At 37.9% G+C, this 72,089-nt stretch overlaps 2 protein-coding genes across 2 annotated transcripts; both read left to right on the top strand.

Moving 5' to 3' along the window:
• Positions 1-5,222: 5,222 nt before the first annotated feature.
• On the top strand, positions 5,223-15,031 carry LOC131329175 (sugar transport protein 5-like). Its single transcript, XM_058362257.1, has 4 exons — positions 5,223-5,441; positions 10,172-10,491; positions 12,220-12,849; positions 14,384-15,031. Exons 1-4 carry the CDS (start codon positions 5,309-5,311, stop codon positions 14,819-14,821), a joined length of 1,521 nt encoding a protein of 506 aa, XP_058218240.1. The 5' UTR covers positions 5,223-5,308; the 3' UTR covers positions 14,822-15,031.
• Positions 15,032-39,830: 24,799 nt separating this feature from the next.
• On the top strand, positions 39,831-70,858 carry LOC131329174 (sugar transport protein 5-like). The gene is made up of 4 exons (XM_058362255.1): positions 39,831-40,068; positions 51,299-51,618; positions 54,740-55,369; positions 70,276-70,858. The coding sequence occupies exons 1-4, from the start codon at positions 39,933-39,935 to the stop codon at positions 70,711-70,713; spliced, it is 1,524 nt and encodes a 507-aa protein (XP_058218238.1). The 5' UTR covers positions 39,831-39,932; the 3' UTR covers positions 70,714-70,858.
• The last annotated feature ends 1,231 nt before the right edge of the window (positions 70,859-72,089 follow it).

The raw sequence follows: 72,089 nt of genomic DNA, 5'->3' as shown, positions 1-72,089 counted from the left end.
GAAAAAATAAGATAACTATTTGATACTTTTTTCGTATGTAGTGATTTTTTTTGTTTTCGTTCTTAATTTTTTACTTTCTAGACTTCTCTTGTCGAGATGAATGATTAATCCCAAAAATTACGACGTAAAGGTAAACAAAAAGTTAAAAATACCGCAATAAGTTCCAGATTATGAGTTTACAAGAATGCTGTCCAAAAAGTGATTCCCTTTTGGTTGACAATAATCCCATTGACAAATCACATATTTATATGAAATCCTGTATTTTATCGAGTATGTATTTTTTTTCTTTATTTTACTAAGTGTAGCGAGGAAATGAGCTGAACGCAAACAAAAAAGGCTAGTCATACTTTTGTACAGACAATAGGTTTCTCATTCAAAATGCAATTTAACATAGAATAGCGAAAATGATTTTTTTTTTTATCAGATCACCACAATAGGGTTGTGTCGCAATCTGGATTACATAATTTTTCACTAGGACCCTACGCTTGCATTCTCAATTCTCGTTCTCGATCTCGTAAATGCCAATAATTTGAGATACTTTTGAAATATGCTTTCACACTTCTGCCGGCTCACACGTAGCTAGGATTACACTTCCTATGAGTTCCACACAAAGAAAAACAATTGAGAACTGTGGTGAGGTATCGTAATCTCGTGCCCCTAAAGGACGAGATCTTTTCAATAACTTATTATTGTTTGAAAAAGAGCTGTTACTCAATTGACAATTTGACAGTGAGATCATATAGGGGTCAGTCAACCCTTTGCCAACTAATTTGATGACTAAAAAATTGGGTAAATTTCGGTGACAGTCCCTGAATTAGTAAACAAAGCAAGAACCTCTCCTAATTTTGTTTATCTTTCTTTATTTTTGTTGACAATTTACAAATTTTGTTTTCTTCTTAACATTGTTAGTTTTTCGCACCAAACAACGAAAAACTACGATGCCGCGTTGTCTTTCAATTTACAAATTTCTTTTTCTTTCCATGACCGCTCATGTCACCGTGTACCCTCACCACCTCCTCCTATCCCCAAACCACATCCTCCACAGCAACTACGTCACATCGACAAAAACAACTCATGCCGCAGTAAAAATTCTATCTTATATAAGTATTCCTGGTCGAAATCATAGGGAGTGTTGCTTGATCATTTGAAATGTTGAATATAGGCTAGGCATGTTGCACTACTATCAAGTAAAATTAAGACGACGGAAAAAGCCCCAATTGAGCACATGATACATGCCCCAGAAAATTTTGAATCTGGGTTTGTTCATTCCTAATTCCTTACCGAACAAAGAAGGTGGGCATTTGATTGGGTATTTGGGTTTACTGGTTTGGCTCACAAACCTAGCTAGTGGCAAATTTAAATAGTTAATCCAAATTCTTAGAGCATAGTCCGTTTTAAATAAATTCGAATTTTAAGGGGGAACTCGCGCCTTCTTTTTTTTTTTTTTTTGAAAATGTTAGAAATGCATTGATGGAGGAAATAAGGTTTACAGATTACAAGGGAAGAGAAAATACAACACCACAATATATACAACATAAAGGAAGCTACAAAAACAAAAGATGGCTATCAGCAGTAGCTCCGGTCCAAAACAGAATCCCCCTTGCATCTGGTGATGTGGAAGGAGACAGCAAACCCCGCTTTGTTAGACAGTGGGTCGGGTGCGTGTCCTTGCGATAAACATTGGATAACCTGCAAAATTATAATTTGGAGAGTTCCCGACCAAGGTTGTGCAACAAAAATTTATCCGCGTAGTGTGAATCAGATTGACCTACCAGCTGCATAATAGCATTTACACAATCAGAATAGATGAAAGCGACATTGAAATTAAACTATAGGGCCCATGTAATAGCTACTAGAATAGCCAAGAGTTCTGTTTGCAGGGGAGTCGAACTACAGCACGAGATAGAGCATTGGTAGATAGGAGTCCCATCCGGCTGGGAAGCACAGAAACCAAGACCACTTCGCCTAGTCCCTTTTCCCCAAGCCCCATCCACAAGGATGTGCGCAATCCTTTGGTCCCAAAGGATAAACGAAGGGTAGGGTTTAACCACGAACGAGGTTGCTGCGGAAGTTATCGAAGGCAAGAGAGATGTTGGTGGGCTAGGCGAGGTTGATGCTCGATCATTCCAAACAGATGCCCTTTTGAACCAGAGAGCTTGGTCAGCTGCCAGTGCAAGAGCAGGAGAGGAAAGGAAAGGAGTGGCGGAAAACACCTTTGCATTGCGGGTTTTCCAAATAGCCCAGAGAGTACCAATGAAGGTGAAGAAACGGTCCTTGTCGTTGGTGGAAGCTGTGAGGCCAATAACCCAATCCATTAACCAATCTCGAAAACTTGGAGCTGTATTTGTGACCCGAAAGGGGGTATTGAGCCAAACCGGCTTGGTGACTGCACATTGGAGGAAAAGGTGATCCAAGCTTTCCTCAGAAGATTCACACAAAGGGCAGATAGGAGAGAGATGGTGCAAACGTGTGGAGAGGCCGAGCCGTTCAGGGAAGTCCAAATGCCATAATATTTTCCAAATGTGAACGCCCTTGTGCAGGTGAGGTGGGGGTCCATGGACCCACGCTTTGAAGTTTAATCTTTATTAGTACTTCGGGAAAGAAATAACAAGATGAACTGAGCGTTGGTTTTCTTTCTATACACCATCGATTCCTACTAATTATTGCGCATGGTTGTTCTTTGATTGTTGGTTTCGGGGTATGACCTTGTTTTCTATCTGTCCATCCCATTTTGTTTGCCCATTTTTGATAATCGTTTTATTTTTTAATTGCTTACATTATTAAATCTAAAATACATTTTTTCATGATTTCAAAATTTTTATAGAATAGAATAAATCGAGAGCTATCAAACAAAATTTAAAATAGATGTTTTTTGAGATTCATATTGAAAGTCGTTATATACAAATGAAAATTGACATGAATATTAAAAATCAGTAAAGATACAGGTACAACATTTGCTGTACAGCAGCCGTGCACAGACCACTTTTACGCCCGTCTTAGGTCCCGCAGAGATGATCGGAGTCGTTCATTTTGTTCAAAATACTTCGTTTATGGTTTCTGTAAAAAATCACCTCAATCCGATATCGGGAAGTGTGTTTACGAATTCGATATCTGGATGATTTATAAACACCCTTCCCAATATCGGATTGAAGTGATTTTTTACAGGGACCATAAACGAAGTATTTTGAATAAAATGAGTGGCTCCGATCATCTTTGCGAGACCTGAGACGGGCGTAAAAGTGTTTTGTGCATGGCTGCAGTACAGCCTGTAGCAGCGTTCATTAAAAATGGGCAAACAAATTAATTGGAACAAAGGGAGTACTTATTGTTTTATGACAACTCACACGTCCAACGTTAATGAAATTTGGGGAATACCACGTTAACAAGTAATCCAATTATTAAACTTGCACATTGACCTATTCAATGCAATGTCTACAACGGCGCATCAGTCATCTTTAGAGCAAGTTTATCAGATAATGTAAAATAGCTATTTTACCTAAGGAGAATAGAAAAAACAGGTTGTAGTAGAAGAGGTAAAAAGGGAGCTAAAATAGATTTCAAGAATTGGTTAGGTATTAATAGAGAACCACTGTTCATCAGGAATTCAATTTTTTTGGATTATTTAATTGTCTCTCTCTTCCTTTTCCTTTCCCCCTCTCTCATATTATAATAATAGAATAAAAGAAAAAGTTGAAAAAATGTGTATTTTAATAGAGAATAGGTTAAATAGATAGTGTTGGTGTAGTATTGAAAGAAATATGAGTAGGTAAAATAAAAAATGTGCACTGTTCACAAGGTTTTTTAACTAAGTATTGGTAAACTTGCTCTTATCAGCCTCTTTTCTTTCCTCTTTAAACTAAATTGTTGAGCCAAAACAGAAAAAACACCTCAAAACACCCCAACATCAGCCTCTCTTCTTCCCTCTTTACTTTGAATTTTTTTACATTTGCTACAGTAACTCGTCTAAGAAAACGAGTCACTGTTCACTCGTTTACAGAATATTTTATTGCTCCTACGGTCCTACCAGAAACGCCGGAGCCCGTACTGCATCCGCAACAAAGAATTTGAGACTAGATCAAACGAATATACGTGAACCCATGTAAATGTATTCTCTGTTGTGAGATTGGGGGTACCTGGGGCAGGTATGGCGTTCCTGGAGCTTGAAGAAGCCATCAACGACACGGGCTATGGAGAGAGAAGGCTCCGTCGCCGCCGTAAGCCCATGTAGATCGACGCCGTTGAAGTTTTCGAGAGGGTGAGGTCGGCGGTTTTGTTTCTTTTTTTGTTCTGTAGCTGGGTTGGGTTGATGGGGGAGAAGGTAAAGTTAGAGAGAGACGTGTTTGTTTTTGGTTGAGATACAGAGAGGGGGTTGGCTGGCCGATTGGTTTTTTTTTTTTTTTGAAATATAAAATTAATATTTTTAATAGGATAGTTTTAATATGGTGAGTCTGATGCAGTAGACATTTTAAAAGTGGGTAGCTAAAGTAATAAAATGTCTTTTGGCTCTCTAATTTGGTCCAAAATTTGGTGAGACTGGTGCGGATGCTCTCAGTAGTTAAATATTTGGGGTAATGCTAGATACATAGATATATGTGCACAAATGCAAATGCAGATATGTCTACAACACTTCAACGCACATAGAGACTCACGTTCATCGAACATTCTCGAACGCATTTGTACGTATCCGAATCTGTGCACACAACTTTCCTAAATGTTTACTCCTCCCTCCGTCCCCATTCTTTAGTACCGTTTGAGGATTCCAACTATACAAGAAAACACAATCATTACATTTTTAAAAACTTATTTTTCTCATTTTACCATTCAATAATTACCTTTTCTTACTTTTTTGTACTACAAATTTAAAAAATGAAAGGGTAAAAGAGGAAATCCCATATATATTACCCATTTAGTTTTAAAATGGGACAATTTTTTTGGGACGAAAAAAAATGTTAATTGAAACCAAAGAATGAAAACGAAGGGAGTATAATTTTAACTAGTAACTAGCGTCATCTATTGACAGTCCACTAGATTCTCCATAAGCTAAAAAAAAATGCTTCAATACGTTATTCACACTTTTTAAAACACCTTTACCCATTTTCATCCACGTTTCACATCTTGTAATACCCCTTCATTTTTCCAACATTGACTACAGCAACTGGACAGTTTTTAATTAGCATATTTTTCCCTTTATAAATAGCCGCATGTGAGAGAACTATGAAGACATCCAGTTCCACTAGACCTGAATACTCTACAGAAGAGAGTGTTTGGATTAGGAGAAGGTGATCAGAGAAAGACGAAGTAGACGGAAATGGCTCCAGGAGCTTTTGCCAACAACGGGCCAGTCGGGGACTATGCCGGCGGGATAACGGCGTCCGTCGTCATCACGTGCATAGTTGCCGCTTCAGGTGGCGCCATATTTGGCTATGATATTGGGATTTCAGGTGCGCTTTGTTTTCTTTGTCGGCTTCTTTCATTCTTTAGCCAATTGCTTACTTCTACATGCAGAAATAAAGGGCAAATTACTCAAATGCTCCCTGTAGTTTGGTCTTTGTGTCATTTTGGTTCCTATAATTTTAATTGGCTCGATTTTAACCCTGTAGTTTTGATTTTGTGCCAATTAAGTACAATCACTAACTTCCATTTCCTCCTACTAACATAACCAATAGTGCAAATTGCACTTGACCCCTTGTGATTTGCACTTGTTATAAATTTCCTCTTATTCATTTAGAAATTTCAACACAACCCATGGTGATTTTGTATATTAAAGTGAATTGTTACATGTGTTAATGACAAGTTATTTATTCTACTTTTGTTAGTTTTGAGTCAAATATTTCTTGAATTATTTATTCGTTTTGACCAGAGGAACGCAAAATGTAAAAAGTTGTATTTGACTTCTCTAAGTCGCTAAGTACAGGTATAAACCAACATATATTCGGAAAGTTTTGTCGTGTCTCAATCCCACTGTCGGAAATTACTCTTGCATCTCGTTGTCAACTTCTTCCGAAACCACCATATCAAAAGCTCACAAAACCATGAAGTGGTGCTAACAAAGAACTATATACTACAATTTGCACAATTGGTTCCGTTAGTAGGAGGCAATGGAAGTTAGTGATTGTACTTAATTGGCACAAAATCAAAACTACAGGGTTAAAATTGAGCCAATTAAAATTATAGGGACCAAAGTGACCCAAAGACCAAACTATAGGGACCATTTGAATAATTTGCCCAGAAATAAATCATTCTCTCTCTGGGATCTACATCCTTACATTTATACTAGCACAAAATCCGTGTTATGCACAGGTAGAAAACATTTGAGGAAGATTGTATGTTCTATATATCATTCAGAAAGATTTTTATTTTTTTTTCGGTTTAATGTACTTCAGCTATATCATTTTTATTTTTTGGGGACTGTTAAAAGAGCTTGTATTGTTTCAATCAAGGGAACTTAGTAAACTGTTTCATTCCGGGGAAAACCAAATTGAACTAGTTGTAATAATATGGTAGAATATAGAAATAGAGGCCTGACAGCATATACTACCAGTGCACCACATATTTCTCTAGCTAAGGGCTATAGACGTATCGAGCTAAGCCAAATTGAGTTTTGGAGTGTTTGTGCTTGGAATCTCTAACAATTAGTTGAACTTGACAACGTCACGAGCCCAATTTAATCATCAAGTAGTCAAAGCTTGAAATCAACTTGCCTAGGGTTCACTAAACTTAAATTCGGTGTGATCTTATGGAAAAAATCAAACTTGTATAATTTTTAAGAGATATTAGATAGGTTCGGATTATGGGTGCAGTTCCGTATCGGCCTATAAAATTGGGCTATCGGGAAAATGGGGTGGAAAGTCTCTCCTTTATGTTGTTTATGCTGATCAAGCTGTAGGGACATCTATTTTCGAGAGATCGAAGCGCGAAGGGGATGGAAGTGAGGGGAAGGAAGATGAGGAGAGTGTCGGTTAAAGGGTCAAATGGCGAAGTTGCTGAACCCATACCAACTAATCGGGCGCGATGACTGCAGTTTTAGCCCTTACTAGTTTTACTTATTTTATATCTTCGATCTCCACTACCTCGGCCGGGGAAGTTGGGGTTTATTTTATTTTATTGAGAGATAGATATTGATATTGATTGATTTGGTCAACTATCAAGTATGTACTAAGTACGTACTAACTACTCATATACGCCTGAAGATGGCGCTAAAAAAATATGTACATAATACCTGTCGACTGCGCGCTTTTATATTGGCAATCATTTATATTACGTTTGTTTATTGGCATTCCTCGTACCGTTTTGAATTAATCGGTATCAAGTTACTAGTAGTAATTGTTTCCAAAAGTATTACTTTTTTCGTCTCTAAATAAGTGTCCCTTAGAGCATCTCCAACCCATACTTCATTTCTTCATTTGGGAGGATGAACTTTGATCCTCTAAATATAGAGGATGAAGGAAAAAATAGAGGATCTCCTCCAAATATGTGTTGGAGTTGAGAAATAGAGTATTGGGTTGGAGTTGAGATAAATAATACAATTCTCTAAATCTACTTTTCAAATAAAATAGATTAATTTGATCATCTCAAATAGAGATTTGGAGGGTGTTGGATTGGAGATGCTCTTACAAAAAGATTTGCAATTTTCGAACTAAAAAATATAGTACTTCCGTGCATAATGTTTTCAATTTCTTTGGACCAAATTAAAGAATTCAATTAAATCTTTAATTCAGTCCGAAGAAATTAAAAAATTAAGAACTTTATTTTTTTGTTAAAAAATTGTACGTCGTTTTGCAAAAGACACTTATTTAGGGACGGAGAGAGTATGTCATAGAGTGTTTTAAGTACGTCAAATTATAAGTTTTTATGGAATGGAGTATTTTAAGAGATATGGTAGCAGTTACGTACGTATAAAAATGCATTCCATTAAAACAATGCCTTAAGATCTTTCATGTAAAGAGCCTTCAAAAGCAACCAAATTACACTGCCCTTACAATAACGTGCTTTCAACCAAAGAGGCTACTACCAGCCCACCCACCGGCACCTAAACCATAGTAGTAAACTATTAGCTACTATGGTCACACCACAATCTCTATACTAAGCCATAGATTACTACTGTACACCAAAATTGATATTGTCGGACTAAAGTTAGTAGCGTCGTACCAAAATTTACTTATGCCACACCAAATTACTAATGTCACACACAATTTTATTAAAATCACGCTAAAAACTCACAATTGTACACCAAAATTACTACTACCACACTACCTATTTTTGTGTGCATGTAAACATATATAGAGAGTCAAGCTACAATACACACCTCGATTTTTGGCATCCGATATGCACTCTTTAACATTTACCAAAAGAGCCGTAATATTTTGAACCAAAAAGGACATACTCTCTCCGCCTCAATTTGTTTGTCCAATTGTGACATACACGCCCTTTAAAAAATTGTTTATATCTCACAATCTATTACTATGTTTTATATAATTTCAAAAACATCATATTATAGAACTAATTAAGATCCATCAAACAAGATCCATATTGCATACAAAAATCACTATAAATTGACTCACATAGATCATTTTGTAAGGGGTCCTAAATAGTGAAACGAGACAAACAAATTGGGATAGAGGGAGTAACATTTTACGATAAGAGCATCCACAGTGGAATAAGCAAAATAAAAGGTTTCTAAAGTTAGCAATGTTTGCTAAAAAAAGAGCTCACATTGGAATAACCAAATTTAACAACCTCTTAGCAACTCATCAAATTTTGGCTTTTGAATAATCAAAATTAGCAACTTTTTGCCAATAACCAAATTTAGTGATCCCTACATTTTCTTAATCAAGTACACTCATCATTACACAAAAATTTTTTCTCTCAACGATGTTTTCAAAAAAAAAATTATAAATAACTATTCTTACTATTCTTTTCAGAAACTTTTTCTAAAAAAAAAAAAAAAACTGTCTTCATATTAACTTTTTAAATTTTTTTTTTATAAAAACTGTTTCTTCAATTTTTTTAAAACTTTAAAAAAAAATTTTGTATTTACACAAAACTGTATTTTTACACATTTTTTTTTCATAAACTATTTTTTTATCCAACTCTTTTTAACTTAAATTGTTTAATAAACTGTTTTTTTTCAAGAACAAAGATTTTTTTTTTATAAAAACTATTTTTAACATAAACTAGTTTTTCAAAAGATTTACGTGAAATGAAGGGGAAACGTTTGGAGAAAACTCAGGGAAGAAAGCAATAGTCCCATTGGTTTTGATTATGAGTAAAAAATTAACCAATGTGAGACTTGACATTGCTAACTTTAGCAACCTCTAAATGGATAATCAAAATCTGATGTGACATATTTTGATTATTCATTTTTGTTTATTCCACTACGGATGCTCTAACAAGGCATAATATTTCACCACAAACAAGCGTAAGATTTTACCCCAATAGGCATAAATCTATAAAGATCTATACCATATGCGGCTCTAGCCATAAAAAAGGCTTAACATTCACCAAAATAAGCCGTAACATTCATCACCCGTAGTCATAACATTTTTCAAAAGTAAGCGGTGTGTATTGAAGCTTTCCCGTATAGATATATTGGATATGTTAATTAGTTTCCCATAAAAAGCCAATTATGTACTTTTTTCTCTTCCTTATTCATTTTTTTTTTTGCATTTGTTAATTTTGCACCAAATGTTTTGTAGATTATTGGATCGTTTGGACGACTGGAATTGGAAAAACAAAAAAATATATTGACTTTTACCCAAGAAAAAACCCAAAAAGTCGAGCTTTTTTTGACTTTTTAGTTTTATCTTGAATATTTTCATAAACAAACCCTTGATTAACTTTTTCTTGAATATTTTTAAACAAACGTTTTTGGTTTTAAACTTTTGAGGTCAGTATAGGACCCTTGATTAACTTTAGCCTTTGATTTTTCTTTGATGGTATTGCCTTCCACAGTAGTTAATGGAGTTTATAAGATTTTGTCAATTGAAAGAAGGAAAAGAAAAAGAAAAGAAGATATTGTCGTCAGACTTTCCATAGAGGAAGGAATGTTCAATTTGATGTACTAATGATGATCGAAAAAAGGAAGAAAGTTCAAAAATTCATGTTGGGTACGTTATGATAGGACTACAATTTTTTGAAACTAATTAACTTCCACACATAAATTCTGTTATAGGGGGTGTAACAACAATGGTGCCATTTCTTCAAAAGTTTTTTCCCTCAATTCTGAGGAATGCGGCGGAGGCCAAAACAAACATGTATTGTTTGTATAATAGCCAGACTTTGACAGCATTTACATCGTCGCTATATATTGCTGGGTTAGCTTCATCCTTGGTGGCTAGCCGACTCACGGCCTCCTTCGGCCGCAGAAACATCATGGTGCTGGGTGGTTTCACATTTCTTGCTGGTGCGGCCATAAATGGTGGGGCTGAGAATATTTTCATGCTGATTTTAGGCCGTATCTTGCTTGGACTTGGTGTTGGTTTCACTAACCAGGTATAACTACATTCTCTATATGTTGCTCTTAGTTTTTGAAATGTAATTCAATTAATGAAACGCAAGAGGGCAATGAGTGAATTGGGTTTGTAAAAATACTCAAATGACTTTGCTAAAAAATAAAAACTAATTGCACCATCATTTCAAAAATGATTTTTTTTTTCAACGGAAAAAGCTTATCCATTTAAACAAGCCATATGGCATCAACAGATTAGCACCGAATATAGAACAGGCCATATGGCAATTATAGATTTCCATCCGAATACAGAGATATAGAACCACAGCCAAACCCTAAAACTAACGAAAAGAGACGAAACTGATGTTTAGCGCCTAAGCAAGAGCTATTGCTCATTCCACACTGTAATCAACAAGGATCGACTTAAGTGGAGCTAGTACCCAAACATCAGACACCTCGAGATGGCGGAGCTCCATATCAAAGACAACATAAAACCCGATGAAAACCAGTCACCAGATCTGGAGAAACTAGACCGGAACAAAACCTGGAAGAAAATCCTGCTGGGACAGAAACTGAACCCAACATTAGGATAGAAACCGGCCTAAACATCAGGACAAAATAAAACCAAAAACTAGATTAAAAAAATCGAAAAGAAACCTCCAATCTTGGAGATGTCGCCAGACAAATGCGGCCACATAAATTGGAGACTTATTCGCCGGAGGGAGCCGAGTTACTCTGGCTTCATCTCACCGTCAGATCTAGCCCAAAACAAACCAAAGGGGGAGGGGGGAACGGTGGAGGTGATGGGAAGGGGGCGACAGAGACGATGGAGGGTGGATTTGGTTGGGAATGAGTATCGACAGGCGGAGAGGTAAAGATGGGTGACCGACGAGGAGGAGGGGGGGTGGAGCAAGGAGCGGCAGCCCCACCCCCATGGGAGAACCCTAATTTATTTCTGTTTACACCCAAATTTGGCACTTTTGAGAAAAAAAAATTCTAGGTCTAGCTTGACTGTGTTGGATCTTAATTGGATGCTGTTGATTTCATTCTCTGGATGTTCAAACTTGAGGTATATCACTATGATATAGCCAGTCGGTAGGATCGAACTTTAAATGCTTTGAAAGAGAAGTGCATCCAACCAACTTCAATTTTTTTTCGGGTTCGTTTACCAAAATGAAGCTATAAAGGCATAGGGCAACTCGACAATGGCCACTAACCAAAGTGCACCGATGGTGCACCGAAATTAGATGTGGCAAACTATTTTTTTTTTTCAAAAAATAATATTGCATAAGAGTCTTGTACTTATTATTATATGAGAAATAGTTGTGGCAAACAAGGCCACAAAATAATTGTTGACCTCCCAAATCTCTAACTTCTCAATAGTTAGACGCAGGCCCTAATTTGCATAAGTTAATATCTTCATATTATTTCTCTTTCCTACATTTTTCTTAATTTTTTTGGAAAATTTTTTATACTTTTTTCTACTTGACTTTAGGAGTACAGGTACAAAATAAACATTTATGAAAAAAATCGAAACACCAATAGTGACAAAAAAAAAATTATTAAAGACAAATTCTTAGTCGTAGTTTTCTTGTTTATTGTTTTAAATATTTCAATTCATTTCCATCCTTCTTTGATTACAAAAAATTGAGATGAATTCGAAAATCCAAATAGTTTGACACAAAAATTATAATCATGAAATACGTCACTAAAATTACTTATTTAGTCGGTTCTTTACGTTTTCCATAATTAAGCACGTCACAATGTTGCAGGCAACTCCTGTTTACCTCTCGGAGATGGCACCCCCCAAATGGCGTGGCGCATTCAACGTCGGCTTCCAATTCTTCCTAGGTTTTGGAGTCATCATAGCGAGCGTCATCAACCTTGGAGCATTTCGCGTCAGCTGGGGCTGGCGCTTCTCCCTCGGCTTTGCTGTGGTCCCAGCTGCCATCATGACCATCGGAGCCCTACTCATCTCCGACACCCCTAGCAGCCTTGTTTTGCGTGGAAAATTCGAACAAGCCAAACAATCCCTCATCAAAGCCCGAGGAATTGGGACCGACGTCGAACCGGAGCTGAATGATCTTATCAAGTCGAGCGCGATAGCCAAAGCAGCAACTGAGGAGCCGTTTGCGACCATATTTGAGAGGCAGTATCGGCCCCACCTCGTGATGTCCATTCTAATACCCCTTTTCCAACAAGCTACTGGGATTAACATAATCGCATTTTACGGACCTGTAATATTTGAGTCAGTGGGGTTTGGACATAATGGGGCTTTGTTAGCAGCACTTGCACTGGCATCGACTAACTTCGTTTGCATCATGGTGTCTGGTGCGGTGGTTGATCGGTTCGGTCGAAGGTTTTTGTTACTAGAAGGTGGAGTTCATATGTTCATTTTCCAGGTATGTATTTACATACGTATTCTTTTCTAGTTTTAAATTAATGTTTTTAATTAGGCATCTCATCATTTTCTTGCCGATAAGAGTATCCTTGTGGGATCTATGCTTGTGAGACACCTTCGGCAACTGATCCGATTAGTTACTAGAGAGGATCCATTCCCTTTGATGAGATGGATAAATTGAATCATTGGATTTTAAAATCAGATGCTTTATATATATTCTCTATGTGTAGGATGATTATTACCTAATTATCCTTCCCAACCATCAAAAGAAATCTCAATATTTGCCCATGAATTACAGAAACGCGTTTGGAACTTAGGAAATGAAAAAGATATGAGATCATGTAATCATCTTATTTATCTTTGCTTCCTGCTTTGGGAGAGAAGAAAAAAATGTTTGTAATATATATTCAAGGAAAGAGAGTCAGAAACGGTTCGGATCATTAAAATTTGATCGGGAAGTATAAGGTGTTTTTTTAGGTGTCTAATTAATTGTTCTCGGAACCGCCCAGTATATATTGTATTTTCTTTTCACTAAAAATTTATGTAAAAGAAATCAACGTACTTTTATTGCTTTTGAAAATCACGTACTATCCTTATAATTTTTATATATGTTTCCTCTATTTGGATTTCTAAACATAATTAATGTTGGTAATTATACGCTTCTCCCAGTCATTTAACTTGTAGCCGTCTACGTGCTGTGGAGTGGGTTGCTAGCCAGCTGGCAATCCACAAAGCCAGGAACAAAAGTATGGGTTCATATGTTTTGTATTTGTGAGGCCTAACTAGACCTCGGTAATAGATCGTATCGGGTCGTGTTCGTATCGTGTCAGTCGGGTTTGTATTACAAATCACCAATCCGAACTTGACCCGTTTAGAATTCGTGTTTCTTGAGTCGTGTCATTTTCGTGTTTCGTGTCAGAAATGTTCAACCCTAACCTGTTAACTTTGTGTCCAGTTTGTGTCGTGTTATCGTGTCAATTTTGTGTCTCGCGTGTTCAACCCGAACCCAACCCATTTACAATTCGTGTTATCGAGTCGTGTCATTTTCATGTTTCGTGGAAAAAATGTTCAATCCTAACCCGCTAATTTCGTGTTCGGTTTGTGTCGTGTTATCGTGTTTTGTGTCCGTTGCCAACTCTAGGCCTAACCCGATATTTTTCAGTTGGCCCATACCCAGGGTTAGTAAAGTAAAACTTTTAAGAGTTCCTTTATGAATGAATCATGCATGGTTTAGCTTCTAGCACTACCCCAATGTTTTTTATTTTTATTTTTTATCAAACGGAATAAACCTACCCCAAAGTTTCTCACTTCAAAAACAGAGGTTTAAGTTTCCAATGACATACATTTATGGACAACGTGGATGCGCGTCTCCAATGTTTGACCGTCTTATCAATTCATGTATCCTTAGTTCATTTGAATTGAATTTGTTATTTGTTTCACTCATGTGCAATAGATATTTTTAAGATTGTAGTAGATGTACACGGTGGGTGACTTTGTACTTATTTCATTTTTATGCCGGCAAATTTCTAAATCAGGTGGCTGTGGCTGTCTTGTTAGCGGCGGTCACCGGTGTTTCTGGCACCAAGCACATATCCAAGGGCTCCGGCGTACTCATGCTCATCCTAATGTGCATCTACGTCGCGGGTTTTGCTTGGTCATGGGGACCCCTTGTTTGGCTTATTCCCAGCGAAATATTTCCAATGAAAATCCGTATGACAGGCCAAAGCATTAGCATCGCGGTCAACTTCGCCGTCACCTTTGTGTTGACCCAAACTTTCTTGTCAATGCTTTGTCACTTCAAGTTCGGTGCTTTCTTGTTCTATGCCGGTTGGAATGTTGTGATGACCGTTTTCGTTCTGCTATTTTTGCCGGAGACGAAAGGGATTCCCCTGGATTCCATGTATGTAGTTTGGGAGGAGCATTGGTATTGGCATAGATTTGTCAAGGCTCGGTCGTCTAGTGTTATGCCTTAACTCCATTGAATATTGGTTGAAAAAACATGGGATTTGGGCATCTGTATGAATATTGTTCTTTGTGATTTTGTAAGATTGTGACGTTGTATGATCCGTTCATTGTGCAATCTGATCAGTTCAGCTTTGTGAAATTCATACGTGTATTGACTCCTAATTCGTTGACTATGACTTTTTAGGGTAATCGAGATCATGGATTTAGACCGGCGGACATATGAAGTGTAACCTAAGGGTTTGAGTCTCATTATTGTTGAGTTCTGACTTCCCATTTTTATACTGCTCACATGACAAACCTTCAAATTGAATTTGAAGGAAGTTAGTCAAAACGGACTAAACTGTTACAACGCTGCAACATCCACCGATCGGCAAGTACCGACCGGAAATCGACTGGCACACGGAGCCCACTACGTACTCCGGGTTCCGCGCGAATGATTCAAGCCGTTTGATATTTTAAAAAAACATTAATGTGCTCCTGAAAAATCAGTTCAATCCGATACATGTGTAGGTGCTCAATTCAATCTTCTATTTTTTCATTCAAATTTCAAGATTCAAAATTTGAATGAAAAAAATAGAAGATTGGATGAGTATCTATACATATCGGATTGAGTTAATTTTTCACAAGCCCACTCAGACTTTTTTTTAAAAATTATTGAACGGTTCGGATCATCTGTACGAGACCCAGAGTAGACCCCACGTGCCCGTCTATTTCCAATCAGTGCTCTGACCATCGATGGCCTTAGTATTTTTGAAACCGTTATCATTGCTAAAATTAACCTTCAGATCTATTTAATGCATGGCATAAAATGTCCTATATATCACTAGCTCAATACTCCCTTCGTCCCAAATTGTTGCTCTTGTTTTATTTTTTGTGTCACTCAAGCAATTATCTATATCCGTGAAAAAAAAAATTGTCTATATGTCACAATCTTTAATATTTTTTATGATTTCGAAAATTTTGTTCAATAAAATTAAACGAGTTTTATCAAACAAGATTCATATTTGATATAAAATATTATAAATTAAAAGATATAGTCAATTTTTTGAAAGGTCCCAAATAGTATAGGAGCAACTATTTGAGACGGAGAGAGTAATATTTTTCATGCTAGACTTATATAAACCTCCAATAGATGGAATAAGAGCTTCTTCAATCAGCGACAACACCGTCCTGTTGGCCGTTAGGCTCACTTGAACGATCTAACCATTGTCGTGCTAAAATTATCCGTTTGCTTTCACTCTGAAAAACACGGTTAGCGGGGTTGAGTATGGATAATCGACTCCGCAAATATCGATCAAATCTATGGACATATTTTTCGATCACAAACATATTGTCGTATTAAATACTGAAACATATGTTGAACCGAAACTTATCTTTTTAACATCGATTTGTTCTAAAAGCATATCGATCATATCCAATAAACATGATTTTTTGCTTGATTGACATTCACAACGAGATTGAAAAACAAGCTATTTTATTTTATTATTTTGCCGTTCAAAAAAAAAATCGATTATTGAAATGAACTCAAAAAGAGCTCAAAAAGAAACGAACGAGACCCTCCTTAGGCCCTGTTTAGCTGCCAGGAAAGTACAGAAAATGATGAAAAAATCAACTTTTCCATAACTTTTGTAGTGTTCAGTTGGCAGGAAAGTAGTGGGAAACTTGTTTTTAAGTTTTCTTGCAAGATTTACTTTCTTGCAAAAGTGATCCGGCCAAAAGCATAGGATTTTACGTCACGGGAAAAGTTTTCTCCATTGTGGGGCCAAAATAATTGATGGGTAATAATAAAAGTGAATGATACTAATACCAAAAAATACGAATTAGGTTTTTAGAAAGACATTTTGAGATTTACGTGAGCAACAAAAATTTCGACTACTATGGTGCTTTCTGAGATAATTGTTTTGGAAAGAGATTGGTACTTTATTTTTTTTGGAAGTATTTATTTATCTTGTCATTGGTCTTCAATTTTGCTTTGTACTAACTAATTTTCAATGAGTTATTGCATTGGCAACTGATGCAGGGCGTGTATGAACTACGGAATAATCGTGTAACAAGAAAATTACAAATGATAGAAGTTAGAGAAAACGCTCTCTAGACTCTTAATTTTAATAATAATCAACAATTGTTTTGCCTAGAAGGCTTACAACTTATTAAATAGTAGAAAAAATCCTAACCCTAATTGATTTGCCTCAAACCGGAAATCGAATCAATTAATGACGAAAATTATCAAAAGAGGAAAAATTCAAAATAATAGAAAACTGGAAAATAGAGGAAATTTTAAGACTTCTCCCAAAAGAACGGTTTAATTTGGATTCTCCTTGCCTAAGTTATAAGCAAATCAAATCTTTCCTTAAACGGAAAATTTGGGCTTAAAATGCCTAAGATACTCCTCTGCTATGACATCTGCATCATCCTCCCCGTCTAAAAAGAAATGCGCCCTCAAATTTGCTTCTTCATCGGACGAGCTATTACCCCAGAATGGAATTAGAGGCTTGACATTGAACGCGTCAGCAGTACGAACACGACTAGGAAGCTTCTGCTTCGTTCACTCTGATATAAGGAATAACGCCCCAAGCGTAGGGCTTAATACGTTAGTTGAAGCATAATAATCCGAAAGACTGGGATCGTACCCAAGGAAAAAATTAATACGGCTTGGTTGGATTTGTAGATGTAAGCTCGGGTTTTCGGCTTTTAGACAGCCAACTTGGTTTTACATGTGTAGTAGAGAGTAAAATGGGCTAAATTGAAAAATGAATAAACTAAGATAAAAAATAGGTTAGGTCTAGGAATTACTAACACTCACAACTCAAGTTAAACTGCATTTCTCATCCAATTATGCGGTTCAGGATACACAATTAAGGTTTCCAAATCGAAAAATAAGATGGTTCGATTACCAAGCTAGCTCTAGAATTTATTTAGCAAATGCCTCGTGCGACAGAGCTCTAAGCTTCATGTGTGGTAAGTAGGCGGTGCTTTTACCTACACATGATCAAGGAGATTAACACCTTAGCGATTTGACAAATAAACCCGAACCTCACATCGATTCTCGAACCAAAGGTTTAAACTTTACGGTGAAAAATGCAATTCTACTTGAGCCATAAGATGCTAATCACTCCATGACCTAACCTTGGAAAACTACTCACACATATCTATTGAGATAAGAGCAAGCAAAAATCTACTTAGCATAATTGAAATAACAACGCTAGAAGAAAATTAGATTAAACGATAGATCGAAGGATTTGCTACAACTTTAATGAAAGCGACAATATCAAAAACTAATTAATGAAAACAGAAAATTAAAGATTCAAAGCTGGAAATTGAAGAACAAACAAGAACAATTCAAAATCTAGATCTAGATCTAAAAATGATGCAATCAAATCTATTATACTTTTTTGTACAATGACATCACGGGCTTTTTATACTTCAAGGTTCACGCACGGAATATTCTCAAGAGATGCTCTAAAAAATCTGCTCTAAGTCCCTCGACATCGATGGAGAACGGCTTAGGCTGCTGTGCTAAAGGCCTCGGCATCGATGTAATGTATTTTCTTCCATCGATGCCGATATAGGTTGGGAACTGGTCACTAAGTACTTCGGCATCAATGTAACATGATACTTCCCATCGATGCCGAACCCATTAACTGCCTGACTGGATAATCATCTCGGCATCGATGTAACTTTTCCCTTTCCATCGATGCTGAGCAGCTTAGCCCTAGCACTTGGTCTTGGTCACTGCTTTGTCTTGCTTTGGCAAGCCGTCGGGTCACATTCATCTCTTGACATGCCTTGGGCCTTAAAAACACCTGTTAATAGGCAAATTCCTACAAAACAAGGCTACGCTACCTCATGAGCAAAAGCAATTAAAAATCACTAAATTAACGAAAGAAATAACTAAAACTAGACAACTAGCGCACCCTTAATTGTACTATCGGGTGCTTATCAACTTCAAACACGTAGGCATTCGGTTTGATCTTCTCAATAATCTCAACGGGACCAATCTTTCGTGCCTTGAGCTTGTTATACTCCCCCTGTAGAAATCGATCCTTGGTCAGCACGGCATAAACAAAATCACCAACATCAAACTCCACATTCCTATGCTTCTTGTCTGCCGCTTCCTTATACTTGGTAGTAGTTCCGTGCAAACGTTGCTCAGTATCCCTGTGAATTTGCTGCAAACTGCTCATAAACTCCTCAGCTTTACCATTGGCGTGTTTCAGATCAGGAACAGGTATCAAATCAACTGGAGCACGAGGATTGAAACCATAGACAACCTGGAATGGAGACAAACTGGTGCTTCGGTTGACAGAACGGTTGAACGCAAACTCGGCTTGGCACAGTTTCTGATCCCAACTCCCACGATGGTCAGTAAACAAGCTACGAAGAAGATTTCCTAGAGAACAGTTTACCACCTCAGTCTGGCCGTCCATTTGGGGGTGGTAAGCCATGCTAAATTCCCTGCTAGTATTCGCCAGCCTCCAGAAACAACACCAGAAGTGGCTCAGAAACCGTGTGTCACGATCAGAGACAATGGATTTTGGCAACCCATGCAAACGGTAAACCTCTGAAAAATACAACTGTGCCACCTTGACTACATCCGTGGTTTTCTTGCAAGCAATAAAATGGGCCATTTTGGAGAACCGATCCACCACCACAAAAAATAGAGTTGTTGCCATGCTGGCTACGCGGCGACAGTCCCAATACAAAGTCCATACTAACATCGGCCCATGATTGAGACGGAATAGGCGGAGGCATATATAACCCTGCATTGGTGGTTGTACCCTTAGACACCTGGCAAATATGACAGCCTGCTACAAACTTGTAAACATCTCGCCGCAAAGTCGGCCAAAAATAAGAGGCTAAAACCAATGCGTGCGTCTTATCGCGGCCTATATGCCATTCGTAGTGCAATTCCTTAATAATCTTCAAACGAAGACTACAATCAGGAACACACAGCGCAATCCGGTTGAAAAAGAACCACCCTGCTCATGGAACTCAAGACAACCACCACCTGCGAGTTCTTCAAGTATAATAGAAAAATAAGGATCAACGACCAATAACTCACGAAAAGCATCAAAACCGATTACCTTGGATAGCATGAGAGTCAAAAAATTGGCACGGCGACTGAGGGCATCAGCTACCTTATTCAAGGCACCCGACTTGTGCCTAATAGAGAAAGAGAACTGCTGAATATACGCGGCCCACTTAGCATGCCTATTGGACAACTTGCCTTGCGAATTGATGTGCTTCAATGCCTCATGATCAGAATACAAAATAAAATCACTATGAACAAGATAGTGATAACAGTGTTTCAATGATTGAACCAAGGTATAAACCTCCACATCATAAGTACTATAGTTTAGCTTCGCTCCATTTAGTTTCTCACTAAAATAGGCCACCGGCTTGGGATTTTGACTAAGGACAGCTCCGATTCCAACCTTAGAAGCATCATAGTGCAACTCGAAGGGTTGCAAGAAATTCGGCAAGACTAGAATGGGGGCGTTGGTCAATTTTTGCTTGACCAACTGGAATGCGGTAGTTGTCTCGTCACTCTAAGAAAACTTGCCACCTTTCATACAATCTATAGGGGCCGTGATAGTGCTGAAATGGGAAATAAAATGACGATAGAATGCTGCAAGTCCATGAAAATTACGAACATCGAACAAAGTCCGCGGTTGGGGCCAGTTTCGGATTGCCTCAACCTTAGACTCGTCTATTGAAATATCATCCCTGGACACAATATATCCAAGAAAAAGCACTGAATCCGTCATAAAGACACACTTTTTAACTACCCCAAACAACTTCTCTGCTCGCAAAACAGTATGAACCTCCCACAAGTGCTGCAAATGTAAGTCCGAAGTGGCACTATAAATTAAAATATCATCAAAGTAAACAATCACAGATTTACCAATATATGGTTGAAGTGCCTGGTTCATCATCCTCATGAAAGTGCTGGGCGCATTAGAAAGACCGAATGGCATAACCATCCACTCATAGAGCCCCTATCCTATCTTGAAAGCTGTTTTCCACTCATCCCCGGGCTCGATCCGAAGTTGGTGGTAATTGCTCTTCAAATCCAGCTTTGAGAATACTTTGCGCACCACCCAACTGATCCAGAAGATCATCCAACCTTGGTATCGGGAAACGATTGTAGACACTCCAATCTGGGCCTCCGAATAATCTTTAAGTTCCCGATGATGAAATAAGAAAAAATATACCTTCAAGGCTTGGATTGTTGCTCCTTTGTTATTCCTTCTCAAAACCTCAAAAAAAACCCTTTCTCTAAACATGTAGGGTGGCCCCCGGTTCAATTGCAAAGAGAAAAATGCGTTTGTTTAGTCAAAAATAACTTTTTTCCACGACACACTGATGGTAAAATGGGCACACATTTTAATGTATAAAATGTCTTCGAGTAAAACCAATTGGGTTAGAAAGAGGACTCGACAAGCTTTCCAATGTTTCGAACCGTGCTCAAATCCGAGTTCGGGAGTGTCCGGGGCGCCTCCGCGAAATTTGGTGCACTGTGTTGACACACAATACCGCGCGGCATTTCAGAAAATTTCAAAAAAATCACTCCACCGCACGAGACTTCAATATACAGCACGGAATTTCTCTTTATGTCGCGCGGCGTTTCGGGGAAAAGTTCTGATAGTTGCAGAAAGTTGTCGGCCACGCCTGCAGATGCAATAATTGAAAAATGGCTTGGCCAGAGCACGTTTTTCACATTTGTTTGTCTTGGTTGCATTCCAAGCATATTTTTACCTATAAATACACCCCCCTCTAGTTGAGAAGGACACCGCTTCAACTCCAAATAAAGTTACTCTGTCATTTTCTAAAAATACCCCTATTCTTCTTCTCCTCGTAAGTTCAGTAAACTACTTACTTAGAAGGACCTCCACCTCAAAGCATCCAAACAACCTCACATCCTTCAATCCCCATTCAAGCATTTCAAGTCCAAATCAACTTCCATTCCTCCATCTTCAAGCACATCCAAGCTTCGATCAAAAGGTATAAACAAATTTCTTGGGCTAAACCACGTTTAGCTTTGAGGGGAGCCAATCGAGGCTTTTCTCGGTCTTTCTATACTGAGTTTGGGTCTCAAACGAGCTTTATATTCAAAAAGCACAAAAAAAATAGTTTCTGCATGTAATACGCTACATCTTGCGGCATTTTATAACACCGCACGACGTAGTGTATTACATCGTGTATTATTTTATTTCTTGTAAATATTCCTTCTTATGTTATTCGTTTTAATCTGTTTATTACTTTTCTATGCGGATACATTCTAGAATCAAGTTTCATGTTAAAAGTCTTTTTGTTTTTATTTTATTAAATCTTTTAACATTTCAAAAAGTTTTTAACATTGCTTTACATGATAAGATAAACAAAAGGGTTTCGTAAGTCATTTTTCAGAGATTCGAAAAATATAAAAAACAGTTTTGCAGACCTATTTTTGTTTTGTCAAGTAAAAGTGAATTGATTCTGGAATGCGTAGACATGTACATCGCACGGTATTTTAGTCACACCGTGCGACGTATCCGAGTCGTCGTGTGGCGTTTCACATGATATTGGTAGACTGCTGTAATGCTGTTATTTTACTTTCTGTACATTGTTCATCCATTTCATACTGTATAGCTTACGCCACAAGCACGCCAATGTGTTATATTAAACTTCATGTCCCTTTCCCGTACATGTTTTAAAGGTAAGTTTTTCAAATGATATTAAATTCCCCATTTAAAATGCTTAATAGAGACCGGTTTTTACCGGGCGAGCAGAGTGCTTTTTCAACAAAATCTTCCCCGCTCGTAAAGTGGCTCCCGGATCCAAAATCTCGACGTTTTCACTAGACCAAAGCCCTTTTTTCTCTCAAACAAACTCTCGGTTTCTCGGATCATCCATCTCAAAAATCCGGGTAGCGACTCTTCGAGCACGCGCCGGGCGGGGAGCCCATAGCGGAGACTCTACTGGGGACCTTTGCATTAATCAAAAATTTTAAAATTAATACAGAAATGAACAATCTTCCAAAAGTTTGTCAAAACAGTATGCTCCATGCTGTTGAAGAACAGAATGGTGACGTAATAGGATTTTACATCCGACCAATCTGAACTGGGACTTTTACTATTGTTCGCTTGTGTAGTTTTCTCCAAAGTATTGATTAATAAAGTGAGTCAAGCTTGAAAGGCATTTTCCTTGGGGGATTTAAAATCGTTCGAAAAATTTAACTTTGTTTTCTTTTACACTCTGCACAGCACAAGTCTCGCCAGTGTGTTTCGGCAATCTTGCCCGGTTTACCGCTGACAAGCTCTCCCAGGATGCCTTGCAACCCTCGATGATGATGAGCCATCGTACTGTTCGACCATTGTCTTGCAATACACTTGACATGGGGAGTACATCTTGGCTCTAGTTCGGGGAACCCTTCTGAGACCAAAACCGGCCTTTTGCACTTGTACATAGCCATAGAACCATCTCAATTAGGACAGGAACCCATGGCTAGGACTTATGTGATATATCCTGTTTATGTGCATTTCTTTTCTGTGCATGCATATCATTCATACATTATTGCATTCTGGAGATTATACGATAGGATTCCTTTAGGACTCTTCGTCTTCCCTTGGTCGGTCTAGGAGACCTTAAATCTATAGAGTTTGAGACACCTCTGGTATTTGCCGTGCCCAAACGGCCCCTCTGATCTGGATCTAGCCTTAGGATATGCTTGTATCTAGGTTTTGGCAACCTCATTGCTTTGTCTCAAATGGTTAAGGTAAGGAGATTGGCTCTAATTCCAAAGCATTTGGAATTTAACTTGTCTGACATGACTTACCCGTGGCTGCTGAAACCCTTGGTACAGTCATACCCTAAGTAGATTTGGAGCTGAGGTAGATTTGTAGGAAATTAGGATGATGACAACAGCAACGACATGTGCGGATAGAACCTTCCAAGGTTAAGACATGGACCCATCTGTTAGAACTATGTGTTATATCTTGCTCACATGCCATATCATATCATCGTACTGCAATGCACACGGTCCGTTCACTAGGCACTCGTCTACTTGTCTTCCGGGACGTGTACTCATTCCCGCCTCATCCTTTGCCCTTCTCTCCTTCCCCCTCTGGTCCAAAAAGATTGCCAAGACCCGATGAAGAGTTGTGTATCTGATTACATGCACGTTGTCTATATCAATTAATCCTTGGAACGATAAAGCTTTGGGGATATCAAAATTTATTAAGTCGTTAATACATTTTTCAATCAAGAATTCAATGAAGATTAAGGAAACAAATAAGCTACAATGATGTGATACTCACACCACCTAAGTTACGGTGCCAAGTCACTTACATCACTCAGGTTGATGGCACCATGTAGCTTACGCTGCCTCGGTTACTGTATCACGTCATTCACGCCAAACGGTTCCTAAAACCAAAATCGAAACTCTGAATGAAAAATGTTAGGGACTTAATTTATTTTGCCATCTCCCTAGTCTTGTCCTTCCTAATTAAAGGATACACTGTTAATAGAAACGCTGAGGATCAAGGCAATCTTTAGGAATCGCACTGTCGGTCTATGAGACCTTAAATCTATGGAGTTTGCGATACCTCCGGCATTTGCTGTGCCCATTTGGCTCCCCCGGTTCAGTCTAGCATTAAGGAACATTGGTATCTGGATCCTGGCAGTCATATTGCTCTGTCTCGGATGGTCAAGATAAGGTGATTGGCTCTGATCCCAAATGAATAGGATTTAACCTACCTGACACGACCTACCCGGATTGTCAGAAGTCATTTATGCCATGTCTTAAGTGAGATTTGAACCACGGTAGGTCCTTAGGACAGTCTAGGAGACCTTTAAATCTTTGGAGTTTGCGATACGTCCGGCGTTCGCCATGCCCAAACGGCCCCCAATCTGGGCTAGCCTTAAGAACATTAGTATATGGGTTACAGCAATTTTATTACTTTGTCTTGGATGGTCATGATAAAGGCGTTGGGTCTATCCCTGCTGAGTACATGATTTACCTAGGATTGTTGGAAACCATCTGTGCAGTGTCTTAACTAAGACCAGGCCAGGCTAGACCTTAGGACAACATCGAGATCGACAGCACATACATGGCATGTCCTTTCTTTTTCAGAAATGCGTCTGGGACTCATCTAAAATTCACCTTTTGCTTTACTATCAGTATTGAGCCACCCATCCAACACAAAACCACACCACCTTCTCTGACTACCTTAATGGAAGTGCAAACGGAATTGAATGAGCTAAAAAAGACTGTGGAGGAAATGAGTCAGAAAATGGACAAGATGCTAACTCTGGTCCAAGGGTTGGTCAACCTTTTCACCTCCATAATCCCGAACACAAGTGTGGGACTGAATGATGATGTTGGGGACCCAGGGGCCGACGGGGCTAACAAACTTTGCTCAAAAGTGAAGCTCTAAGAAATGTTCAAGGATCTGGCTGAAATTCATGATGCTAGGGCTCACTTGAAGGAAGATACTGGACCCCTGTTCGAAACCAGTGCCAACATGCATATTGTCTCGGCAAGAATACATGAGATTAATCCCAAAGGCAAAAGACTATACAATTGCAAGGCAAGTAAAGCTTCCGTTATAGGCACCACGGGCACCACCGTGAACCCTCAACTTAGTCGCGGAACTAAACCAAGGGCCTTCTCCCATTTCTCTGAACCTCGATCCCTGGTTTATGAAATGCTCCTCAAAACTGGCCTCATCAAGTCACTCCCCCAAACTCCTTTACCTCAAAAGCTTTCAGCAAATCATAACCCAAATGCCTTCTGCACCTTCCATCAAATATCCGGTCACGTTACTGATGAATGCAATCGTCTCCGCCACGAGATTCAAAATCTCATCGATGACAGAATCATCCCTCCACCACAACCAGACATCATACCCAAGCACAATCCTTATATCAACTCCGCCTTTTTCAGCAGAAAAGGATGAACCATCAAGAGCCATGCAACAGTTTGCCCCTTCCACGAGTCTGGGAGTTTTCAAGCTTCGAGTCCTTATCCTCTAATCACCATCTTTGTGTTTGAGCCAGTTTGTACCTCGAGCCTTTCATACTTGTGTCAGTGTGTAGAAGTCAAAATAAATAAAAAATGTGTCAGTTTCGTATGCTTGAACTACGTTGTGACCTGATTCCTTTACGGGATACGTAGGTAGCCTCACCTTGAGGACCGGTCACGAGCATTCGAGTCAATCCCAAGGTTCAGTCATGCTCTTTCGAGTCAACCCCTATTGGTTCGGTCGCTGTCTTTCAAACATCACGTCTCTGTAATAAACTCAGGGTTTCGAAATTATTTTCCACCATCAGTTGAAAATCATGATAATCATTTTAAAACACGAGATGATTTTTGATTGAACCTATCACCCCAGGCAAGAAGAAGAATTTCAATGGACCAATTCCCGATGCTATATCCGCTCCAAGAAGCATTGTTGTGACTCTAAAAAAGCTCGCTAGGTCAAAATCTGACCTTGGCAAAAGTTAGAGCATGCAAACAAAAGCCTTTCAATGAGCATCTAGGGTTCAATTGTTAGGTTGTGCAATCCAAAATGAAGAAAGGTCATCATTTCTTTTATTCTACGCAAAAAGATATACCCTTTGATAGCCTCTTTGAGCCTCAACCAAATTCTTTGAAAAGGAGCTGAGCTAGTCAGCTATCCCCTGCATTGGGGTGAAATGAAAAAACATTGAAATTCAAAGTATCGAAAGGATGACATTGCCAAACGCAATAACAAAAGGTGTTGAAGCAAATGAAAAATCAAGAGAAGATGCCTACCGAAGCAGAAGGGCACAAAAAGTTTAAAGATAGCTGCTAGCTTTGAAAACCCAAAAGAAAGTAAAATTTTTGAGCCAGTTGTCTTTTCTTTGTTAAGCCCAAACCATGGCCCACAATACATGTAATACCCGCCCGGATATTTCGGTATTTCAATTACTTTTAATTGAACTAAGTGTTTTAGGGATTTAAATCATAAACAATAGAACTTGTGAGAGTCCTGTGTGTAATTTGTTATTGGAGCATAAGTTAGAACGTGGTTCCGCTTGCATGTGATAAATTCCTTTGTGCTATTATATAGCAAAATATCCTAGGGATATTTATTTTTCTCTATACGTATCTTATTTCTACATAGAGAGAGAGAGAGAGAGAGAGAGAGAGAGAGAGAGGCGGCAGAGGGAAGGAGAAGAAGGAAAAAACTAAGGTGCAGGGCTGTTCTTCACGAAATTATACAAGGTACCTAGAAAGCTTGTAAATTTTTGGTATTTTTATTGAAGGTTCATTAGTGTGTCTGGTATATGGTGTTAAATTTTCATAATTTTTTGAGAGGTGTAGAAAAAGATAAAAAATCATAAACCTAACTGTGGTCAGGATCCTAATTTTTAACAGACAGCTTACAGAGCCGTGTTTTTTATCAATTTTTTTTATAGTTAAGCGATCCTCCTTATTCTGGGTCCTTATGATTCTGAAAGATTGATAAGTTGGTGATGTTTTGGCATTGGAATTACTAAAAAGTATTAAGTATTTAATTTTTAATGAATTTTCGAATACCGACTGTTCTACTAGAAATTGTGCTTCGCTGCACAGAATTTCTGAGTTTGGAGGTGATTTTGATTAGGTTCCTTTATTTTGAAAAATCTAAAAAAAATCAGGAATAAACTTTGACAAGTGATAATGGTGTGTACCAAATTTGGGATTTATTAGATGCGTATTCTAGTGTTGACAAATTTTATATGTTTGTGTGACACTGCTGAGTTTTGTATTTGTTGAATTGACACATTTTGGGGAAATGGTCATATCTTTTAGCTCGGGTATCGGATTAGCGCACGGGTTATTGATTCTGAAACTAGACTCGTATACCTTTCAGAATATGTAGGGGTTGTGGCTTGTTTTGTACCAAGTTAAATCAGTTTTTGATTTGAAATTGATAAATGTGCAGAATTTGTGATTTTGGACAGATTTTTGTTTAACTTTGGATGAGCATAACTTTGTCGTTCGGACTCCGTTTTTAACAAATTTTATATCAAAATTCATGTACTGGAGGTTTACTTTCTAATGAAGGTAGTTTTATGATCTGGTTTAACCTTATAAAAAGTTATAGGCAGAATACTACAGGCTGGTCGTAGATTTCAAACCAAATGTAGGGGTTATGTGGTGTTTGAGTGTTACGCTTATTTAGGGACACTTCTAAACTTTTGAGATGGACATGCTAGTATACGTTAAGTATCTTTAATCTATTGTTGGTATTATAGATTGTTGTTAGGAGTTAGTTTTGACGTTTAAGCGTTCAATAAACTGATATGGGTAACTTGTGGTTAGGTGTCAACCTAGTCAATTGGGAGAGGTCGAAATCGTAAGTTTGGCATACCTCGGTCGATACAAAGGTGAGTGTGTTTGATATGGTTCTTCTCCATATAATATTGCCGTGGTGGTGAATGTATATCTTGCTATTTGTGATTAACTGTCGATATGATTATTTTTAATGAGATGTTGTAGTGAGGGGTGTATATCATGCTATTGTTGTTTAACTTTTGATATATTGTGAATGATTGCGTGTGAGGCACACTATGTCGTAAGCCATATCGTTCAATGGATGATGGTTGGGAGCATGGTGTGTGGGACACGAGATTTGGTTGTGATATGCGTGTTTGATGAAAATACATGTTGATGGGTGTTGATTGAACCGTCGAAAGTTAACGAGCGAGGCATACCATGTCGTATGCCATGCCGGCTAATTGTCGGTGGATGGGAGCATGGTATGTGGGACACCTTATCTTGGGTTCATGGGATATGGCAGACGTGCCACTACATATGATGTGGTTACATTCATATTGTTGTGCAATGATTATTATTGATCAGTTGGATGGATATATTGGTTATAACTATTATATGCATTCTTTTATTTCAGTTACATTGGTGATGTGTATTCATGTTGATATTCCTTCGGGTATTGTGGTATTATGTTGAGCATTTCTATATCTCACGCACTCTGGCTTTCCTTTTTGGTCTGTCAGGTAGCAAGTTGCTTAGAGTGGGTCCACTACCGGTCGTCGTGTTGAGGAGTTTTGCTAGCGTCAGGTGGGGTGTTGGTTACATTGTTGTCGAGTGCCTTAATTGGTACAAAATTTAATTTGTAAGGAGTTGTAATCTAAGGATAGTTAAAGTTTTTTTTTTAAATTGTACAGGTTGTAATTAAGTTTGGTCGATGGTTGGCGTTCTATTTGAGGTTAGCCTTGGACGTTGTGGATGGTCGAGTTTGTTGTAGGTTGTTGATGATGAAGTTGGTTTATTCAAATTGTAAGTAAATCGTTGGTGAATGTGTTGAAGTATAGAATTTTTAAAGTACTATAATGCAGATGTTGTTGCTTAGGTATAATCGATGTCGTAGTTGGTTGGTCAATACGTTGACTCATTTGTATGTTAAGGTGAAAAGTCTTCCGCTGGGTGTTTATTCTGACAGATTGTGAGGTGTGATTTGGTCTTCTGTGTGGAATGCCACATGGCTGCGTCGACTCGGGCCCACTTTGAGTGCCGTTTGCGGGGCGGGGCATGACAATACAACCCAAAAAGTCCTTTCAGATTGGAAAGCGCAACTTGATAGCAAGAATCCTAGGAGTTAAAAGGCATGATCGAAAATCAATACATGGAGAAAAGTCAAAGCGTTGCTCAAAGCAAAAATACAAATTGGGGCATTTTTTATCCACAGGCCATCATCAGCAACCTAGGGCACGATTCACGATAAAAACTCTCGTGTTTTGACAAAACGAAACCGAAAGATTTGAATGTAAATCAATTGATGGAGTAAAATAATTTTTGAAATTCCAAAAGGAGAATTCCAAGAACCTGGGCATGTTTGCCATTTCAAAGAGTCAAACTCTTCGCCCAATCTGGGGCATCATTTGAAAGTCGTTTCGTCTTTCCCTCCCTCATTTACGTCAACATAGTCTTGTCAAAATTCACCCCTTTCGCCAAAAGTCAAAAAAAGTCATCTCGGTTTTGTCAATTCACGACTCGTGGAAGCCATTTCAATGCATGAAAGAATACCACCCTTGAGAGAAGCTCGTTAGGCTGAAAACCGCAAGGGCTGGCAGACCTAAGCAAAAATTAGAGCAAAAGCCTGCTAGGTCGAAAACCCGCAAGGGCGGCTTAGGCAAAAGTTAAGGCAGTTAATCAAAAGGGCTCGCTAGACCGAAAATCCAAAAGGGCGGTACTAGAAAAAATTTAGAGCGCAAAAGGAGAGTGTTAATACACGAGAGAAACCATAGCCCAAGCAGCGTACATGGTTAATTGGTTGCCAAAACCATCAGAACTGGGGTTCGTCACTCACTGAGGCACAACAGCTTGATGTCATCTACTAAGCCAAGTGTAAGCCCGACTTCAAGACTCAGACACAAACTTCAGCCCAAAGCTCAAGCCTTGACCAAAGGCAAGTGCTAACCCAAAACTCGAGCCTTAACCAAAGGCAAAAATCTGGCTCAGAATTCATGCCCCGACCCAAGCAAACTCCAACTCAAATTCAAGCCCTTACCGTAGGCAAATTTCAGCCCAAAATCTAAAATATCAGTCCACTGGTCAAAGATAGTAAAGCAAAAAGGGTACTTAGATGTGTCTCCTATTTTTCAAAAAAAATAAAAAGGAATGTTGTACATATCGTCGTTGAGTGCAAACTTGCGAATCTTGAATGTTGTTCAAAAGTCATTCAACCGAGCTACGATCTAACTGACCTAATGCTTCTTAGTCTCTCGAGCGATGATCAAAAGGACCTAAGCTTCTCATTCAACCAAACTACGGTCCAAAAGACCTAACGCTTTTTAGTCTCCCAAGCTATGGTCTAAAAGACCTAACGCTTCTTAGTCTCTCGAGCGACAGTCCAAAAGACCTAACGCTTCTTAGTCTCCCAAGCTATGGTCTAACTAACCTGATGCTTCTTAGGCTCTCAAGCTACGGTTCAAAAGACCTAACGCTTCTTAGTCTCCCAAGCTATGGTCTAACTGACCTAATGCTTCTTAGTCTCCCAAGCTACGGTCTAAAAGAGCTAACGCTTCTTAGACTCTTAAGCGATGGTCAAAAGGACATAAGCTTCTCAGTCAATCGGCGACGGTCAAAAGGACCTAAAGCTTCTTTGTCTATCGAGCAACGGTCAAAAGGACCTAAGCTTCTCAGTCAATCGGCAATGGTCAAAAAGACCTAAGCTTCTTTGTCTATTGAGCAACAGTCAAAAGGACCTAAGCTTCTCAGTCAATCGGCGACGGTCAAAAGGACCTAAAGCTTCTTTGTCTATTGAGCAACGGTCAAAAGGACCTAAGCTTCTCAGTCAATCGGCGACGGTCAAAAGGACCTAAGCTTCTTTGTCTATTGAGCAACAGTCAAGAGGACCTAAGTTTCTTCGTCTCTCGGGCTACGGTCTAACCGACCTAAAAGCCTCTTAGTTTCTCGAGCTACGGTCTAACCGACCTAAAGTCTCTTTGTCTCTTAGGCTATGGTCTAACCGACCTAAAAGCCTCTTAGTTTCTCGAGCTACGGTCTAACCGACCTAAAGTCTCTTTGTCTCTCGAGCTACGGTTTAACCAACCTAAAAGCCTCTTAGTTTCTAGAGCTACGGTCTAACCGACCTAAAGTCTCTTTGTCTCTCAGGCTACAGTCTAATCGACCTCAAAGCCTATTAGTTCCCCGGGCTACGGTATAACCGACCTAAAAGCCTATTAGTTTCACGGACTACGGTCTAACCGACCTAAAAGCCTTTTAGTTTCTCGAGCTACGGTCTAACCGACCTAAAGTCTCTTCCTCTCTCGGGCTATGGTTTAACCGACCTAGAAGCCTTTTAGTCTCTCGAGCTGTGGTTCGTCCTTTGAAATTGCACTTTGTCTCGAACTTTGTCTTCTGGGACTTCACTTTGTTTAGCACTTCGTCCTCCGGGACTCGCACTCTATTTGCACTTCGTCCTTTAGGACTCACTTTTGTCATATTTGCATTGATTTTACATGTTCACATGACATTCCATGACATATTAACTTGAATCACCATTCACGCGTTGTCTCAATTGAACTCCAAATTCAAGCTCTTCAAGTTCAAGCCATTTTAAAAAATTCAAGCTTTTCAGAATTCAAATCATTCAATTTCAAATTTCAAGCTTTTCAAAATTCAAATATCAAATTCAAGCTCTTCAAAATTCAAGCTTTTCAAAATTCTAGTCTCAAATTCAAGCTATTCAATTCAAATATCTTTTAAAATTCAAGTTATTCAAACTCAAGTCTCTTTCAAAATTTAAGCTTCTTTCAAAATTCAAGTCTCTTTCAAAATTCAAGTTTCTTTGAAAATTCAAGTCTCTTTCAAAATTCAAGCTAATCATATTCAAGTCTCTTTCAAAATTCAAATTCAAGCCTCTCTTAAAATTCAAGCTTCTTTCAAAATTCAAGTCTCTTTCAAAATTCAAGCTATTCAATTCTAGTCTCTTTCAAAATTCAAATTCAAGTCTCTCTCAAAATTCAAACTTCTTTCAAAATTCAAAGTCTTCAAAATTCAAATCTCTTCCAAAATTCAAATTCAAGTTTCTTTCAAAATTCAAACTTCTTTCAAGATTCCAAATTTTCAAAATTCAAGCTATTTCCAAAATTTAAGCTCTTCGTCGTCTGAGCATTTTGTCCTCTGGGACTCGTCTCAATTTTAGTCCCCTGAGGACTCGATTCAATTTTAGTCCCCTGGGGACTCGTCTCAATTTAGTCTCAATTTTAGTTCCCTGGGGACTCGTCTCAATTTTAGTCCCCTGAGGACTTGATTCAATTTTAGTGCCCCCAATGACTCGTCTGAATTTTAGTCCCCCGATGACTCATCTCAATTTTAGTCCCTTGAGGACTCTTCTTAAATTTAGTCCCCCTTTCATGACACTACAGACACTCAATCTTCTCAAGTTTATTTGCTTTTGCAATTTGTCCTTCTGGACTCATTTTACATGCATTGTCCCGTGATTTGATCCCTATAACGGGGTACATAGGCAGCTCCATGAGCGTGACTACCTTTATTGCATTCTTGCATTTAACTTAGAGACTTTGGAGCGATGGATTGGGATGTCTAATCTTTAACGTCACTTATATCAAGCAATGGTACCTAAGTTTTGTTAAAGAGGGATTACTGTAGACACCCCAATCTGGGCCTTCGAATAATCTTTAAATTCCCCGATGATGAAATAAGGAAAAATATACCTTCAAGGCTTGGATTGTTGCTCCTTTGTTACTCCTTCTCTAAACCTCAAGAAAACCCCTTTTCTAAATATGTAGGGTGGCCCCCGGTTCAATTGCAAAGAGAAAAATGCGTTTGCTTAGTCAAAAATAACTTTTTTTCATGACACACTGATGGTAAAATGGACACACATTTCAATGTATAAAATGTCTTTGAGTAAAATCAATTGGGTTAGAAAGAGGACTCGACAAGCTTTCCAACGCTTTCAACCATGCTCAAATTCGAGTTCGTGAGTGTCCGGGGCGCCCCCGCGAAGTTTGTTGTGCTGTGCTGACATACAATGCCGCACGGTGTTTCAAAGCGACATGTGGCATTTCAGAAACACCACGCGGCATTTTAGAAAATTTCAAAAAAATCACTCCGCCGCACGAGTCTACAATATACAACATGATATTTCTCTTTATGTTGCGCGGTGTTTTGGGGAAAAATTCTGACAATTGCAGAAAGTTATCGGCCACGCATGCAGATGCAATAATTGAAAAATGGCTTGGTCAGAGCACGGTTTTCACATTTGTTTGCCTTTGGATGCACTTCAAGCATATTTTTACCTATAAATACACCCCCCTCCTCTAGTTGAGAAGGACACCCTTCAACTTTAAATAAAGTTACTCTGCCATTTTCTTGACTCTCACTCTCTCTCTCTAAAAATACCCCCATTCTTCTTCTCCTCTTAAGTTCAGTAAACTACTGACTTAGAAGGACCTCCACCTCAAAGTATCCAAACAACCTCACATCCTTCAATCCCCATTCAAGCATTTCAAGTCCAAATCAACTTCCATTCCTCCATCTTCAAACACATCCATGCTTCGATCAAAAGGTATAAACAAATTTCTTGGGCTAAACCACGTTTAGCTCGAGGCCCTTCTTAGTCTTTCTATACTGAGTTTGGGTCTCAAACGAGCTTTATATTCAAAAAACACAAAAAAATAGTTTCTGCACTGTAATACGCTACATCGTGCGGCGTTTTATAACACCGCACGACGTAGTGTATTACATCATGTATTATTTTATTTCTTGTACATATTCCTTCTTATGTTATTCTGTTTAATCTATTTATTACTTTTCTGTGTGGATACATTCCAGAATCAAGTTTCATGTTAAAAGTCTTTTTGTTTTTACTTTATTAAATCTTTTAACATTTCAAAAAGTTTTTAACATTGCTTTACATGATAAGATGAACAAAAGAGTTTCGTAAGTCATTTTTCAAAGATTTGGAAAATATAAAAAATAGTTTTGCGTACCTATGTTTGTTTTGTCATGTTAAAGCGAACTGATTTTGGAATGCGTATTCATGTACACCACAATGTATTTTAGTCACACCGTGCGACGTATCCGAGTCGCCATGCGGCGTTTCACATGATATTGGTAGACTACTGTAACGCTGTTATTTCACTTTCTATAAATTGTTCATCCATTTCATACTGTATAGTTCACACCATAAGCACGCTAATGTGTTATATTAAACCCCATGTCCCTTCCCGTACATGTTTTAAAGTTAAGTTTTTCAAATGATATTAAATCCTCCATTTAAAATGCCTAGTAGAGACCGGTTTTTACCGGGCGAGCGGGGTGCTTTATCAACAAAACCTTCCCCGCTCGTAACGTGGCTCCCAGATCCAAAATCTCGACGTTTTCGCTGGACCAAAGCCCTTTTTTCTCTCAAACAAACTCTCGATTTCTCGGATCATCCATATCAAAAATCCGGGTGGCGACTCTTCGACCACGCGCCGGGCGGGGAGCCCACAACGGTACTTCATAGTAATCTTATTAACAGCCCTACTATCCACACACATTCTCCATGTGCCATATTTTTTGGAGTTAACAAGGCAGGGACTGCGCAAGGACTAAGACTTTCGCAGATAAAGCCTTTAGCCAACAGCTCTTCTACTTGACAGCGTAGCTCCTCATGTTCTTTGGGCCTCATTCGGTAATAGGGTCGGTTTGGCAAACTGCAGCCCAGCACTAGGTCAATCTAATGCTCGATATCCCACAACAGTGATAACCCATCCGGTAACTTGACCGGAAACACATCCCAAAATTCTTCCGGCAAGGGACGGATGATAGCCGGAATATTCTGATCGGCTGAAAGCTGTGAACTCTCCTGCACGACCAGCACAAATACCACCCTGCTTTTCGCCACCTCCTCATCAAACTGCGCTTGTGATAGAAGATTGGTTCCCTCCCCAGCTCGTGGTTTAGGCCTAACCTCCTTTGAAGGCAGTAATGCAATTTTTGTACCACCAAATGACAGAGTATAGGTGTTAGTACCACCGTCATCTGTAACTCGACGGTCATACTGCCACGATCTACCCAGCAAAAGGTGGCATGCATCCATCACCACAACATCATACCAAACTTCATCTCTGTATTTAAAACCAACAGAAAAGACAACTAAACATCTCTTAGAAACTTTAACTTCGTTACCTCTCTTTAACCACTACAGCTTGTAAGGATTGGGATGCGGTTCTGTCTTTAACCCAAGCTTTTGGACAGCCTCTTTGGCAATCATGTTCTCGCAACTTCCCGAATCGATCACGAATCGACAAACCTTACCCCCAACAGTGAGGTAGATTGGAAAACATTGCTATGGAGCCACGAATTGCCTTCACTTTCTCGAGGGGTATAACACAGTAGGCGAACCACTAATAGCTGTCCGACATCCCCAACAACCTTCTCATGCGGGACTAATTGGTGGTCATCGTCATAGACGGCCTCCTGCTCATAGGGCTCATACTGATGAGTAAAACCTCCCCCCGCATCCACAAACAAGGCTTTTCCCACTTGATCACTCTTTCTGCACTCGAAAGCGCGATGGCCTGGCTCACTACACTTATAACACTTCGAACTCGAACCTCTTGTTCTAATCGCGGGTGGGACAGTTGGAGGTAATGGTGTTGGCCGTGGGCCTGGCCGTCACTACAACACGAAAGAGCTATAGCGAGGATTTAGTTTCTTCGCCAAAGTACCTAATTTCCTCGCAAAACATATTGGCGAGGAAAAGTTTCCTCGCTAGTTTTCCTCACTGAAATGTTGTCGCAAAAGGTTTTAGCAAGGAAAAAAAGATTTTCTCACCTATTCTGACACAAATTGCGAGGAAATTTTTCATCGCTAAAGGCTGTGAATTTACTATTACGAACAGTAATTAGCGAGGAAAGTTTTTCCTCGCTAAAATAAATCCGAAAGTAAACAATCTCTCCGCGTTTTTTGCCATTGGGGCACTTGAACAAGTTTTTCCTCGCTAAAATAAATCTGAAAGTAAACAATCTCTACGCGTTTTTTGCCATTCCCAGCACTTGAACCTTGGTTCTCTTGTGTAGGATACCTAACACCTATCCACCGCACCACTTTGCACTTCTGAGTGAAATTGTGAACTTTTATATATATATTATATTTGTGCATCTTTTTCACCTTTCCAAATTAGTTTCTTCAACATTAATTATAGCCTTTTAACTTTTTGTACTCTTATAGTGTTTAAAATTTATTTGAACAAATTTAAATTTTTGCTTGCACAACAATTTTTTTTTTGTTGAAACATGTTATATTCGTATCCGACTTTGAAGGACTAATAATATGTGTCATTATTCTAATTTTTTGATGGAATTATCCTTAGCTTTTATGGAATGAGATTTTTGTCATCATAAGCTAGCTCGAGATATATTTTAATATCAGATTATGAATGACAAGTTTCATCACTATTATTTTTTAATTTTAAGAGTGAGTTCGACCTTCTTCTTTTTGCAAAAATACAAAGGGTATTATAGATTCGTTATTATTTTTTAAAGCTTTTTTCATCATTGCTACAATAATATGAACAAAATTTGTAAATATTCAGATTAGATCATCCTAAAAGCACTAAAGACAATATTTTTTAAATTTTTTTTCATCTTTAATGAATTTTTTTAAATTTTAAATTACCCAATATCACACACACACACACACACACACACACACACACACAATACGTATATGTATATATAAAAATATGTATAATACTTACAAAATTGCATTTGAAATTAATGTTTAACATATTTATCTGTTTATAAAGGAATGCAATTAGAATCACCTAAGTTGGTTTAAATAAAAATCAATAACGGTTCACACAAAAAATTCTTTACAGCATGAATGCACAATAGATATGAAATAGTGTATTTTTTTTGTGAAATAGTGTATTTTATGTAGATGTTTTGAAAATAGATTTGTGATGATCTAATTAACTTCGAGATATTTTCAATACGACATCACTTCAAGATGTTTTTAACTTTATTATCTTTTGTTGAGTTTTTCATTACTATGGAATAAATCCTCAATACCTACACTTCAAGATATCTTTCATTGCTAATTAGAATAAAAAAAGTGACAAATATGAGATTTTTTTCACCAATTCAATGCGATAGACGAGGAAACTATTTTTTCCCGTTTATTACTTATTTATTTTAATAAATTTGATAATGGTATTGATTTATGTAGTTGATTATGTCTTACCATTGTGATATTTCAATTATACATATGAACATAATTAATAATTATTTACATATATAAAAAAATTAATAAGTCGTAAAAAAGGCGAGGAAATCTGTTTTCCTCGCTAGAAACGGTCTTTTGACGAGGAAATCAGTTTACTCGCAGATAATGTACTTTCAGTGACGAAATTCGTTTTCCTCGCCAGATTTCCTCACTATAACCCTTTCGTGTTGTAGTGCGTAACACCCCAAGGAATAGACGGGGGTCTGCGATTGGCTTGATTTTTCAACTGTAACGCCCTCTGATGGGCATCTGACACAGAATATAAATTGAACATATTTAAAGTAAATTGAAACTGTTCACGCAATCCTCCCATATACCTCACGACTAACTGTTCATCTGCCTCTGCAAGGTTGGTTCGGGCTACCAATTGATGAAACTCTGTGGTGTAGTCATCCACAGAACGCATATTCTGGCTGAGATTCTGCAATCCCTAGAACATAAGACGAGAATAGTTATGGGGAAGAAAAGCCACCCGCATCTTTTTCTTTAACTTCTCCCATGAACCAATCTTTTCCTTGCCCTGCCGTGCGCGCGACAACTTTAGTTGTTGCCACCATGTCGCAGCCCTATCCCGAAACCTGGTAGCGACTAACGACACCTGTCTGTCCTCCGGAACCTGTTTAAACTCTTTGACTTCTTCAGTGGCTGTAACCCAATCAAGGAACTCTTCTGGCGTCAAACCTCCCTGGAACTCAGGCAGTTCGATCTTCAAACCCGATTCCCGTTGACGGACATCGCGGTGATCGGCCGCAATTTCCCTGCCTCTTGCCCTCGGTGGATAGTAGCCACCCATGCTAGTTCTTTCGCCACAGGGTGCTCCCACCGCAAAAGGGATTTTGGCCCCTTTATCGTCCGAATCCTCGTCCTCCTCTTGAGGCTCCCGAGCATAAGGGCGATGGCGAGGAGGGTTCCCCCCAACAGCTAGGGCAGCCATCTAATCAGTTAGGACGCGATCTCATCCATCACTCATTGCTCAAGTTGTTGGAACCGCGCCACTGTTCGCGCCTCCTACGCAATGTCATCCTTTTCATAGACCTCCTCCACAGGAGCTATACGACCACCTCGTCCCCCTCGACTTTCAACACACCTAGTAGCCATAGTCGAGATCGAACCTGTGCTCTGGTACCAACTGATGCAGGGTGCGTATGAATTACGGAATAATCGTGTAACAAGAAAATCACAAACGATAGAAGTTAGAGAAAACGCTCTCTAAACTCTTTTAATTTTAATAATAATCAACAACTATCTTGCCCAGAAGGCTTACAACTTATTAAATAATAGAGAAAACCCTAACCCTAATTGATTTGCCCCAAATCGAAAACCGAATCAATTAATGACGAAAATTACCAAAAAAAGAAAAATTTAGAATAATTGAAAACTGGAAAATAGAGGAAATTCTAAGACTTCTCCCAAAAGAACGGCTTAATTCGGATTCTCCTTGCCCAAGTTATAAGCAATTCAAATCTTTCCTTAAACGGCAAATTTGGGCTTAAAATGCCTAAGATACTCCTCCGCTATGGCATCTGCATCATCCTAATCAAGCACGATTGTTTAATATTTATTTAGTTATCATCTACTTATTTTTTAAACTTCATTTGTACGGTTGATTATCAGAGAATGTCAATTTAAATGGGGGATTTGCATGATCATTCAGAATCTAGCAAATTGAATTTGGAACTGCAAGTCGACTTTTTTATTTCATGCATGTTAAGGCTTTGCATTAGATAAAATACATTTTCCGTATGTGTTAATTTTTCAAATATGATAGCCTATTATTTAGCTCTCAAAGTTACTTTTATTTTAAATTAGTCATGAGAATAAAAATAAAGAAGTTTCTCATAAGTATTTTTTCTTGGCAAATGAACCACTAAACTTTAGTTTTCCTGCAAAAAAAAAATATCAAATAAACACTCACAGAAAAATAGATTTCTTTTTTCTTTATTTCACTTTACTTAACTTTTCCTTAGAATAACTTTCCGGTATAACATTCCTGGCAATTGAACGAAGCCTTGAGAGTGAACTATCTTCCACGTGCAATTGTTATAACATACATACATCAACATTTTTTCTCTATAGGAAAAAAAATTCTTATTAACTTGGGGAATCAAATTACAAGAAAAAGATAATTAAAAAAAATATATCCCGACTAAGATGGAATAACAACCACTGGTCAACTATGAGCTAGGTACCGTCGATCAAAAGTTGACTTGGAAGGATAACTTTTAGTACTCCATTATATATGACCAAGCCTAGAAATGATAACTTTGAAGACAACCAGTTCCACTATATATAACTGATTACTCTACAGAAAGAGAGTACTGTTTGGATTGGGAGAAGGTGAGAGAAAGAGGAAGTAGACGGAAATGGCTCCAGGGACGGCTTTTGCCGTCAACGGGCTGGTCGGGGACTACGGCCGAGGATTAACGGCGTCCGTTATGATCACGTGCATAGTTGCAGCTTCCGGTGGCCTCATATATGGTTACGATATTGGAATTTCAGGTGCGCTTTCTTTTCTTAAATTCTTAGGTTCATCCTTTTGCTGAATTGATGAGCACACTGCAAAAATAGCCCATTCATCTTTGTGAAATCGAAAATTCTGTCTCTTAAATTTGCAATAGCTGACATTAAGAAGCCTTCTGTAGGTTGGTGAATCTCATTTTATGATGCCTTAATCATTTTGGGGATTAGTAATTCTGGGGATTACTTTTTTACCTTTATTTCAAGTTCTTTGGTCTTTGTTCAGTTTGCATCATTTTCTTCCCCCCCCCCCTCTCTCTCTCTCTCTCTCTCTCTCTCTCTCTCTCTCTCTCTCTTTTGTGATTTATTGGTTTGTGTTGATGAGATGAATCTAATTAAAAGAGTAAAAAATTATGATTAAGATGTTAAAAAAGTAGAAAAAATAATTCAAAGCATACGGACATTTTATATAACTTTCATCTTTATCAAAGTTTTTTTTAATAATTTGGTTATTATTTTTTTACTTTTCTGATTTCTTTTCTATATATACGAAGACAAACGAATAATTCAAAAATAGGCACAAAATTGAGGACATAAGTGAATTTATTATTTTGTGAAAGAGTTTCCTAGGATTTGAACAGCCCAGACTTTGTTTAAACCTGTGATCTCAATCTGGCTTCAAAGTCGAAGCCCAACAGATATTTATTTTTCTTTGCGTTTAATAGATTTTGCCATATGATCACTAGTATATTTTTGGGGGCAGGAAAAGAGATCGTATTATTTTATTCGAGGGAACTAAGTGAACAAAGTACGTACATATGTTTCACAAGGTCTACAGTCGAGTCTAGTTGCGCTATAGAGCATTCTTCATATTGAATTGTTACTAGTAACATGGCTGAACTTGAGCTGAATTTAAGCTCAAATAACCAAAGCTTGGACTGAACTCTTTCACATGTACTGTTTGGGAAACTCGCGTGTAGTCCACTACTCCGCGCGCTAACACACATAACTCTGATTTCATGTGGAGTAAATTTTAATTTCTTCATTAAAGACTGTGTCCTAACTTTCCTCGGGGATTCCTTTTCGGTTAGCGTGCGGCCCTCCTAGGTGCACTTTCATGTAGTATTCCAATATTCTTTATGCTGCGACCAGTTACGGATTCATGAATTTTTTACAGATAGGTCACTTCTTTTAGACTAGTCCTATACGTGTGAAAGTCGTAGATAAACTCACGTTAATTTTCATGATTCGATTCGAAAATAAGGGTGAGGGATGCTCTTATAAAAAATAATAAACAAAATTCAAAATATTAAAGAAAATAAGAGTTTCTTTTTTTCCGTGGTTGTTATATTAATTGATTTGTGTAGCTAATGACAATATTGTAGATGGCTTTATGGTACCAATGCTACATAAAGTCAGTTTAAGAGAGAAGTGTTATTTTATAACCATTGAGACAAAAAGAAACGAGATTTGTAGTGCCATGACTCAAACCTCTGTCACTAACGAGGGAGCACAGCTCTTTACCACTGGAACAACTGAACAACCATGTTACTTACTTTGGGGCTCTATTTTCAGCTGGGTCACGTGATCCGTCTGTGCCTACATTGGATCTGCTCCTGGCTGTGACTATATATATCAACCTATTAGCTATTCCAACGCTACTAGTCAATGAGAGTCATGAGACCAACAAAATGGGTCAGAAGCTAGTAGAATTATAATAAATGTCTTGATTGATTGTTAGTTTTGTAATAAACCTTTCAGTTAAAAAAATGTATAGATTTTCGTATTTTTTTGTCTTTAGTCAATTTTTAACATTTAAATAGACTAGTTGTTAGTTTTGTAATAAAATTTTCAGATAAAAAAATATATAGATTTTCCTCTTTTTTTTTTTTATCTTTATTCGATTTTTAACATTTAAACAAACTTTTTTAGTTTAGTTTTTGAAAAGAAGTATGTTTTATACATTAAAATACATAAACATAAATAAAAAATTTGATAAAAATCATTAAAGACAAAAAAAAATACTAATGACGAAGCAGTCAACCTATAAGACCCACTCGTCGTTCAAATAAGAGAATTTTGACTCCGGAGTAGTGAAATTACCTTAAGACACATGTAATGGATCTAATCCCTTGATCTGTGCATAATTTATATCTTTATTTTTTAAATCCATAAAGGTTGGCACCATTATCAAAAGTTATGCCTTTTGAGATAAAAGTAGGGGTGTCTAGGTTGACCGAATCTCATGAGCACATGCCTACTCAGGGTCAGGGGCCTGCATTTTTGAAAGTAGGGGTGTCTAGGTTGACCGAATCCTAACTTCTTCTTTTTTTTTTGAAATTTTTGTCTTTGGCAAAGTCCCAAAAAGAGGGAGTGATGTTCCGGCCGGCTAACTTGTTGGCGGTAAGTTTCCCGGCGAAAACGAAGAGTCAGGTTCACCTCCACCTCCACCTCCACCTCCACCAACTATCATTCTTCCTCGACAAAGAATTTCGGAAAAATGATTTGTCCTTAACACATTGACAAAATGGGCCAAATATGCCTTAAAAAACTTAACTTACAAAAATTTGAGTCATAAATGAGTGGATTAAATGGGTTTAAAAGGTCAAAGTAAATTGACCAATAAGTAGCATTATCAATGCCAAAACTATACAGAACCCGACCTGGGTGTTGTGGGCAATTCTAACAGCATCCTCCTGGTAGGGGTGTAAACGGTATGATTTGATCCAGTTTAAGCCTTTTTCCAAATGAAACTAGACATTTTAGTTTGGACATTTTATAAACCAAACCAAATATTAATGGTTCGGCTTGGTTAGGTTTGACCGGTTTATTCCGGTTTTCCGTTTGTTACTCATACCTCTTTTTATAACAAGAACAATTAAGAATTTGGATCACAGGTAATTGTCAATAAATATTTTTCGTAGCCACGCCTCATACGTTAACGGTTAATGACAAATGAGCCCTCGAACCTTCATTTCTTCTACGAGCACTAAGAAGTGAAAATCTAACATATTGAACGACGAAGTGTTATAAAATCAAGTTAAAAAACTTTAGATAATATATACTTATAATTTATTACCTCTTCTAACTCATGAAGTGTTAAAACTAGACAAAAGTTTACTAGTAAAACTTATTAACCTAAGCTAAGTACTAACCTTTTAGTCTATATATTATGTATATTTTCATGTCTCTTGGCCAAAAAAATACAGAAAAATGACTAGCCCAAGACATATTTTGATAATTAATATCTGCCAAGGACATGCTGAGAACATTTGTTATGCTGAAAATATCCTTAGTGGGTATTAACTATCAAAACACATCATTGGCCGTCATTTTCCCAAAAAAAACAAACACAAATATATATAGGGGCCGGTTCCGCTAACACATATTTTGAATCACGAAAAACAGAGCCCCCCGCGAATAATTGAAGTCGTTCAATTTGCTTAAAACATGTTTTTAAAAGGTCTTGTAAAAAATCAAGTCATTCGGATATTGGTTAGGGCTTGATCAATTCATTTAGTGTTTTATCCTATCAAATTTTGGGACAAATACCGATCATGTTCTTACTATCAGAATTGATTTCTTACTATTGCCCTTATATATATATGTTTTAAACAAATTCAAGGGCTCCGATCATTTGTGTAGTATTTCATGGGACTCTAAAATGGATTTCACACGTTGAGTGTCAGTTTATATGTAATATATATATAATCTAGTGATTGCTCCAGCAGTATTGAGTTTAAGTATTTACCATGAGGGGTTTCATTTACCATGGTCATGTCCAGCTTTTTATGTCAATAAAAATGCAGAAAAAGAAAGAGGTGTGCCCAGACTAGTTATAAATTACAAACCATTAAACACAATATTAGAATGGATTAGATACCCGATTCCTAATAAAAGAGATCTAATCAACAGATTAAGCAATGCAGTTATCTTCTCAAAATTTGATTTAGAAAGTGGATTCTGGCAAATCCAACTACACCCCAATGACAGGTACAAAACAACTTTTACTACTCCATTTGGACATTACGAATGGAATGTAATGCCTTTTGGTTTAAAAAATGCTCCCAGTGAATTTCAAAACATAATGAATGAAATATTTAATCAATTCAGCCATTTTATCATCGTCTACATAGATGATGTTCTAATCTTTTCAAATTCAATTGATGAACATTGGAAACACTTAAACTCTTTTCTTAAAATTATCAAACATAATGGATTAGTCATCTCAGCCCCCAAAATTAAATTGTTTCAGAACAAAGTAAGATTCTTAGGATATGATATTCACCAATCAACCATAATACCAATTAGTAGAGCAATTCAATTTGCTGATAAATTTCCTGATGAAATTACTGACAAAAATCAATTACAAAGATTTTTAGGATCTTTAAATTACATAGCAGAATTCTATAAAGATCTTAGGAAAACATGTCAGCCCCTATTTGAAAGATTAAGAGACAAGCCCCCTCCTTGGTCATCCCTACATACTTCTATAGTCCAGCAAGTCAAAAAATATGTCAAGACATTACCATGTCTAGGTATTCCTATAGTCAATTCTTTTAAAGTTATTCAAACTAATGCCCCCGATATTGGTTATGGTGGCATACTCCTCCAAAAAGTCAATTCCAATTCTCCTGAACAAATTGTTCGTTTTCACTCTGGCCTTTGGAATAAAGCACAATGCAATTATAGCACTATTAAAAAAGAAATTTTAGCACTAGTATTATGTATTTCAAAATTTCAAGATGATATATTAAACCAAAAGTTTTTAGTTAGAATTGATTGTACAAGTACAAAATATGTTCTAGAAAAAGATGTTAAAAATATAGCCAGTAAACAGATTTTTGCCAGATGGCAGTCAATTTTAAGTATTTTTTATTTTGATATTGAATATATTAAAGGAGTTCAAAATTCTATCCCTGATTTCCTTACTAGAGAATATTTATTAAAAAAGTCATAAAGATTCTCATTCATCCAAAACTACTATACAGCTATTTAAAATTATTTTCAGCCAGCAGCATTTATTAGACAGCAACATTCATTAAACAGAAGTACAATTGCAGCTCAGCCATGGCCGACAAAAACAAGAAACCAATTCCACCAACAAAAAACCAACTTGCACTTCCTCCTGCCGATTATGGGAATAGGTACCAAGTTCTTGGGCAAATCCCCAAGACAAGTTACAGTTCTGCACTAGCATTTACTCCAGCATCTAGTCAACAGGTTGATCCCTTTTGCTCAACCCAGTCCATTCAACCCAGTCAACCAAAATTCCCTTACCCAACAAGGACTACAGAGTATGTTCTTAAACCAGTCAGTACCAATTTATTTTCCATTGAACCAGTCCACAAAAACATTAACAACCCAATCGAACTAGTCAAATCCTTTTTCCCCCCTGGATGGCATTTCGTCCCTACTCACCCAAATAAAACCCTTTCCTTTTACAAGGATATTCTTCTTCACCACCAGTCAATTGTGATAAAACCTATTTATGATAGAGTCAACTCAAATAAAGTCATTTACCATTCCCTTTACATCCACAACATAGTCAGTTTAGATGAATGGGGACACCCATCTTTGCTCCGAGACCTCCCCAACTACCCAATTCAATATAATTATTATGATTATATTGATTCCTGGTTCAAAGTCATTCTTCATGAAAATGAGTCATTTACTCACTCCTGGTTCTTTTCATTTGATCATAAGTTCAAGTCAGTAATCCCATCCTGCTTCTTTAGATAGTGGAATCAAAATGGTGACATTCCTGATATCTTACCACTTGAACTCATGGATCAAGTCAATTACTTTTCCACTCTGTATAAAGTAAACAGTCACACTAGTCAGTTTCCATCTATTTTGTTATTCATGGCCAAATACAAAGTTCCATGGATTTTCAAATGGAGATATTGCATCAATAACAAAACAGTCACACGCCAGTATCTCGTCAAATGGTGGGATGCGTATAAGCACCACCGAGTCATTGAACAAGTCAAAGAAGAATTCCCAGTAAAGGTGCCAACCCCAGTCAAGATCCCAGTCAAGACTCCAGCACAAATTGTGCCAAATGAGACAGGGAAAATGGCAGCTGTTCTTCCACAGCCCAGCTCGCCCACATTTTCCACTATTAGACTTGGAAGCCCGACACCAAGTTCTTCCAAGCCTTCAAAGTCAAAAACCTAAGTGTTCGCAATTATTGATGCTAGCTCAACAACTAATTGCTCAAGCCAGTCAAGAAGAAGATGATAATTCATCTGAAGAATCAGTCACTGCAACACCCAATCCATATGGGTCAGCTTTTCAAGATGCTCAGGACCCATTTGCCTGAGGATAGTGGCATCCGATGTAGTAAACAGTCAGCCACTCATGACATTCAAAAGTCATAATCATTTCTGCTTTTGGCCCATTTTCACCGAAAGCAGCAATAGTCAGCAATCATTTCTGTTTTTGGCCCCACCAGTACCGAAAGCAGAAACAGTCACTTACTTTAGTCATTATTCTCCACTGAAAGAGAAAAGTTGCCAACTTTAGTCACATGGCTGAGTCATTCAACACTTGTAAAACTCAGATCCTTATTCTATAAAAGGATTCGAGAAGTCAGTTAGGAATAGGCGGTTCAAGAAAATTCAAGATAGTAAAAATAGAGTTTAGAGAGAGAGTAAACAAAGTTTGGGTTTTCAGAAATTGCTTACCCATACTTAGTCAAGATTGAAGTTCTACTTCTGTATTCACTGTAAGTCTGAGATTGTTCAGCTTACCTATTCATTACCAGTAAACTGTACTATTCAATTCAATCATTTACCAGTAAACTGCATTTACTTTTCATAGTAAATTACTATTCATTTCATACTATTCATAATACTGTTCATAATCACTATTCATCCACGAATATTACTATTCATACTTTTACTTTTTACTATTTATAATAATTGATTACTGTGCTGTTACCCCTTCCTTCTCTTTAAGTAAATCATACCGACTGTTCTTCACCAACACACCTTACTCTGATTAACCCCATGTTCTTCCACTGTATCCCTCCTTTCGCCCCCCCCCCCCCCCCCTCATGGTATCAGAGCCAAGTAGAAAATTGTTGAATAATTAAACTCAAGTAATCTGTAAGTTGTTTTTACTCCTACTTAGTTTTCATTTAATATTTTTATCCTGTTGAAATTTTAGTTAGTATTTTAATTCGGTTATCATCGATCGACCACCTTGTCCTCTGGCCACCTGAAAGTCGTCTGGGTTTCCCCGAAGTTAGTCCCAGGGTAGGGCAATGAATGGGGTAGAACGTGGAACTTAGGGTATGTGTTATGCAGGGTATGTGTTTATCATGATAATTTAGGATTAAAATATTGATTGAAAACTAAGCAGGAGTAAAAACAACTTACAGATTACTTGAGTTTAATTGATAATCATGGGGTGAATCAGAGTAAGGTGTATTGGTTAAGAACAGTCGGTATGATTTACTTAAAGAGAAGGAAGGGGTAACAGCACAGTAAGCAATTATTATAAATAGTAAAAAGTAAAAGTATGAATAGTATGAATAGTAATATTCGTGGATGAATAGTACGAAATGAATATGAATTTACTATGAAAAGTAAATGCAGTTTACTGGTAAATGATTGAATTGAATAGTACAGTTTACTGGCAATGAATAGGTAAACTGAACAATCTCAGACTTACAGTGAATACAGAAGTATAACTTCAATCTTGACTAAGTATGGGTAAGCAATTTCTGAAACCCAAACTTTGTTTACTCTCTCTCTAAACTCTATTTTTACTATCTTGAATTTTCTTGAACCTCCTATTCCTAACTGACTTCTCGAATCCTTTTATAGAATAAGGATCTGAGTTTTACAAGTGCTGAATGACTCAGCCATGTGACTAAAGTTGGCAACTTTTCTCTTTCGGTGGAGAATAATGACTAAAGTAAGTGACTGTTTTTGCTTTCGGTGCTGGTGGGGCCGAAAACAGAAATGATTGCTGACTATTGCTGCTTTCGGTGAAAATGGGCCAAAAGCAGAAATGATTATGACTTTTGAATGTCGTGAGTGGCTGACTGTTTACTACATCAGATGCCACTTTCCTCAGGCAAATGGGTCCTGAGCATCTTGAAAAGCTGACCCATATGGATTGGGTGTTGCAGTGACTGATTCTTCAGATGAATTATCATCTTCTTCTTGACTGGCTTGAGCAATTAGTTGTTGAGCTAGCATCAATAATTGCAAACACTTAGGTTTTTGACTTTGAAGGCTTGGAAGAACTTGGTGTCGGGCTTCCAAGTCTAATAGTGGAAAATGTGGGCGAGCTGGGCTGTGGAAGAACAGCTGCCATTTTCCCTGTCTCATTTGGCACAATTTGTGCTGGAGTCTTGACTGGGATCTTGACTGGGGTTGGCACCTTTACTGGAAATTCTTCTTTGACTTGTTCAATGACTCGGTGGTGCTTGTACGCATCCCACCATTTGACGAGATACTGGCGTGTGACTGTTTTGTTATTGATGCAATATCTCCATTTGAAAATCCATGGAACTTTGTATTTGGCCATGAATAACAAAATAGATGGAAACTGACTAGTATGACTGTTTACTTTATACAGAGTGGAAAAGTAATTGACTTGATCCATGAGTTCAAGTGGTAAGATATCAGAAATGGCACCATTTTGATTCCACCATTTAGAGAACCAGGATGGGATTACTGACTTGAACTTATGATCAAATGAAAAGAACCAGGAGTGAGTAAATGACCCATTTTCATGAAGAATGACTTTGAACCAGGAATCAATATAATCATAATAATTATATTGAATTGGGTAGTTGGGGAGGTCTCGGAGCAGAGATGGGTGTCCCCATTCATCTAAACTGACTATGTTGTGGATGTAAAGGAAATGGTAAATGACTTTATTTGGGTTGACTCTATCATAAATAGGTTTTATCACAATTGACTGGTGGTGAAGAAGAATATCCTTGTAAAAGGAAAGGGTTTTATTTGGGTGAGCAGGGACGAGATGCCATCCAGGGGGAAAAAAGGATTTGACTAGTTCGATTGGGTTGTTAATGTTTTTGTGGACTGGTTCAATGGAAAATAAATTGGTACTGATTGGTTTAAGAACATACTCTGTAGTGCTTGCTGGGTAAGAGAATTTTGGTTGACTGGGTTGAATGGACTGGGTTGAGCAAAAGGGATCAACCTGTTGACTAGATGCTGGAGTAAATGCTAGTGCAGAACTGTAACTTGTCTTGGGGATTTGCCCAAGAACTTGGTACCTGTTTCCATAATCGGCAGGAGGAAGTGCAAGCTGGTTTTTTTGTTGGTGGAACTTCAATCTAGACCTATTCAAATGAACCCCGAGGTAATGGAAACTTGTAAGAAAGAAGTCAATGAATTACTTAATAATAACATCATTCGAAAAAGTAAATCACCAACACACACACACACACACACACACACACACATATATATATATCGAAACGGTTCAAGGGACACCCTAAAAAAACACCTATAATCTCAATCTCATAGTTCCCGATCAATTTTTTATGATTCGAACCGTTCAATGTGTGCAAAATTTAATTTTAAGGGTGCCCGCGAGAAATTAGCAAAAAAAATGACCGGAAAAAGTTTGATTTGAGCAGTTTTTATTTGAACCGTTCAATAAAAAACTATTCGGATCAAGCCTTTCCCGGTCATTTTTTTTGATGATTTCTCACTAGTACACTTAAATTCACGTTCTGATCACATTGAACGGCTCAGATCATCAAAATTTGATCGAAAATTATGAGGTGTTTTTTTGGGTGTTCCCGGAACCGCCCCGTATATATATATACACACACACACGATCCGGTCTGGTTTATTCTGGATTGGAAGGTGATGAACCAGACCAAACCAATTATCTCGGTTTGGCTAAAAACCAAAACGAACCAAATCAATTACCTCTAAAAACCAAACCAAACCATGATCCAATTTCAGTTTGGTTTACCAATTTGTTCTTTCATCCCCCTCCAGGTAATATATATATATATATATATATATATATATATATATATATATATATATATATATATATATATATATATATATATATATATATATATATATATATATATATATATATATATATATCTTATTTTAGTTACTTTTAGGCCCCATTCAGTTGTCGGGAATGTTGTGTGAGAAATTGATTCCTAGGAAAAGTTAGGTGAGGTGAAGTAAAGAAAAATAAAATTTATTTTTCTACTTGTGTTCTCTTAACAAGAAATCTTGCAGGAAAACAAGAATTCTGTAAATCTAGACCATTAGATCACCCCCTTAGTGTACCCTTGCACTACGAGGTCTCTGATTTCCTTAAAAAGAACTCACATTAAGACGGAGGGATTAAGAACACACATTCTGAACACAACTATGTCTGAAGTCCTTGAATGTATTTGGGCTCACATGCATCAAACAGTTCTGCAAGAAATTGTGTTTTAAAGTTGTATTCAAAGCATTTCATACAAAATATTGCATAAAATAATTAATCGCTTTTATATACGGAGGATTAATTATGAAATATCCTGATCAATTAATTAAAAAGGAAACTAATCGAATTTGGAAAAATAATATTGAAAGCAGCTTGAAAAAGACAAAATCAAAGGCTTAGAAGGTTGAAGTAAGATCCAAGGGAACACGACCTATCCAGCCAGTTAATTACTGGAGTACTCCTGTCTTCATGAGAACCACATCAATATTAAGGACGGTTCACTTTTCAAAGTTAGTTGCTAACCTGAACAACGAAAAGAAGTTGTTTACGGAATATCAATTGATATATGTTTGGAACATCTTTGCGCTAGAGAGTGAGTACTTTTGATCATCTAGTGTTCTGAAAATAGTATATGAATCGATATCTGATGAGCACAATGTTTGGCATGAATGGCGTTTTTGAATGCCTAAACGTGCAGGCTAGGGTTCCAATCACTAAATGGGCGGTACGTGTCCAGAAAAGGGTCCCCAAGGGCAGAACATGTCCTCGATTAACTGCTTTGTCATCATCTTTAAGCTCCATCTTAACCTTTGATTTTGCCCTGGCAGTATTGCCCACTCATTTTTTATGTAAGAGGAGGAGCGACAGGCACTAGATGAGTTTCACACCCATTTCAACCAAAACGAAGAATTCAATTTGATGTAATAACGATGGATCCAACAAAGGGAGTAAGATAAAAAATAAAAAAAAATTCATGTTGTGTAGTAATACCAAAGACGATTTTTAATTGAAACTAATAGGTTTTTTTACGCATGAACAGGGGGTGTAACAACAATGGCACCATTTCTTAAAAAGTTTTTCCCAACAATACTAGTGAAGGTGGCGGATGCCAAAACAACCTTGTATTGTCGATATAATAGCCAGACATTGACAGCATTCACATCGTCATTATACATAGCCGGGTTAGCCTCATCCCTAATTGCTAGCCGCCTCACCGCAACCTTTGGCCGCAGAAACATCATGTTGCTGGGTGGTTGTTTGTTCCTCGCTGGTGGTGCCATTAACGGTGGGGCTGAGAATATTTTTATGCTCATCTTGGGTCGTATCTTACTTGGATTTGGTGTTGGCTTCACTAATCAGGTATATATATTTGCATCCTCTCTGTGGCTCTTGGTTTGATAGATAACTCAAGTATGCATTAAATTATGATGTAAATTTTTTTCGATTATAATGTAAAAAAAATTCAATTGCTTCCATAGATGAAAATAATCACACATTTGTGTTGCAATTGTTGACAATAAAACAAAAGAATGTCATATGTGATATGTTAATGTACTATGTACAAATGCTAAACTATATACTTAGGCCCTGCTTGGATGAAGGGAAAAGAGGAGGGGGGAAATTAGAAGGGATATATGGGGAGGGGCCCACCTGTTTTCCCCCCGTTTGGCAACGCAATTTGTTCCCCTATTATTTTTCACCCCCTTTTCGTTTTCCCCAGTTGTAGGGATTGTAGGGTCTTAGTTTTGGGCTGCTCTTGAGGTCCCCAAAAATAATTCCCTTGTGGAGGGATGTTGAGTAACACTACAGGTACAGAAATTTTGGGACCGAATCCGGACCGACGGCCGCCGGCGAGCCATCTCCGGCCACCGGACGGCCGATCCGAGCCGTCCAAAAATTCTAAAAAAAAAAACCGAGGGGCCCCACGCGGGAATCAACGTCATCCGAGGTGTGTAGGGTGCTTGATCGGAGCACCCCTTTTCGTATGTGTATATGTATATACATATACACATACGAAAAGGGGTGCTCCGATCAAGCACCCTACACACCTCGGATGACGTTGATTCCCGCGTGGGGCCCCTCGGTTTTTTTTTTTAGAATTTTTGGTACATATACACATACGAAAAGGGGTGCTCCGATCAAGCACCCTACACACCTCGGATGACGTTGATTCCCGCGTGGGGCCCCTCGGTTTTTTTTTTTAGAATTTTTGGACGGCTCGGATCGGCCGTCCGGTGGCCGGAGATGGCTCGCCGGCGGCCGTCGGTCCGGATTCGGTCCCAAAATTTCTGTACCTCTATCATTTTTGAGGGATGTTTTGTGGACGAAAATGCCCTTCGTTATCCCCTTTTCCCATCCATCATTCAACCAACTTCTACTCTCCATTCTACCCAAAATCATACTTTCCATTAAAACCTATCCTAAGACTCCTTATTTAGTTTTAGGGTTCTCTTAGGGTGCTCATTGAAAAGCCTTAGAGCCAAAAATCCATTTTGACCATTTAAGATAAAATGATCAGAAAAATAAGATCTTCACACCGGTTCAAACGGATTAAAAATTGGAACACTTAATTTTTAACTATATTTTTTAATATATAAATGGTGTAAAAAAATAAGTGTTCCAATTTTCAATCTGTTTTGAACTGGTGGAAAGATTTTAATTTTCTGATCATTTTATCCTAAATGATCATAATTAAATTTTAACTCTAGGGCTCTCGTTGATTAGCCCTAAGAAAGTCGTAAAATCAAATACGTAGTATCTCTTAGGGCTAATCAACGAGAGCCATATAATCAAAATTAATTATGACAATTTAGGATAAAATGATCAGAAAACTAAAATCTTTCCATCGGTTGAAACAGATTGAAATTTGGAACACTTAATTTTTCAACATTTTTAGACAGTTTATATATTAAAAAATATGGTTAAAAAATTATTTGTTCTAATTTTCAATCCGTTTGAACCGGTACGAAGATCCTATTTCTCTAATCATTTTATCATAAATGGCCATAATTAATTTTTGGCTCTAGGACTCTCGTTAGTTAGCCCTAAGAGATATTTGGTTCTATGACTTTCTTAGGGCTAATCAATGAGAGCTCTAGAGTCAAAATTTAATTATGATCATTTTGGATAAAATGATCAGAAAATTAAAATCTTTCCAACGGTTCAAACGGATTGAAATTTGGAACACTTAATTTTTTAACCATATTTTTTACTAATATATAAACTGTTTAAAGAGGTTGAAACTAACATTTTATTTCCAAAAGCTAATTAGATTAACATTAGCATCTTTAACAACATAATGAAAATTCATTCTAGAACAATCGTCAAAATCAAATTCCTTAAAAAATCACTTTCCAAAAAAAATGTTTTCATTTTTCCGAACAATTAAAATTGCATCTCCCTCAATGAACATTTTCTAGATTAAATGAATTTATAAGGCTTAAACATTTTATAGATTAAATGAATTGATTTTATCAAAAAAAAAATGATAAATATGAACCATTAATTAAAAAAACGTTTTTTAATATAAATTTTTGAGAATAAACATTTTTTAATTAACTTATTTTTTTATACTTCTAATTGTCCAAAATTGATTAAATATATTGATTTTTGAATTTATATACTTATTTTAATACATAATCAAATTTAACACTGCACATTGGCAAAATAGTCATTTGATAGCTTTTCCCATCATTCACCATTTCTTATCCCCCCATTTTATAAACCATCCAAACAAAGTCAAATTTTATCCCCTTATTTAATACCTCATCCAAACCACATACTATTTTATCCCCCCTCCATAAACATCAAATCGATGTGGGCCAACCCATCAAAATTAATACCTCTATTATCTTATCTCTCCTTCATATTTTTTACCCCCGATTTTTTACCTATATCCAAGCAGGCCCTTAGTACATTTTTGGATGAAAATACTCCTCTTAAGTCTGCCCCCCACGGACAAAAGTTCTAGCTCCGCCCTTGAATACTGAAATGCGGAATTAATATTTGAACGGTCAAATTTCTAACTTTTCAATACTTAAAGGCCCTTCCGCTTAAATTAAATTGTCTGTTTATTTATTTTGCTTTAGTAAACTTTTGTTAGCTTTATGTTAAATGTTATTTTCTATTTTTATTTGTCTTGAAAAGAAAATTTTAGAAAAATATTATGAAAAAAAGCAGAAAATAGTTCAGGCAAAAATAATTCAGAAAAGATCATTTTTCTTATTCTCTCATAACTAGCTCATTTTTAAATTTTGATTCTCATCTTTATACTTTAGTGAATTTTTCTTAGATTAGATCCGGTATAATTCAATGAAGCCAAACAGGTTGACAAAAAGATTAAAAAAAAAAAAATTGCGAAAATACTTCACTATTTCAAACAACAATTACTAATTGTCACTAGTTTATGCTAGCTTTTCCAAAAAACATGTAAAACATAAAAACAAAAAAACAAAAAAAACATAACGTCACAATGTTGCAGGCAACTCCCGTTTACCTCTCGGAGATGGCACCGCCCAAGTGGCGCGGAGCACTCAGCAACAGCTTTGGTTTCTTCATTAGCCTTGGCATCGTAGCAGCCAACTGTGTCAACTACGGAGCGACTCGGCTCAGCTGGGGCTGGCGTCTCTCCCTCGCCCTAGCTGGGCTGCCTGCCATCATCATGACGCTCGGTGCCCTACTTATCTCCGACACCCCCAGCAGCCTAGTGGAGCGCGGAAAACTGGAACAAGCCAAACAGTCCTTAATCAAAGTCCGAGGCATCGGGACTGACATCGAACCAGAGCTAAGCGACCTTATCAGGTCTAGCGAAATAGCGAAAGCCGTGAATCAGGAGCCCTTTGCGACCATATTGGAGAGGCAGTATCGGCCCCACCTCGTCCTGGCCATTGCGATACCATTTTTCCAACAGACAACTGGGATCAAAATATTTGCATTTTATGCCCCCATACTGTTCCAGTCAGTGGGGTTTGGACATGATTCGGCTTTTTTAGCGGCAATCGTGGTGGGATTGGTCGAGATGGGATCTATACTTGCGTCGTCTACGGTGGTTGATCGGTTCGGTCGAAGGTTTTTGTTCTTGGTTGGTGGAATTCTAATGTTCATCTGTCAGGTATGCCTATATATGCGGATTCCTGTTTTGAATGCTGTTGAGGTATCTTATCTTATAATTTATAGGCAACTCATCACCAGGCCGAATCGAATTGTGTTGTGGCCTACAAATAGCCTATAATATATATGTACCAGAAAAACTTCTTTACGGGGCATCCCGTAACGTAAAGAAGATTTACAGTGCTAAATCGCGCATGTCCAAAAATATTTTGGACGGTCCAGATTGAAAATTAATTTTTTAATTTTTATCGGTCAAAATCGAAAACACATCTCAGCCGTTGATTGCACGAATGAACTGGTGAGATTGAGCGGAGCCGTGAATGTAATCCACATTAATGTAATGAAAGTGAAGGACCAACGACAATGATGGAATGCCCCGAATAATCGACCAACGATGGAACGCCCCGAATAATCGACCCGTTTGCCAAGCTGAGTCTCACGAAATCTTCCCTCTTTTCCTTGAATCAATTAGAAAACGACTTGTAAACTTTATTATGACCATCCTTGATTGGTTGTCCACGGATTCCATTAATAAGAATTGCATCCACGGCTTGTACTGGTAAATAGTTTTTGAAATGAGAGAGGTAAATAGTTGATATATGTACATCTAATTGATACATACAAATAAAATAAAAATTCTAAATAATGAATTGGATTCACAAGAGAAGCCATGCTTTGTCAAGATGGTTGTCTCACCTACCTCTCCAATGGAAGCATGAGTTCAAGTCCCACAGAGACGCGACTGGTGTCCAGGGTTATAGATAACCTCTGAACTCCTTGTATACTAACTACTAACTCCCCCTGATCCGATGTATAAAGATGACCAAAAAGAAATATTGAATTTGCAGCGGAGCTATCTATAACACCACTCCAAACCCGAAAATTTCTCCATTTCATCCTCCAAATCCGATAGCTAATTAATAGGGGTTTGGACTCCAATCAAGACAGTTGAAGACGAGGTGGAGCAGACCAGATTAATTTTTATCCCTAGTTAATAGACTCCCACGTAAGTATTTTTTGACAAATCGTCACCATAACATGTTGAGTCCTACTTTCTGCACCAAATCTTGACGACTAAACAGAGCCATAGTGGTGTCAATACTCCGTATTATTTTTTATTGGGGTCATTAGGGAACAAGTAAAAGTTTTTAATATAGCACAAAAGTTTTTATGAAACGTTGAAGATTTGTTGTCAATTATAAGATAATCATTAACTCATTTCTTTATACTCCCAAACACTACGATCTCATCCACTATCGGTATTCGCACTGCACAGAGGAATGAGACAAGGTGATCGTCTGTCCCCTTTTGTTTTTAGTGTGGTGCCAAGGGACTTACAAAATGTTTGAACGAGTTAGAACGCATCAAAGTTACCATTAAACAATTATTTCCTATCTGCAATTTGAAGATGGCACTGTGATTTTTTATGACACTGATTTTTTGTAGGGGAGTGATTTTCACACTTATTTTTTTTATATTCACACTCTCTTTCATGTTTTTTTTTTTTGAACTGCACACTCCCTTTCATGTTTTTTAGTGTTGAAAGTGTATGTATTTTGTTTGCTAAGTGACAAAAAAAAAGAAAAAAAAAGTGTTGATATAAAAAAAAGGGAGTGTAAAAATCAATTTCCCTTATTAGTAACAGTGATGAGTCAGGGGTGTCTAACATGAAAAGGATATTGAGATGTTTTGGATGAGGACCAAATGGAGGTGCATGCTTGCTTCGTTCAATCCGATATAAGGAATAACGCCCCAAGCGTATGATTTAATACGTCAGTTGAAGCATAATAATCCGGAAGATCGGGATCGTACCCACGGGAATAATTAATACGGCTTTGTTGAATTTGTAGATGTAAGCACGGGTTTTCAGCTTTTAGACAGCCAACTTGGTTTTACGTTTGTAGTGGAAAGTAAAAGGCACTAAATTGAAAAACGAATAAACTAAGATAAAAAGCAGGTTAGGTCTAGGAATTATTAGCACTCACGACTCGAGTTAAACTACATTTCTCACCCAATTACGCAGTTCAGGATACACAATTAAGGTCCCCAGCCCGGAAAATAAGATAGTTCGATTACCAAGCTAGCTCTAAAATTTATTTAGCAAATGCCTCGTGCGACAGAACTCCAAGCATCATGTGTGGTAAGTAGGCGATGCTCTAACCTACACATGATCAATGAGATTAACACCTTAGCGATTTGACAAATAAACCCGAACCCCACATCGATTCTCGAACCAAAGGTTTAAACTTGATGGTGAAAAACACAATTCTACTTGAGCCATGAGATGCTAATCACCACATGACCTAACCTTGGAAAACTACTCACACATATCTATTGAGATAAGAGCAAGTAAAAATCTACTTAGCATAATTGAAATAACAACACTGAAGAAAATTAGATTAAACGATAGATCGAGAGATTCGCTACAACTTTAATGGAAATGACAATATCAAAAACTAATTAATTAAGACAGAAATTTAAAGATTCAAAGCTGAAAATTGAAGAATAATCAAGAACAATTCAAAATCTAGATCTAGATCTAAAAATGATGCAATCAAATCTATTCTATTTTTTTGTACAAAGTGACATCATGGCTTTTATATCCTCCAAGTACGTGCACAGAATATTCTCCAAGATGCTCCAAAGACGCCCTCCTAAAGCCCTCGGCATCGATGGAGAAATGCTTAAGGCTGCTGCTAAAGGTCTCGGCATCGATGTAACATTTAGCTTCCCATCGATCCATCGATGCCGAGATAGGTAGGGAACTGGTCACTAAGTACTTCGGCATCGATGGGAAGCTAAATGTTACATCGATGCCGAAGTGCTGGAGTGACTCCAGCAATTGGTCTTGCTCGCTACTTTGCCTTGCCTTGCCTTGCGAGCCGTCGGGTCACCTTCATCTCTTGACATGCCTTGGGCCTTAAAAACACCTGTTAATAGGCAAATTCCTACAAAACAAGGTTACGCTACCTCACGAGCAAAAGCAATTAAAAATCACTAAATTAACGAAAGAAATAACTAAAACTAGACAACTAGCGCATCCTTAATTGTATTATCGGGTGCTTATCAGACCCCCCAACTTAAGATTTGCTAGTCCCCAACAAATAAAGAACGGAAAATTTGAAAACTAACATCTTTGCAATCCATTCCGCTATCATAACTTAGAACATGCTTAACATTGTAAATTAACAAAAGTTCAACCAATCCGGCTTTTTATTTTATTTCTACAATTCACAATTCCAGCATCCAACTAAACAGGCCAAGTATGAAGCAAGTCTAAGAGCAAGTATAAAAAGGTTCGTGTCCTCGAACACGAGAAGGATACGGGACACAAAACTTGCGAATTCAAACTAAACCATATCCACCGACGAAGAAGTGTTTTATAAACAGGTAACAGCGAACAAGAAATACTATGCCTTAAACAACGAAAACACTTTATTTAACTGAAATGAAAACTAATAGATTAAATTTGGATAACGAAAGCATGTCATGCAACTAATTATACAAATATCAAATAATCAAACATTAAGGAATTCATGCGCACAAAAGATCCACTAAGGTCTTTGTAAGCTTGTAATGACCTTGGTTACAAAGGGAAGGGACTACAAAAAGTGTAGCGGCCATATGCTAGCATGGTTCATCTACTCTTGGCTACTACCGACCTTAAACTACCCAAGACATGACCACACGCCGGCCAAGCACCAAATAAAGATATGAAGAAGAAATAAAGAAAAACTATGAGATAAGGCCTACTAAAACTACTACCACTGACTACATCACACCTAGTCGCTATCTTCATCTGACTTCTCATAGTATTGAGCCTCGAGCTCTCCCTTTCCATCGGATTCTTTCTCTTATCAAAGTATTAATTCTGTAGCGAGAGAGATATTAGAGCTAATTTTGTGGCTTTTTGGAGAGGGAGATGAAAATTTGGGGCTTTCGCTTTTGTAGTGAGAGAGAAAAGATAGGAAATCATGTATCAATTCTGTATCTTTTTGCATTCCAACAACTTCTATCACATTTACACCACCCCCAAATCTCCTTGAATCATTGAAAACCATTTTCACGCAACCCTCCAAACATCCGGTTGCCTAAGTTAAAGCAAAGAACGGGAAACAAACCAGGATGCAAAATAGGACTATGTGACACATATGTGGTATGATCATGCAAAGAATGTCTTGTATCCTTTCTTAAGTGCGCCTTGGATTCCAAAATGATTGAAAATCGACATTCAAACACAATTAGAGATGGACATGCGATTATTCTCCTAACTACAAGCATTTTTATTGAATGATAGGGATATGGGTAAAAGCTTGCTCAAAAACTTACTGAACACCTAAACCGTTCAATTTTCAACTATACATGCAAATTGAGAAGCACAAAATTTCTTAGAATTGCTACAAACTCTTGCCAACTAACAATTATTGAGCATGCAACAAGTCATAAAAAGAACAAAAAAAACGTGACAAAAGGGAAGAATTTGCAACTAAAAAGCTTTTATTAATTTTTGAAAATTTTCATTTTCTCATTTTTTTGGATTTTCAATTTTTATTGTTTTTTGGAATTTTTCAAAATTTTCACCAAATCAAACAAATAGCATATAAGCTAACCCCTCCCCCCAACTTAAAGCGGTGCTATGTCCTCATAGCATTAAGAACAAGACGAAGAGAGAAAGAGTGTGTGAATGTACCGTCCAAGGGGAATGTCAATCCCTAAATACCTCGACCAAGTTGAAGGATTTCATGCCAATGCCTTGCTCCAGCCAGAGTAGATGCTCCCAGGGTTTACTCCTTCGGTTCTGCCAACTCGGAACCATAGCTAGTCACACTGGGCCATTACCAAAGCTTTGTTGGACTAACAACCGCGGCACGTAGCCGCACTCATGCTTAGGGCTCCTGCACGCCTCACTCACCCCGGCTTTAGACCCAAACTACCAAGGCTGATGTGGTAGCATATAAACCCTGCAGAAGATTTAAGAGGACGACTTTTCACAAAACAATTGACATTAATAACACCGGCCCGTGTTATCCGGCTTCCTAACAAAACAAAAGTAAAAAGACAGAAGGTAAATAAAAAACTAAGAAAACACACAAAACAATTAAAAACATGCAAAACAGAATGAAATGCAATGCACCACCCGATCATCACGCGATCAACCGAGTCATACTTTTCTTCCCGTCTCTTACCGGTGGGATAAAAAATGGGTGGTTATACTAGACCGTCGAAAATTTGTTATGCTAGCTCCCGTAATAAAATTTATCGCTTGACCTCGCCAAACAACTAAGTTCAGCGTCCTCTAGGATCAAAACAAAGTAAGATACAATACAACCTAGCATGCACTCCAGGCAATATTAAACCTCACGCACAGACCTAAGTTGCCTCCGATTAGGGGTAATCGCGGAGAGCATGGATCATTAACGATAAACTATTACCAAGAAAGACTAACGAAAGCCCTTTTTATACTAACACATTAGTGAAATCTTTTGCATGTGAGGTGTCTCCAAGATTTTATTCAAAACAAATAAAAAAATAACATGACAAAACAAAACATGCATACCAAACAAAATATGGCAAAACAAGAAGGAAAAACAAATATGTACAATATATACAATTTAATATTAGAACTCGGAGTGTCAAAGTCACAGCTAGACTCCGCCAAACAATGAAGTCCAGCGTCCCCTAAGATCGTAACCAGGCAAGCAACAAGATAGAGCCAAGTGCGTTAGCATGGGAATATCAAGGCTTAACCTATGGATCTATACCGCCCCCGTTGGGGCTAATCTGGAAGACGTGAGTGTTTTACTGTAAATTACTCCTATCAGAAAAGCTAATTAAAGCCCTATGTCACTGATATTAAATGATTTGCTCTTCGAACCGGAGCTGGGCATACGATCCTTCTTTTAGTAGCGGCGTGCGAAGCTACATATACCCAAGTCAATGGTGGGTACCCCCTACACAGGGGCCGGGTCCGACAAACAGTTAAGTTCAGCGGTTACGTTTTAGCTCCCCGTGCAAATATAGTGAAGACAAGCTAGATCAACAGATCGACCGTATAAACTGGATCGATAAACTCCTCATTTGGTTCTCCAACCTCAAAAATACCAAGAAATGGATTAAGTTTTTGACCATTTACTTTAAAAGATTTACTATTAATTGGATTCAAAACATCAACAGCACCATGAGGATAAACATGTTTAACAACATACGGGCCAGCCCAACGAGAACGTAATTTACCAGGAAACAAATGAAGCTTAGAATTACATAAGAGTATCTTATGACCAACCTCAAAGTCTTTCCGGTGAATTCGTTTGTCATGGTGAGTCTTGACTTTTGCTTTGTATATGACGGTGTTGTCATAAGCATCTCTTCGAATCTCTTCAAGCTTGTTGAGTTGGAGCCTTCTGTGTGCCCCAGCGGCCGGTAAACGATAATTCAGTGTCTTGATTGGCCAATATGCTTTGTGCTCAAGCTCTACCGGAAGATGGCATGCTTTTCCAAAAACCAAACGATACGGCAAAGCTCCCAAGATGGTCTTGTATGCTGTGCGATAAGCCCATAGTGCATCGATCAAACGAAGACTCCAATCTTTACGGTTTGGATTCATCGTTTTTTCCAAGATATGCTTAATTTCCCTATTTGCTAGTTCTGCTTGCCCATTCGTTTGAGGATGATAAACGGTGGAGACCTTATGAGTGATATCATACTTCTTCATCAAGGCCTCAAAGATGCGACTGCAAAAGTGGGTGCCTTGGTCGCTGATGATAGCTCTTGGCATTCCGAAGCGTGACAAAATATTATCTTTAAGGAACTCCACCACCATCTTAGCATCATTGGTACGCGTTGCAATTGCTTCAACCCATTTTGATACATAATCAACCGCCAACAGGATGTACAAATTCTCGAAAGAAACAGGAAACGGTCCCATGAAGTCAACGCCCCAACAACCAAAAATCTCGACTTTCACTTGCCCCTTCAGAACTTTCGCTTATCGACGTATGCCGTTTGGTTTGTGCAATGCTCCGGGAACGTTTTTAAGGTGTATGATGGGGATTTTTAGTGACATGATCGAGAAGATTGTAGAGGTTTTCATGGATGATTTCCCTATTTTTGGTGACTCATTCGAAGCTTGCTTGTCCAATTTAGAGAAAGTTCTGACATGATGTGAGGAAAAAATTTTGGTGCTAAACTGGGAGAAATGTCATTTCATGGTTACTCAAGGTATCGTTTTGGGCCACATTGTATCGTCAAAGGGAATTGAGGTGGATAAGGCCAAGGTTGATTTAATTGGGAATCTCCCTACTCCAAAGTGTGTCAAAGACATCCGTTCTTTCTTGGGGCATGCTGGGTTTTATTGACGTTTCATAAAGGATTTTAGTGCTATTTCTCAACCCTTGTGCCATCTTCTCGCCAAGGATGTACCGTTTGAGTGGTCTCCCGCATGTGAGCAAGCATTTGTCAAGTTGAAAGATAATCTTACTTCTCCTCCTATCGTGCAACCACCCGATTGGAGAATCGGGCTCACCCATTTACTATCGGCGATGGGATAAATGATCCCAACATCCAAGAGCTTCAAAACTTCAGCACGAACTACATCCTTCATAATAGGGTTCAGGCGGCGTTGGGGTTGGCGAGACGGCTTGACATTATCCTCCAAAGCAATATGGTGAGAGCAAAGAGTAGCATCAATTCCTTTGATATCCGCAATGGTCCATCCTATAGCCTTCATGTGTCTCCTTAATAAATTAATCAACTTCATCTGTCGGAGATTCCTAAGAGAGGAGGAAATAACCTTAGGATAGGTCTCATTGTCTCTAAGGAAAGCATACTTCAAAGTGTCGGGCATGGGCTTCAACTCCAACTTCGGTGGCTCAACACTAGATGGAAGAACCTTTTTCTCGGTTGGTGGTAGCTCCTCAAACTCTTCAAACTTTGGAGTCCAAGAATTCATAGCGCAATCTTCATCTTCCTCATCAATCAATGAACACAAATAACTCACTTCAGAAGACTCGAGAAATTCGACCTCATCAGCTGTAAGAGCATCTTCCAAAGGATCACTATAGAGTAGCTCGTCCACGTGTTCTTCTATAAGAGTATCAAAAAGGCTCATTTCATTCACGTTCTCGTCATCTCGCATTTGACTGCCCACATTAAAAATATTGATCTCCATCTTCATGGTACCGAAGGTCATATTGAGAAGTCCATTTCAACAGTTGATAACTGCATCTGCCATGGCTAAGAAGGGTCTTCCAAGAATCACTGGAGTAGAAGTAGTAGAAGAGTTGGTCGGATTTGTATCGAGAATCACAAAATCCACCGGATAGACAAACTGATCAACTTGGACTAGAACATCTTCCACTACCCCTCTTGGTACATGAACACTTCGATATGCTAATTGGAGGGTAACACGAGTAGGTTTCATCTCCCCCAACCCAAGTTCTTGATAAACAGAGTATGGAAGTAGATTAACGCTAGCACCAAGATCAAGTAAGGCTTGTTCAATACGCTTCCCTCCAATTGTGACAGCGATAGTAGGGCTCCCGGGATCCTTGTACTTAGGCGCGATATTCGTTTGAATGATAGAACTCACTTGCTCAGTAAGGAATATCTTCTTTTGAACATTAAGCTTGCGCTTTCGAGTACACAAATCCTTAAGAAACTTGGCATATGAGGGAATTTGCTTGACTGCATCCATGAAAGGAATGTTGATCTTCACTTGATTGAATAATTCATGCAACTCCGCATTGTAATTTGATTTCGCCAAAGCCTTCAAACCATTAGGATACGGAGCCGATGTTGGAATAACTTGAGGTTCCAATACACTTTCCTTTTTCTTGCCTTTGTCCTTTCCTTCTTCTTCAAGAGTCTCCTTGCTTGTTTCCTTGGGAGATTCCCCAAGGGTTGGAATTGAGCGTTTGATAGGCGAGGGTAACAAGGTAGGTTCCAGAGGCATCACCACTTGATTATCCACCATCTTGCCACTTTGAAGAGAAATAATAGCCTTTGCTTGCTCGGGGAAAGTCACCGAAGAGCTAGCAAAGTGAAGACCTTGAGAAGATGGATTAGAATGCGGTTACGGATTAGGTTAAGTAGAAAACTTCCCCTTCTCTTGTTGTAACAAACCCACCATAGTTGTCAACTTTCCCAACTGGTTTCTGATATCATTCATCATCTGAGTTTGTTGCTCATTAATGGCAGTTTGACCTTGCAAGAGAGCGCTGAATTGATCTTCCCAAGAACGCTTTGGTGGTTGTTGGTGGATTGGGCAGGTGGCTGTTGAAATTGATTTGCATGTGGGAACGGAGCAGAGGGAGCAAAACCAGGCGGACCTTGAGCTTGAGGGAAACGAAAAGCATCCTGAGGTTGTTTCCAAGGTAATTGAGAAGTGGGGGATGGAACTTGAGAAGAACTCCCTTCATTAGATTGATTCCAATGGAGAGCTGGATGTTGCCTTGTCCCCGGATTATAAGATTGAGAATAAGGGTCAAAACGTTGCACTGCATGTACTTTTTCTGGAGCAATTCCATTAATCACATTCTTAAGAGTAGGAATGTTGGGTCACGCTTCGGTAGAATGGCCCACAATCTTGCAAATAACACAAACTTCCTCCACTTGGCGCACTGTTTTTACTTCTTGAGATTGAGCACTCTTTAATTCCAACTTATCAAGTTTCCGAGCAATCTCCTCCAATCGAGTTTCAAAAGCTGTATGCTCCGCAAAAAAGAATTTTCCTAAATCAGTAGGACCTTGATTGTACATCGCTCCATCTCCTGGATCTGCAAATTGTCAAGACTGGGTCTTCGCATCTAGTGACTCATAGTAATCCCAAGTATTCTCCGGTGTCTTCCCCATAAAATCACCTCTACCCATAGTATCCAAAAGCTGTTTACTCTCTTGGGAACATCCTGTGTAGAAATAGTTGACTCTGAGATATAACAGAAGGTTATGATGAGGAACCGACATAAACAAGTCCTTGTGTCGCTCCCAATACTTGTGGTAAGTCTCTCCATTCCTTTGCTTGAAATATTGAATCTGATCGATAAGTAACTTTGTCCTGCTGGCTGGAAAGAATTTGGTGGTGAAAGCTTCCTGGACTTCTCCCCAGTTACGCAAAGATCGAGGCTTCAAAGAATTGAACCACTGTGTTTCGCCTTATCTTTAAGAGTGAATGGGAACAACTTTAGGCGGGCTTGATTAAGCTGCCCCGGAACTGTAACGAAAGAATGTAGAATATTCTCAAATTTCTGAATATGCAAATAAGGATCTCCAATTCTCGCCCCCGAAATTCTGAAATTATCCGAAGATACTCAGCTTTGAATTCAAACGCATTCCCAACGGTCGGAGTTGGAATAACGATAGGAGATACTTGAGGAGCCCGTTCTGGATTCAGATAATCACGTAGAGTACGAACTGGAACTTCTTCTGCCATTGGGCCTTTGCGAATGCGATTTAATTTGTGAGGCAGAGAGTGGGCATGATACGCCCTGGCATGCTACGAATTCTTGGCGGCAAAGAAAAACGATGAAGCCGATTGGAAATTGGGCTCTGATAAACAGTCATAAACAAAGACAAATACTAACTAACTACCAACAAACTACCAGACTAGAGTGGCTATGACGCCACCTCATCTCAACAAACAGAATATGCGAGTGGTTATGCCACAACCTCGGCTAAGCAATGCAATCAAATTTAAGCTAACTAACTAAATTAACTAACTACACTAACTAAGAATAAACTCGATATTTAGCCTGGCTTCGTTACACCTCAAGTTTGTTATGAAACCAAGTTAGAGGTATCCACCAAACTAAATATGAACTACTAATACATAAACTACTAAACTACTACTACTAGACGAAAGCGGGATACTTACAATGGTTTGTCGAACCTCCAAGAAAGCCATAATAAGAAATCCCCGGGAACGGAGCCAAAAATGCTTCGTTCAATCCGATATAAGGAATAACGCCCCGAGCGTAGGGCTTAATACGTCAGTTGAAGCATAATAATCCAGAAGACTGGGATCGTACCCACAAGAATAATTAATACGGCTTTGCTGGATTTGTAGATGTAAGCACAGGTTTTCAACTTTTAGACAGCCAACTTGGTTTTACGTTTGTAATGGAAAGTAAAAGGGACTAAATTGAAAAGCGAATAATTTAAGATAAAAAGTAGGTTAGGTCTAGGAATTACTAGCATTATGACTCGAGTTAAACTACATTTCTCACCCAATTATGCAGTTCAGGATACACAATTAAGGTCCCTAACCCGAAAAATAAGATGGTTTGATTACCAAGCTAGCTTTAGAATTTATTTAGCAAATGCCTCGTGCGACAGAGTTCCAAGCATCATGTGTGGTAAGTAGGCGATACTCTTACCTACACATGATCAAGGAGATTAACACCTTAGCGATTTGACAAATAAATCCGAATCCCACATCGATTCTCGAACCAAAGGTTTAAACTTTATGATGAAAAACGCAATTCTACTTGAGCCATGAGGTGCTAATCACCCCATGACCTAACCTTGGAAAACTAATCACACATATCTATTGAAATAAGAGCAAGCAAAAATCTATTTAGCATAATTGAAATAACAACACAAGAAGAAAATAAGATTAAACGATTGATCGAGGGATTTGCTACAACTTTAATGAAAACGACAATATCAAAAACTAATTAATTAAGACATAAAATTTAAAGATTCAAAGTTGGAAATTGAAGAACAACCAAGAACAATTCACAATTTAGATCTAGATCTAAAAATGATGCAATCAAATCTATTCTACTTTTTTTGTACAAAGTGACATCATGGCTTTTATATCCTCCAAGTACGCGCATAGAATATTCTCCAAGATGCTCCAAAGACGCCCTTCTAAAGCCCTCAGCATCGATGGAGAAATGCTTAAAGCTGCTGCTAAAGGTCTCGGCATCGATGTAACATTTAACTTCCCATCGATGCCGAGATAGGTAAGGAACTGGTCACTAAGTACTTCGGCATCGATGGGAAACTAAATGTTACATCGATGCCGAAGTGCTGAACTCCAGCAATTGGTCTTGCTTGCTGCTTTGCCTTGCCTTGCGAGCCGTCGGGTCACCTTCATCTCTTGACATGCCTTTGGCCCTAAAAACATCTGTTAACAGGCATATTCCTACAAAACAAGGTTACGCTACCTCACGAGCAAAAGCAATTAAAAACCACTAAATTAACGAAAGAAATAACTAAAACTAGACAACTAGCGCACCCTTAATTGTATTATCGGGTGCTTATCAATGCTAATAACATTCTTGGTCCTCCCAATTATGTTTGGATGAATTTTTAAGAAATTTTTTATAAAAATAATAATTGAAAATAGAAGTAATTAGTATAGTTTGAGTTGAAATTTTTTTTTCAAAAAGGGAAACGAACAAGGCATAGTGTCTAAAACTGCCGATTGGATCTAATCCCACCGAAGAATCTCTACTTGGCAACAATCATTGAGAGGTTAAAGAAGAAGCCATCACACCGGAAGTCTGGAAGAGAAGATTCCTATCCATAGGAGCCGGAGGTAGACTTTAAATCAGCATTGAGCAGCCTACCTACGTTATACTATTACTACAAGAAAAATGAAAATTAGTGACGAAAAAGTGGCGACGAAATTTAATTTTGTCACTAAATGAGTATATTTGGCGACGAAAAAATAAATTCGTCACTATTTTGATAACTTTCGTGACGAAATAATTTCGTCACCAATTATGCCTGTTTAGCGACGAAAAAAATATTTTTGTCACTAAAGGTACCCATTTGGCGATAAAATACATTTTTCGTCGCTGAAAGCTTAAAAAAGGTGACAAAATTATTTTTTGTCGCCAAAGATAATCATTTGGTGACAAAATATATATTTCGTCACCAAATGTGAGCAATTTAGTAACGAAATATTTTTTTCGTCGCCAAATGCTTAACTTTGGTGACGAAAAATAATTTCGTCACCATTTTAACGCTTTCAGCGACAAAACATATATTTCGTTGTCAAATGGGTACCTTTCGTGACGAAATTTATGAATTGCGCTTTATCACTAAATGTATTTCGGACATAACTCTTTACTAAAATCTCCGATTAAGATAATTCAAATTGGGTTTGAACAATAACTCAATTGCCTACAACTTTCATGTTTATCAAAATTGCTAATTTTAATGTTTAAAGGTCCAAAATTACATTCGAAATATATTTTCATGTTAAACATATGTGTTATATATTAGATATTTCAAATATTTACTGAGAAGTGTGTGTAGTGCAGTTGGTTGGAGTTTGCGCGAAAAACTCAAGGGACTCGGGTTCGAAACCCAGCAGGAGCAAGAAAGATGGATTTCTTTTCCCATATGAAAACATCTTTCGCAACGAAAAATTTCGTCACCGATTTCTTATATTAGTGACAAAAAATTTCGTCATCGATGTGACCCATCGGTGACGAATTTTTTCGTCGTCAAAAAGCACAATAAATGAGGAAAAAAATTTCGTCACTAATTATTCACTTTTTGATGACGAAATATTTCGTCATTAAAAGGCACTATAGGTGACGAAAAATAGATTTCGTCACCAGATAGGAATCCTCGACAACCTTTAGTCGACAAATTTTTTTTTGTCACCTATATTATTTGTGACGAAAAACATGCAATTTGTGACGATTTTCATTCGTCACCCAATTGAATTTTTCTTGTAGTGTATATGTTCCTTTTCGAGGTGTCAATTATATTTATAGTTGTCAGTAGACTAGAAAGAATCCAATTAGGACAATTCCTTTGGGGAGACTGAAGAGAAGAGAAAATTGCATCTTGTTAGACGGGATGAGATCTCAAAAGTAAAAAAGTTTCGGGGTTGGGTTAAGAAGCTTCTTATTCAGAATTTCGCACTATTAGCTGGCTCCATTCAGTTGTCGGATATGTTGTATATGAAATCGATTTCCAGGAAAAGTGAAGTGAGGTGAAGCAAAGGAAGATGAAATTTATTTTCCTCTGTGTGTTCTTTTAACGAGAAATGTTGCAGACTTGCAGGGGTGGTGGAGATTTGGAAATAAGAAAAAAAAAAAAAAAACTCATTTTTGGGGGTGATCTTTATGAAGTACTCCTATCGCATGGGTACTGTGATGACAGATGGGATGAGTTCTGTTATCTATGGACCGGCGTCTAAGAAAGTACGGTTTGGTTTTGTTTGGTTTGGTTTTGTATTTGTATTTGTATTTGTGAGGCCCAATCCAATACTGTCTTTTAGTTGGGTCTTGACATTTTCCCATACCCACGCCTAGTCAAGTAAGAGCTTTTAGCTGTTCCTTTGTGAAATCTCAGCCCTACTCCAAAGTTTCAGTCAAGAAACCAAGGTCCTAAAGAGCCGGTGGACTTGACGTACGTACCCAAGCCAAATGGCCCAACTCTATCCATGTCTAATTTGACCAAGTCAAGTCTAAATTAGGTTGACCTTAATTTCCACTAGTTTTTTTTTGTTCTTGTCAAATTAAGGAGGTGCTTGGACTAATTAAGTAAATTAAACATTAAGATAATAGATATCATTTGTTCTTAGGGTAATTCTAAAAACTTCTTTTCAAAATATTTAGGACCAGTCATTTCTTTTGACGAGAGGAATCGAAAAGTAAAAACAAATATATTGAAAATTTGGAAAAGTTCAGAAATTAAAGACAAAATATAAAACAATATTGATTTCCGTTATTGAACTCTTTTTAGTGTTTTGTGATTTTATTAACTCAAAATTAACAAAAGTTAAAATGTGGCAGATGTAAGACTCAAAAACTAATTAATTTTGAAGATCAAAGGCCCCCCAATTTTGCATAACTAGTTGACTAGATTTAACTAAAGATAGAGCCGGTTTTTATAGCCTTGACCTTGTACTAATGGCCTTCTTATGGCGGCAAATTTTTGAATCAGGTCTCGGTGGCTTGCGTGCTAGCGGCGGTCATGGGTTTGTCTGACACAAACCATATCTCTAAAGGCTATGGCATACTCGTGCTCATCCTAATGTGCTTGTACGTTACCGGTTTTGGCTGTTCATGGGGAACCCTTACCTGGCTCATTCCAAGTGAAATATTCCCATTGAAAATCCGAACTACAGGGCAAAGCATTAGCATCGCGATCAACTTCGCCACCACCTTCGTATTGTCTCAAACATTCCTGACAATGCTTTGCCACTTCAAGTTCGCCACTTTTCTCTTCTATGCTGGCTGGATTTTTGTGATGACCATTTTTATTATGTTTTTCCTGCCAGAGACCAAAGGGATTCCCCTAAATTCAATGTACGTAGTTTGGGAGGGGCATTGGTACTGGGGTAGATTTGTTAAGGCTCAGTCTTCTAGTGTCATACCGTAATGAAGTATGCACTTAAATTGGTGGAAATAACAGGATTTTGGCATCAATTTTGGTATATGTAAATCATTCTACACAAACCATTGTGACTGTATTGATTGTCCATTGTGTGATCTATATTCGGCAATTTACTCGCTTGATGATCAAATTTTGCGGCAAATCATGTGAGCAACGACTCATAATTTGTTAAGTGTATGACTTTTCAGATCAGAGATTTAGCCCGGTAGACTTGGGATATCCATGATGGCATAGTCAAAAATGAATAATTGAAAGTTGCCATATCAGCTTTTAATTATCCATCAGCTTTTGATTATCCATTTAAAAGATTGTGAAAGTTAGCAAAGTAAAGATCCACAATGGCATAATCAAAATTGGATAACAAAAACTTGCCATATCCCCTTTTCAATTTTGCCCTTTTGAAGAATTACACCTTCAATAATTCACATCCCAAATAATTCACACCTCCAAGAATTCACATTGAGAAAGACAGAATTCACACCTTCGAAAAAAATACAATTTACACCCAAATGAAGAACTCATCTCGTAAAGACAGTATTCACATACCCAAATGAAGAATTCACACCGCCAAAAAGACATAATTCATATCCAAATGAAGAATTCACACTTTCGAACAAGAAGGAATTTACATCCCAAATTAAGAATGCACACCTTCGAAAAAGACACAATTCCCTTCGAAAAAGACACAATTCACACCTAAATGAAGAATTCACACATCTTCCAAAAAAAACAGAATTCATATCTCCAAATGAAGAATTCACATATTTGAAATAGACATTTGCATCCACTATTGTACATAATTCGTATATCAATTCACACCCATACTATATACAATTCTCAACAATATACAACTGTTCACACCCCTTTAACAAATACGAGTAATTCAATGCAACTTTTACTCTTGATTCCATCGCAAGGGCGGACTGACATATAGGCAACGGGGGTCCACTGAAATTTTGCGCCTATACCCCAACTAAATTACAAATGTAAGCCTTTTCCACTTTCCAATCGCCCCACCTCCCCCCCCCCCCCCCCCCCCCCCCCCTCCCCCCCCCCAAAAAAAAAAAAAAAAATTGAAGAATGGAGAAGGAGAACTCACCCTTTAAAGGAAAAATCTAGGATTACAAGCGAGTAGTTTAGAACTTTAGATCCCATTTTTCTTTCAGGGTGGATTTCAGCCACAAATACATACTGTATCTCTCTAAATACTTTTTCTCTCTACATGAATAATGGATGTGGTGATAGAAATCAATGTTTGTGGCTGTTTTTGTAGAACCCAGTGTTTATTGAACATGGACGAGGAGAAGGGAAAGGAAAGCAACATTTTATATAGTGACTGTTTTTGCGGGTCTCTATAGTCC

This window comes from Rhododendron vialii, chromosome 6a (assembly GCF_030253575.1).
Source record: "Rhododendron vialii isolate Sample 1 chromosome 6a, ASM3025357v1".
NCBI classification, from domain to species: Eukaryota; Viridiplantae; Streptophyta; class Magnoliopsida; order Ericales; family Ericaceae; genus Rhododendron; species Rhododendron vialii.
Note: the sequence above shows the minus strand (reverse complement) of the source record. Positions and strands in the feature narration are given on the sequence as shown.

What these genes read in the sequence shown, in the direction of transcription:
- LOC131329174 (XM_058362255.1), top strand. Translation starts at nt 39,933, where the DNA reads ATGGCTCCAGGGACGGCTTTTGCCGTCAACGGGCTGGTCGGGGACTAC. An exon ending in TTACGATATTGGAATTTCAG is followed by an intron (nt 40,069 to 51,298) that starts GTGCGCTTTCTT and finishes ACGCATGAACAG; the next exon opens with GGGGTGTAACAACAATGGCA. An exon ending in GTGTTGGCTTCACTAATCAG is followed by an intron (nt 51,619 to 54,739) that starts GTATATATATTT and finishes ACAATGTTGCAG; the next exon opens with GCAACTCCCGTTTACCTCTC.
- LOC131329175 (XM_058362257.1), top strand. Translation starts at nt 5,309, where the DNA reads ATGGCTCCAGGAGCTTTTGCCAACAACGGGCCAGTCGGGGACTATGCC. An exon ending in GTGTTGGTTTCACTAACCAG is followed by an intron (nt 10,492 to 12,219) that starts GTATAACTACAT and finishes ACAATGTTGCAG; the next exon opens with GCAACTCCTGTTTACCTCTC. An exon ending in TTCATATGTTCATTTTCCAG is followed by an intron (nt 12,850 to 14,383) that starts GTATGTATTTAC and finishes TTTCTAAATCAG; the next exon opens with GTGGCTGTGGCTGTCTTGTT.